The sequence below is a fragment of the Petaurus breviceps genome, unplaced genomic scaffold (assembly GCF_028583685.1).
Source record: "Petaurus breviceps papuanus isolate PSGF00001 unplaced genomic scaffold, PetGlider_PUasm1.0 126, whole genome shotgun sequence".
In the NCBI taxonomy this organism is placed as follows: Eukaryota; Metazoa; Chordata; class Mammalia; order Diprotodontia; family Petauridae; genus Petaurus; species Petaurus breviceps.
The window spans coordinates 7,320,617-7,392,705 of NW_027185655.1; the positions used below are offsets into that span (position 1 = coordinate 7,320,617).

Here is a 72,089-nt window from a genome sequence, read left to right on the forward strand (position 1 = left end):
TGGGGTAGGGCACCTGGCGCCAATAAAGAGTCCACTTCTAAATTGCTACTTGGGTCTTGCTCCTGTTTCTGTTACAATATCATGGTACATGAAAGTAATAGGATATTACTACACTATAAGAAATGAATGTGATGCCAACAACAGAGAAATATGAAAAGACTTACCTGAACTGATGCACAGTGAAGGAAACAAAGCCAAGAAAACAATATCTAGTTATCCATTCCACATCACAGGGGTTAGGGGCCACTGAGATCTGGAAAATATATAGAAACTTTTGGCCCTCCCTTTGCACCAGAGAAGGTCTGAATTTTTTTTTCTTTTATGGGGAGTTTATAGCACCTTAATATACAGTTTCAGTAAAGTATTTGGTCATAGGCTATATTACACATATATTTTATGCATTTTTGAGTTTCTCAACTTTTTCTGTGTCATCTGCTGGCCTTTGTTTGTCATCTACAGCTTCCACAAAACTCCCCCAAAAATTCTCATTTAATTTCTTATGCCAATATATAGAAACTACAGTGGGGGAAAATCATGCTGTGGAAGGGATAACTGTACCCAGGAACTACAAGAAGAGGAATAGCTGACATACAGTGCTTACTATGCCAGACATTATACTTAGTGCTTTACAATTATTATCTCATTGATTCTCACAAAAGCCCTGGGGGGAGGGGGAGGGATGCTATTATTATCCCCATTTTACAGATGAGGAAACAGAGGCAGAAAGAGGTTAAGTGATTTGTCCAGGGTCACACAGCTAGTAAGTGTCTAAGGCTAGACTGAACTCAGGTCTTCCAGACTCCAGGTCTGGTGCTCTAGCCACTGCACTACCTGGCTGCTATGGTAAAGGGAAGGAACAACCACACATGCTAAAAAAATTAAAAGGGGGGCGGCCAGGTAGCACAGCGAGTAAGAGCACTGGCTCCAGTGTTGAGAAGACCTGGAGATCGAGTCCCGGGCTCAGACACTTAGCACCCACCCAGAAACACCTGGTCATGTAACCTTGAGCAAGTTACTTAACCCCAATTGCTTAGGGGCGGCCAGGTGGCTCAGCGAGTAAGAGCACCGGCTCCAGTGTCGGGATGACCTGGATCAAATCCGGGCTCAGATACTCAGCACCACACCCAGAAATAACTGGCCGTGTGACCTTGATCAAGTTACTTAACCCCGATTGCTTAAAAAAAAAAATAAAAGGAATGTTGCAAAATTATAAAAAATAAGCCTGGCTCCAAAGAAGAAAGACAAAAAGAGGGATGTCCAGAATTGTTAGACGCTGTACTCGTTTGGGGATTTTTCAATGTGTCAAGCAATTGTGCAGAATTTTTTCTCTTTCTTTTTTGTCTTTAAAAATATTATTTGTTGGGGCAGCTAGGTGGTGCAGTGAATAGAGTACTGGCCCTGGAGTCCAGAGGACCTGGGTTCAGATCCAGTGTCAGACATTTAACACAAAAACTCACCATGTGACCTTGGGCAAGTCACTTAACCCCAATTACCCTCCAAAAAGCAAAAAAAAAAAAAAAATTAAAAAAAAAAGTATTACTTGTTTTTCTTACCATGGAGGGGGGGGAGAAATTTTTGGAACTCAAAATCTGATAAAAATGAATGCTAAAAAGTGTCCTTACATACAGTTGGGGAGCGAATAAAATATTTTTAAAAAAATATTACTTGTTATATGGGATAGATCTTTGGGAGGAAGAAGGGTAGGGATAATGGGGAAAACTATGATGAAATTTAAAAAGATCAATAAAAACAGTAAAAAGGAAAATAAGGTTAATGGCCAATTTTCTGTGCTTAACATTCTATGCAATGGCAAGGAATTATTATACAACTATATTTGAACCATTTAAAGAAAGAGATGCCATATTAAATACCATATCAAATGAGATGTCCATAAAATACTTGGAGAGTGGACATCACTCTCCTTGTAGGGCCGGGGAGGCACCAGCTTCCCCTCAGGGAGGAGGCCCCTGTTCCTCAGTGAGTGCAGATGTGGGTGATTAGGGGAAGGGGAGGCCAGCTTTCTTGGGCTGACCAGGTGTCTGGGTCGGGGCAGAGCATGTGTGAGAAGAGAGATCCCCTTCCCTCACCCCTCTGAGCCCCCAGGGTTAATCAGGTTGGGGACGGACACTTCGGCCCCACTAGAGATGCAGAGCCAGGTGGAAAGAAGCATCCGCCGGGGTGCTGAAATGGATTAGTGAGGACTTAGCTATGTGGTCGGACCCTCCAGCACAGTGTCCCCAAGCCAACTTGGGGACGATCAGTTTCATTGACAAGCCACAATTATGGGGCCTAATGACAGCCCACATCAAGGAGGTGTATTCTTTTTGATAATTTATTTCCCTACAGACTAGTACCTAAGGTTGCATTTACAACAAATATTTATCGTCCTAACATTAACAGTAATGGCAGCATTTGTTTCAATAGTCTAAGATCTCAGTGGTCTCCTGCTTTAACTGTTTCTAAAATTATTTTATCCATTTGTTCACTGCTGTGATCTCCAAACCCAGATGTTCTCTTAGCACCAGAGATTTCAGGGATCTGTGAAACAGAGACAAGTGCAAAGACCATCTCAAGAATAGACTTAGAAGTATGCCATGTGGTGCTCCCTTAAAGTCAGAATGACCTGCATTATACTTGGAATCAACTTTACATTTCTGTTCCTTTTTTAAGAATTTTGTATCAGGGTGATCCCCTATCAGACTTCATCTTTTTTTAATTTTATTTTTGTTTTCCTCCCTCCATTCATGCTCATCTAAGAAGACTTAAGCTCTTCCAGCCTTGGACAATAAATGCTTTTAGAAACTGTTGTCACAAGAGAACAATGACCCAGGATTCAGAATAAAAAAAAAAAAGGGACCGTGTGTATTATGTGGCCAACGTCTTCATTCTAACTTGGTTAAGAGACGAAAGGATGTGGAGGAAGCATCCCCCAATTCATATGTGGATCCCATGTTCCAGGTACACTCATAAACTCCTAGTGATACAATAACCTTTAATAATCATCCAGAGAACATAAAGTAAAGGCATTTAATAAAAAGGCATATATATGTTCTCTCAGAGAAATCTAGGAAGACTTGCATGAACTGATTCACTGAGAAGTGAGCAGAACTAGGAGAATTGTTTATGCAGTGACTACAGTAATATAAAAGACAACAGTTTTGAAAGATCTAAGAACTCTCATCAATGCAGTGACCAGCCACAATGCCAGAAGACTAATGATAACTCATGCTGCTTCCCACCTATTGGCAGAGGGGTGATGGACTTGTCGCTTAAAATTCAGAATGAAACATCTGTTTTCAGACACCGTAAAAAGATGGATTCGTTTTGTTTCACTATACTTTTTTGTTACAAGAGGGCTTATATTAGGGGAGAAGAGTTCTGGGTAAGAGTGGGAAAGAAATAATGTGGTATCCTCTAAAAAGGAAAAAAGAACATAACTGAAATATTTTTTGAAGTATGTAGGAGACAGTGGAAATAAGTTCATGATGGTTCAGAGACAAGCAAGGTAGTGTTAATACTATAGGATTCAATTTGATATAAGCATTTAAAAAATAAGCTATATATATATAATAGTCACACTTTCATAGCTTCCTTCTCTGTTTTTCTTTGTATATTAAAATCTTCATTTTCTTGGTTTATCAAGTTACAAACTCATACCAAAAATTCTTGGGCAAGAGGAGAGGGGTGAGGGGAGGGACTTATACAGTTATCCCTTCCACATTGTGGAAGTTAAGAGTACAGTCTCCATGATCTGGAAAATCTGCATAAAATTGTTTGGCCCCTCTTTCATACCAGAGAGAAGTCTGAATTATTATGGCATTAAAAGATAAAATATCTTGATATTATACAATACTATACATATAACTTATGCATTTCTGAGTTTCTAAACTTTTTCTGTCTTGTCTGTTGGCCTTCCGATATTGTCTGAAGCTTCTGCAGAACTACCAAAAGATTCCCATTGAATTTCTCATGCCAACCCAAGATACATTGAAACCACAATGGGGAAAGTCACAATGTGGAAGGGTTAACTATACCTGAATACTTTTAGGACTTTTTCTAGCTCTAAATGCTATAATCCTAATCTAAGTGGTGGGAGTTAACAAACTTAGAGGGAAAGAAAGGACAGTATGCTGTCCACCATCCCCTCTTAGCCTGGTGTATTTGCCAGGTCAGAACATACCTCACTGAAAAATTCAAGCATAGGTGTGAACAAAGCCTGGACAGCAATCAAAAGGCATTTCAATCAGGTGCACAGCAAGACTGCTGAGATGGGTAAAAGGACTTAGTCATGCCCTCTAAGTCTGCTATAAAATAGCATGCCAGCTCAGAACCCAGGGAATTCAAGCATCTGGAAGCTGAACTCTGGAAGCCTCCAGCAAGTTCCTAAGGTAGGATGGAGTCCTGCCCAGAGCAGGCCTTTTCTGAGCTCATGAACTTCAGAGGATGAGAGGATTTGGACATTTCTTCAGCACCCAAAAGCACAATCCAGGATAGCAGCCGTTAATGGCAGTGTCTGCAACAAGAACTGAGGGTAGACTGGACATGATGAGGATAGGCAAATCCAAAACTCCTCAAGGAACTTGGCAGAAAAGCCACCCCATGCCTAAGGGGAATATCGCAAGAATTCTAGCCAAAGGACTTCTAGAAGTTGTGAGTTAGCCTTTGGAAGGACACCATGGACTCTAATATTGAGCCCACTTTCTCTTGGACTCTGTACATACTCAGGAAGAATGTGCCAGCTCTCTGGAAGCTTTTTTGTATTGTCTTAGGAAACACTCATTTCTAAAAGGAAATTCTTCTGTCTGACTCATTGAAATTAACTAATAATGGGGGGGGGGAAGGGAAAGAACACCAGTGGGAGCTCATGAGCACTGGATCAATACTCCCCAACCCCGGAGTGCTGTGCCTGGTTTCCAAGGAGACAAGCCAACTAGCGCCAGCTGCCATGCCTGACAGTACAAGTGGGGAGGAGAATAGTTCATGTCACAGTCTACTCGTGCTACAGTTACCGACATCTGAATCTTAGTTTCTTAATGTGTTAAATGATCATATAACACTTGCAGTATCTACTTCACTGGGCAACTACCTACCTACCTACCTATCTATCTAATCTATCTATCATCTATCTATCTATCTATCTATCTATCTATCTATCTATCTATCTATCTATCTATCTATCTATCTATCTTATCTATCCATCCATATCTGTATCTCCCAGGCTTGGTGTGAGGATGAAATGCTGTTGAGGGCAACTACCGTAGGTGGTGCAATAGATAGTGCACTGGGCCTAGGGTCAGACTCCTTTTCATGAGTTCAAACCTGGCCTCAGACACTTCCTAGCTGTGAGACCCTGGGCAAGTCACTTAACTCTATTTGCCTCAGTTTCCTCATCTGTCAAATGAGCTGGAGAAGGAAATGGCAAACCACACCAATATCTTTGCCAAGAAAACCCCGAATGGGGTCACAAAGAGTCACACACAACTGAAAAATAACTCAGAAACAACAAAAATGCATTTCACCAAGATGCTCTAAGGAGCAAATGAATGTATATAAATGTATATATATTCCCCCACCACCACCTTTTTGGATGGGGGAAAGCAGAGCAGTTGGGGTTAGGTGACTTGTCCAAAGCCACACAGCTAGTAAGTGTTAAGTGCCTGAGGCCGGATTTGAACTCAGGTCCTCCTGACTCCAGGGCCGGTGCTCTGTTCACTGCATCACCTAGCCACCCCTGTAAAGGACTTGTCAAACTTTAAAGTGCTGGCATAAATGTCGGCTAGCCCCATCTTCTTCAGGGCGTCTTTCCCAGTCCCTGTAATCCTAGCGCCTCACTATGTTGGTTCCTCCTTACCTTGGACAGCGCTGCTTTGTTCCCTGTCTCTTCCCTTGTGGTCTCCACCTCACACTGGGGGCTCCGTGCGGGCAGAGGCTGCCTTGCCTCTCTCTCTGTATCCCTTGGGCTCCACACAGAGTCAGGCACATAATAAGTACTTAATACATCCTTTTCAAGTTGATTGACTTACTGACTTACAACTGCAACAAAATAAAAATAACTATGATAGCCAACGTTTTAATTGACTTGGCAAAGCCAAATAGTAAGTGTAAGAGAGTGGAATTTAAAGCCAGGCATTCCTGGCTATGTTGCCTCTGAATATATACTTCTGTAAAATTACTTGCAGAATAGGGTATACAATATATGAACCTGTAGTATTTTCAGGGCGTAGCTAAAGGGGCACCATAGTGCACAGAGTACTGGGCCTGGAGTCAGAAGACTCATCTTCCTGGGCTCAGATCTGGGAAAGATGCTAACTAGCTGTGTGACCCTGGGCAAGTCACTTAACCCTGTTTGCCTGCCTTTCCCCATCTGCAAAATGAGCTGGAGAAAGAAATTGTAAATCATTCTAGTATCATTACCAAAAAAACCGCCAAAAGGGGTGCAGAAGAGATGGCATGACTAAAAATGACTGAAAAATAAGTATTTTCAGCGTTGAAAACAGAATTAATCAGTCTCTGAAACGAGTATTCTGCAGCGTGGGCACTCATGGAGTTATGGCATTACACTCAATGTCCACTGGGGCCAGTCAGTCCAGGGGGCTCTCTAGATAGAGAGAAACCAGGGCCAATGGTCTGAGGGTGTCCCCTGAGGCCCACGGGTTGGGGCTCTCTGAATAGAGACCCCCCCCCCGTTAGAAATTAGTAATAGGTGTGAAAACTTTTTGAACAAGAGAGCTTCCGCTAATCAAGCTTCCCTTAACTGGGTCCACCTGTAGCCTAATAATGAGAGGGGAAGATTTTCTTATGCCTTTAACATTTCACAATTCCAGGAGCTCCCAACAGAGACCCCAGTTTCTGTGGTCTGGGAGCTTCTCCTTGTCCCACCTGTTTAGGGGTCCAGAGGGCTCTCAGTATAGAAAGACCCCAGGGCCTCATTATTAATTAGCAAAAGGTGTGAAAACCTTTATAACAAGTAAGCTTCCCTTAATGGACTCCCCTGGAGACCTATGAATGGAAGGGGAAGATCTTCTTTTACCATTAACATTTCACAGGTCCAGGGGCTCTCTGGATAGATACCCAGTGCCTGTGGTCTCAGGGTGTACCCTGTCCCCCAGGTCTACCGGCCCCAGACCTCTCTCCATAATGACATATGTAGATAAACATTCCAAACATAACTTTTATGCGTCTTTCCCCTATGCATATGTCTTTTAGCTTTGGGATTCAGATTTACTCTACATTTATATTAAAATTTCTGCCAAGATGGCAGAGTGAAAACAGGACCTACACAAGGCTCCAGCTCCAACCACCTCCAATACATGTAAAAAAAATTACTCTAAACAGATTTTAGAGCTACAGAACCCACAAAGTGACAGAGAAAAACAAATCTCCCACTGAATGCAGCCTGGCAGGCCTACAGGAAGGGACTATCACACTGAGCTGGAAGCCAAGCAAAGTCCCACCTGGGCCATGTGGTTCTGGCCCCAGGGCAACCCCTGGCCACAGCAGAGTGAATCACCAGCAGCTATGGTGGTTTCTAGACTTCTCAATCCATAAAAGCCAAAAAGAAAATAAAACGTCAGTGAGGAACTCTGTTGGAACTGGGTGACAAAAGAGGGTGGTCCAGCCCCTACCCTGGGCAAGAAGTGGCGGAGGTGTGATGGCTGCAGCTGTTACCACATGGCTACTTCCAGAGCTCCTGTCCTGCGATAGCAGGGGGACCAAGCAACCATTCAAAAGATAATCATTTTTGCTTTAAACTCCTTGGATCTGGATCCCAGTCTTGGATGGTGCTTCTGGGGTGTGTGGCCAATGGGCCAGAGCTTGTGGGGGCTGCAGAGAGGGCACCTTCCTAATAGCTCTGGCAGCTGTGAAAATCCCAGCAATTTGGGATGAAGCTCTCTCCATTCTAGAAGCAGAGTTCTACTGTGGCAAAGAGCTCAAAGGTCAAGAAATTGACTGGCAAGATGAGCAAGACCAGGAAACGTAATCAAACCATAGATTCCTTTATTGGAGACAAAAAGGATCAAGGCATAGAGTGGGAGGAAAACAGCAAAGTCAGAACTCCTGTATCAAAAGACTCCAAGAAAAATATGAATTGGTTACAGGCCATGGAAGAGCTCAAGAAGGATTTTGAACATCAAGTAAGAGAAGTGGAGGAAAAATTGGGAAGAGAAATGAGAATGATGCAAGAAAATCATGAAAAGAGAGTCAACAGCCTGTTAAAGGAGACTCAGAAATACACCGAAGAAAATGATGCCTTAAAAAATAGACTAACCCAAATGGCAAAAGAGGCCCAAATAGCCCATGAGGAGAAGAATGCCTTAAAAAGACAAATTTGCCAGATGGAAAAGAAATTTTTAAAACTCACTGATCTTTCATTGTGATGAATGAAGACAATGCCAAAAGACTAATGACGGAAAATGCCATTCACATCCAGAGGAAGAACTATGGGGTCTGAATGCAGATCAAAGCAGATTTTTTTTCACTTTTTTTTTGTTTTTTCTTTCTTGTGGTTTTCCTTTTTCTTCTTATTTTCTCACAACATGACTAATGTGGAAATATGTTTAATATGATTGTGCACATATAGCCTATATCAGATTGCTTGTCATCTTGGGGAAGGTGGGGAGAGGAGGGAAGGGAGGAAGAAAAATATTTGGAACTCAAAATCTTATAAAAATGAATGTTGAAAACTTATCTTTACAGGTAATTGGAAAAAATTAAATACTATTTTTTTGCCTTTTTTTGGAGGGCAATTGGGGTTAAGTAACTTGCCCAAGGTTACACGGCTAGTATTTTTGTGTGGGTGTTAAGTGTCTGAGGCAGAACCGAACTCAGGTCCTCCCGACTCCTGGGCTGTCGTTTTACTCAACCTAGCCACCCCAAAAATAAAATACTATTAAGTAGGGGGGGGGAACAAAACCACATCCCCGAGCCTTGGCACCTCAAATTTGTTCTTTGTTCCCTTTGCTATCTGATTGGTGGGCTCACACATATTTTCCCAAGTAACTAGATCTCCATATAAGCACTCACTTGGGTATAAGCCCCCTAAACACCCAGCCTCCTTGTATGATGCCTGTGGGACACTGAGGGCACCAGGAACCACATGACCCCAAACCTGTAAGCCTAATAAGTGCATTGACTACTCTGATCCCAGCAGCAGTGGGGTCTATTTTTCTGCACCTTCTCCCACTCTTTGCCTTCTGTCTTTTTTGACACTGGATAGTTATGTACCATCTCTCTAAACCCATTTCACTTCTGGCCCATGAAGTCAATACAACCATACTTAGAGTGAACTCTTTCCTAGGAAATCCTGGAGTCTGTCAGATGAGGGATGCCCCAATAGTGAGCACCAAAGGATGATGCCATTACCATTGCTCATTCTAATCATAACAAACAAAACAAACGCACTTACAGAGCCACCTATAATATGCCAAGCACCTCATGAAGCATGGCAGATACAAGGACAAAATTCAGCTCCAGCCCCTGAGGAGAATCATAGGCTGAGAAAAGGGAGGGGCTTCCTCTAATCCAACTTCCTCCCCCCTCCATTTCAGAGTTGAGGACAAAGCTTTTCTGATTCTAGAGCCTGAATTCTTTGCACCACTTACAGTCTACCAGGGAGACAAGGGTGTGTGAGGGATAATCTGCAGTGAAGTTTCCCCATTCTGAAAAATCAAATCTAGAGTGACTTCAGCATCCACTAGGCCTAAGTTTAGAGGTCACCTGTCCTTGGAGGAATCTGGGACTTAGAGCAATGGAGACCCTGCCCAGGCCACCTCAGCACAAGATATGCCAAATAAGGACAGAAGTGCTTTCTCAAATGTACGTTGGGTGATCTACTGTTTCCTTGTTCTGGTACTTGAGGTAGATTGCCGCACTTAGATTGTGCACCTAACTTCCAGCCAATGGAAGAAAAAGGTCAGGAGAGGGGTGGGGGAGAATTCCTCAATATGGCTTTATAACTTCCCCATTTCCTTTTTTTTTTTTTAAAGCAATTGGGGTTAAGTAACTTGCTCAAGGTTACATGGCCAGTTATTTTTGGGTGTGGTGCTAAGTATCCCAGCCCGGATTTGATCCCCAGGTCATCCCAACACTGGGGCCGTGAGCCAGTGCTCTTACTCACTGTGCTACCTGGCTGCCCCTCCCCATTTCCTTTTGTAAATTGCTTCTCCTCCCTGACCATTTGTCAGGAGGGTGGCCCTTTCTCCAGATTGTAAATAAGCAATTCTTTTCTGCTTCCTACCTTGAGAAACCTCTGAGTATTATTTGGGTGAAGGTTTCTGTTGCACCCAGTTTTGGGGGTACACACAGGTGTGTGTGTGTACATATATATGTGTGTGTATATAACATGACATATATATAATACATACAATGGGGTGGGGGAGACTAGCATCCAAGGAGACCAGGAACAGCCTCGTGCAGGAAGTGGGGCTGGTGGGAAGCTCTGAAGGCAGTTGGAGCTTCTAAGGCCCTGGGATAAGGGGAAGTGGGCTCTCTCCTCATCCTTGGCCATGGGCACAGACAGACAGAATGTATTGTTTACAAGCCTCATGTAGGAAGTGGGGCTGGTGGGAAGCTCTGAAGGCAGTTGGAGCTTCTAAGACCCTGGGATAAGGGGGAAGTGGGCTCTCTCCTCATCCTTGGCCGTGGGCACAGACAGACAGAATGTATTGTTTACAAGGCGTCAAGTAGCCCACTGTGAGCATAGCCCAGAGTAGCAGGGGACAGGTGAACAATGTGGGACAAGGCTGTAAAGGGCCATTTCACAGCAATAAACATCACCGATACATTTAACACCAACAATAGCTAGCTAGGACTTGAATGAAGATTTAAGGTTTGCGAATTGCTTTATAAATATTTCCATTTGCCCTTACAAAAGCCCTGGAAGGTAACCACCATTATTATGCCCATTTTATGGACAAGGAAACTGAGGCAGAAGTTGGGTCACATGCCCAGGGTCACAGCTAGCCAGAGTCAGGAGGCTGGGTTAGAACTCAAGTCTTCCCGACTACCAGCTCTGTCCACTTTGAGGACATCACTTGACAGGCCATTTCAATGACTAGGGGTCTGAATTTCATGAAGGATATGTTATATGGATGTGTCTCAGCATATCTGTGTAACACAAAGGAATAGCAAACAAAATTAATAGAACACTTGTCCTATGTAAAACACCCAGAGTGGTGGCTAGGAGGCACCAGAGTGCACAGAGCACCAGGCCTTGGGTCAGGAAGACCTGAGTTCAAATGCAGCCTCAGACACTTACGCGCTGTTGACCCTGGACAAGTCACTTAACTTCTGTCTGCCTCAGTTTCTTCATCTGTAAAATGGTGTTAATAATAGTGCCTACCTCCCTGGACTGCTGTAGGAGACAATAATTATAAGGGGCTCACCACAGTGCTTAGCACACAGTAGGTACTACATACATGCTTATTCTCTCCCCCTCTTCCCCTTACTCTGGGTCCCCAGTGCTGAGCACAGTGCCTGGCCCACAGTAGGCACCATACAAATGTTGATTCTCATTCTCCTTTGCTCCTGAAAATAGATTATGGGCACATAGCTCAAAAACATCATAAAACCTAGTTAACAAGCTGTGCTATACACTCATAATATTGGTACAAGGTAAAGACAAATGAGAAAAGTCATCAGGAAACAGGAACACACTGACTAGGGAACAGTCGGCATGTGCATTACTGAGCAGACATGGCCATCGGGGTCTGGCTTGGTGTCTAAGGGCTTCCCAGCTTCCCCCGGAATATCGTCATTTGGGCCGATGCCGGGCTCTTAGGCAGGCCGTCCTTCCTTTGTGACCTGCCGCCCCATCTGTCCCTGTCCAAGTGCTGACAGGTGGGCTCATCAGAATCCTCTCCCAAACTCTAGCCTGCACTTCCAGAGGACCCGGGATGAGTATTAACTAGGTTCTGGGAGCCTGGTCGGGAATGCTTGTCCCTGTGAACTACAAATCCCAGCATGCCAGGCGGTTGTCAAACCCTTTTTAAATACAGATGGAGAATACCCAAGACAACAGAAAAAGAGGCAGTAGATGGAAAGATTAAAGAGAGGAGGGAGAGCTGATTATGGGAGTGATTTGCCCAAGGAGATGAGAGGTCAAGGGCACAAGGGGCTGACCCTCAGGCCTTCAGGAGACCAGTATCTTCAACAGATACTGCAATAAATACAAAAATGAGGAATGATTTCAAGGGCGTTTGAGGTGTAGACAAGGAGAGAAGGGGGAACTCATCACCAATGGTCCCTATTCGGTCAGTGAGTCGGCCCAATGGATAAAGATGGGCCTGAAGTTAGGGAGTTCCGGTTATCGTTTAATCATTTCGGTCATTTCCAACTCTATGGGACCCAGTTGGGGTTTTCTTGGTGAAGACACTAGACAGGTTTGTCATTTCTTTTTCCAGCTCATTTCACAGAGGAAGAAACTGAGGAAAACAGGGGTAAGTGACTTGTCCAGGGTCACACAGCTAGCAGGTATCTGAGGCCAGATTTGAACTCATGAAGATGAAACTTCTTGACTCCAAGCCCACTGCTTTATCCACTGTGCCACAGACCCATACTAGCTGTGTGACCCTGGGAAAGTCATTTAACCTCTATCATCCTTGGTTTCTTCATCTGTTAAATGGGGTTAATAATAGCATAGACATGGTTACGAAGATCAAACAAAATGTCTGTAAAGTGCTTTGCAAACCTTTAAGCCCCCCAAAAATGATAAAGTACAGGAAGCGGTCCTCATTGAAGGAGGCAGAGAAAGTGGTAAAGAAAGTTTAAGTGTCATAAATGCAGAATTAGCAGGAAGCTCAAGGCCCATCTGATCTTCTCTTCTCATTGTGCAGACAAAGAAATTAGGGCCAAGGAGATTAAGTCGCCTGTCCCAGGTGGCACGGTATCAGGGGAAAGATTCAAACCCAGGTCCCCTGAGATGAGAGCTCTTTCTACTATACCCTTTGCCTCTTAGAGAAAAGAAGGTTTAGAAGAGCCCCAAGCAAAAGGAGCAGACAAGATTTAGAGACAGGGGCAGAGAGCACTGGCCTTGAAGTCAGGAGGATATATATATATATATAGCCTCAGACACTTACTAGCTGCATGACCCTGGACAAGTCACTTCCCCTCAGTTGCCTAAAAACAAGAAAGAAAAGAAAAAAGAATCAGTTACCAAGAAGCCTTGCCTGTACAATAGCAGTTCTGGCCAATAAGCCCTTCGATTTCCTGCAACCACTCTCTGAGCCCCCATGACTCCAGTCTCAGCCTTCTGTGTCTTTGTTTGCCACTGGCCACCTCCCAGACACATTTCCTCCTCCTTCCCTCTTTATCCTGCCAGCTGTTGAAATGGGAGGGCCTGCCTTGCTCATTGTCTAACACACAGTTTAGATTCCAAACTCTAGCTTTTTGCTTATTTGACACCAGGGATCCCAAAGCTTATTCTTTTCTAGTTAACATAGTGAGGCTGCTCAGTTGGACTCCATGACCTTTGGAATTCGTCCTCTGACTGCTGACCCTGGGCTGTAACTGCTGCTGCCTTACTGATGACAGCCTGAGAAAGAGAGCAAGGAAATGTCCACTAAGGTTTGTCAACTCTCCTATTTTCTTGGCAGTTTTTCCTGCTGTGTGTCCAGAGCCTGTTAAATGAAGTTTCTTTTTACAAATGTGTCTGTGCTTTGTGTGACTTCAAGGGATCTCAAATTAGCCTTTGTGGAATTCAGAACTATTCTGACTGGGATCTCTAAGGTGCTCTCTCTCTCTTTCCCTCCCTTCCTCTCCCCCCACCCCCTCTCTCTGTCTCATTCTGTGTCTCTTTCTCTTCCTCTGTCTCTCTGTCTCTCTCTTCTCTCTCTCTTTTCTCTCTCTCTGTCTCTCTCTCTGTGTCTCTCTCTCTCTCACTCTGTCTCTGTCTCTCCCTCTTTCTCTGTCTCTCTCTCTGTTTCTGTCTCTCTCAATGTGACTCTTATCTTGATAGGCACAAAGCATCTCCAGGAATTATGAATTATAGATTTAGAGCTGAAAGAAATATTACAGTTCATTGGCTCCAGCTTCCTTGTTTTGCAATTAGCATCAAGGAACAGTGAGTGATTCCTCCCTTCCTATTGCCTTCCATTAAGGGGCCTGTCTACTCTGGATCTAGGCACACAGGTTGAGCTAGGTTCAATTCTGGGGGAATCAGCCCTCTAACAAGAGGGCAGTTTGGCTTCTTTTTCCTTAAATTCTTCAGCTTGTTAAAGCTCCACCCTCGTGCTCCTGGGAATAATTATTCAGACCTCATGTTATAGTTCATATCTATGATCTCTACAAAAGGGAGGTAAAAAGATACTCAATTTATAATAAAAATCATTTATTATTTATTATTATTTCCCACTCACAAAAACTGTGTATACTAAAAGACACAAAAAGACTCCCAGCACACATTAATAAGGCTTCAATTACTTAAGGCATGGCCTCCCTGGATCTGGAAAATCTGAGTAAAATTTTTTGGCCCTCCCTTCATACCAGAGAAGTCTGAAATTTTTCTTTTTCTTTCATGGTGGGTTTACACTATCTTATTGTAAAATTTGGAGTAAGTGTTTGGTCATAGGCTCTGTGTCATCTGCAGCTTCCACAAAACTCCCCCAAAATTCCCATTTAATTTCTTATGCTGACCCATGATACATTGAAACCATAATGGGGAAAGTCATGATGTGGAAGGGATAACTGCTATTATTCTCTACTGGGAGGTAGAGTTACAAACATAGAAACATGAAGCAGTTTGGACCACTGAACAGGCAAAGCTACATTTCACCTTGGTTTTGCACTGTCCAAACAATTCCTATAACATCTTCCTGCCAGTGATCATCTTCTGTGATGGAGAAACTCCCTTGGGCCAACTGGCTTCACCCAATGGACCCAGCACCTCTCAAGCTCACAAGGTCACCTCTAGGTCTAGACACATCCATCTTGAAAACAATGTTCACTCACCTTTTCTGGAAAGGAAACATAAAGAGGAAAAGACAGCCAGAGGCCCAGGCATAAACTCTCCTGGCTGCTTGAGCCATGATCCTGGGAGTGGCCACACTCCTAGCAAAGAATATCACTAATCTCCCCTAATCCTTTACTAAAAATCTGGTGGCAGAGAGAACCATTTACCACACAGGAGAGTCAAGGGAAGGAATCTAATCAAAAGTTGTCTTTTCTTTTTAACTGATGCAATGCCTGACAATACTAATGATGTGTCACAGGGCAGGGGAAAGAATGAGGAGACCACTTAGGGTTTTCATCACCTTTCAGTATTGAGTCACACATGTCCCTGGAGTCACAAGAATTTTCCTAAGGAGCCCTATTCACCCAGTGTTGGGTGGCTCCTGTAAGCCAATCCAACCACAAATACAGTCAAAGAAACTGAGGACCCAGTGATTTGATTTTGGGTTCTTCATGTCTAGCATTCTCCCACTCTGCCTTACTTCTGACCATCTCAGGTCCTTTTTGTAGACAGCCCAGATTTGGTGACTAACTCCCAACCCCTACTCTGCCCTTTCCAGGAGATTGACTATAAAATTTACATCAACAGCTGTTCTGTGTGTGTGTGAGAGTGTGTGTGAATGTATGTGGGTTCAGGGCAGAGCAGGACATAGTAGGACGGGGCAGGAAGCAGGGAAAGAAGAGGCAGAAAAATGAGTTTTCCTTTTTAAGTAAGACTTGTACTACAACAGAGGAAAAGTGAAGTGAGCAGAACCAGGAGAATATGTACACAGTATCAGTAACATTGAACAATGAAAAGTTACACCACATTTTACATTATGCTAAGCCCTCTTCTCCTTCAGAGGTATTATTCTTATCTTTAATTCATTCATTGCATCAATCTTCCCTAAAGTCTTCAAAATCTTTCCCCAAAGTCTGCTCAAGTCTTAATCAATCATAGATCTATAGATAACATAAAATATGTGATTGTTGCCATTGTTAGTCGTTTCAGTTGTGTCCTTCTCTTCATGACCCCATTTGGGGTTTTCTTGGCAAAGATCCTGGTGCAGTTTGTCATTTCCTTCTCCAGTTCATTTTACAGATGAGGAAACTGAGGCAAACAGGGTTAAGTGACTTGCCCAGGGTCACAAAGCTAGTAAGTATCTGAGACCAGATTTGACCTCAGGAAGATGTCTTCCTGACTCTAGACCCAGTGCTCTATCCACTGTGTGACCTAGCTGCCCTGTATAAATATAAAACATATACACAAATGTGTATATGTCATACATTTATATATACACAAATTCAGATGAGTGCAATTTCTGCCCCTGACATACACAACTCTGTGACTCTGAGTAAGTCACGTGACTTCTCAGTGGCTCATGCAACTTTCTTTGTTATATGTTACAGGGCAGGTGCCAGGGCCAGTGTGTGCTGAGGGAAGAAGAGTCCTCAAAGGGAATTCCCTACACCAATGAAACCATGGGTCTGATAGGAAAAAAAATTAGAGAGAAAGAGAGAGAAAGAGGTAGATGATTGATAGATAGACATATATGTGTACTACTATGTGTACACCCTACTTTTTTTTGGATGACAGGTGGTGCTACATTAGATAGAGAGCCAGACCTGAAGTCAGAAAGACTCATTTTCCTGAGTTCAAACCTGGCCTCAGACAGTTACTAGCTGTGTGACCCTGGGCAAGTCACTTTACTCCAATTGCCTTCCTCCCCCCAAAAAAAGGTTTTAAATAAATTCTATTTCTGTTTGCCTTGAAATGATGGAAAAGAGTACTGGATCTGAAGTCAGGAGACCTGGGTTCAAATCCTATCTCTGCTACATACAGGTGGGTGAATTTGAACAAGTCAAGTAACCCCCTTGTTGCCTCTTTTGTAAAATAATGGGGTCAAATTGAATGGCTTCTATTATCCCTGATAGCTTTTAATCTACAGTCCTGTGATCTGGAACAATTATTTATTATTGTTATCTATTACTATTGTTATTATCCATTATTATTACTATCCATTATTAACAAGTGTCCATTAAAATGGAATTCTTTTTTCCTACACAGATATTTTCAGTTGTCAGTGAATCTTCTGAATCAATTCCAAATTCCACTGATGACTATACTGGACTCAGTCGTGTGCTCTTTGAGGATAGGGACTGGTTTTTGCCTTTTTTTAATCTCTAACTTTTAGCACAGTGCCTGGCATGCTTCATAAATGTTTGTTGACCGTCTTGAGCGGGATCTTGTAATAGTTTTCACAGAGGCTTTTATTTTAGTGTACCTCTGTGCTCAGACTTAGCTTCAACACCATGAGCTCATTACTAATTCCATGCTTCTTGAACAATATTTTTCTTTCAAGAGAAACTTAAGGCATCTGGGAGTGGGAACTCTTTCTTAGCCAAAGAAACTCTTTGTATCATCAGTAATGTTTCTGGATCATCTAAAGGTGTTAGTGAGCTTCTAGCTTTGCTAATCACTTTCTGAGTCTAATTTTTAAGGTCTGGATCTATGACTCATGTGAATTTAAAGAACAGGTATAAGGAGAAGGGTAGGGATAGGGACAGACATAGGAATAGGGTAGGAATGAGGCTGGACTTGGGATTTCACTGATTTAAGGAAATCCTGGGAAACTCACTCTCCCAGTGGAAGTCGAGGTCCATTGACTTACCCAGAGTCACTCAGCTATCATGTGTCAGAGGCAGGATTTTGTAGCTTTGAATCTGTCCATTATAACACAGTATCTCTGGTGACCTTGAACACTACATTTATTTAAAAACCATAAAGATGCTAATTATATTATTCATTGAGGCAGCTTGCTGGCAGTTTACAGAGCACCAGGACCTGAGTTCAGATGCTACCTTTGGACACTGACTAGCTGTGTGATCCTGGGCAAGTCACCTAACCTCTGCCTACTCCCATTCCCTCAACTATAAAATGAGGATAACATATAGTACCTTAGAGTTGTTGTGAGACCCAAATAAGACAGCATCTGTAAAGCCGTTAGTATGGTGCCTAGTATTTAGCAGGCATCTATAAATGCTTGTTTCCTTCCCTCTCCCCTTCTTTTATAGTTTCATTAAGGCAGCTTTACTGGACGTCTCTACTTTGACCCAGAATTGTTGTGGTATTATTTTAGCTGTGTCCAGCTCTCCATGACCCCATTGGGGGTTTTCTTGGCAGAGCTACTGGAGTGCTTTGCCAGTTTCCTTTTCAGTTCTTTTACAGATGAAGAAACTGAGGCAGACGATGAGTCTTCCTGATCACAAAACCAGGGCTCTCCCCACTGCCCCACCTAGCTGTCCTGATCTATGTCTGATTGAGGAGGTTCAGGATTCACATAAATGGAATGCTCGGCACTCCGAGAAAGACCCAAGGCAATTGCTTTAGAATGTTTATTCAGAATATGTGTATATATAGGCAAGTGAGAAAGAAACCAGAGATAACAGAGTAAGAGGCTTAAAGATAGCAGAAAAAGAGTGACTAAGATTAACAGTGGGTACATACATACATACATATATACATATACATACATACATATATTTACAAGCATCACCGTTGCAGGGAAGCACTAACACCTGACCACACAAGCTGGGGAATCCTTGGTACAGCCATCAGGGTCCCACACGGGAGGGTCCCCGGAAAGACGTCTCCTCCACGGGTGAGATTCCATTTTGGAGTTTGAATCTTACAGTTTAAGTAGTGCTGAGAACAAAGAGGGCATACTGCCAGGTGTTTTTAGCAAGGATCGTATCTTGCGTGAGGCCTGGGATGGAGGTCAGTCCCTCTAAGGCCCCCCCAAGAACGATGTTTCCTTGGAATGACTAGTTTCAGGAGTTGGGCAGTTATCATATCTCTTGACAAGGACATGGCCGGGGTCCCACGAGAGGAGCAGTCCTCACGTTCTCAGGATCCCTGTTCCCAAACAGCTCAGGGTAATAGAAAGGTCATATTGATTTGGGGCCTTGGTTTGTATAATCTTATTCTTCACAGAGGGGCTTACCTTGTCCCTACAACCTAGTAGAAAGAATGCCACATATGCACTTCAATATGAAAGAGGACTCTGATGTTTTCTATTTGTGTGACCTTGGGCAAGACACTTGACCTGTGCTGATCTCAGTTTCCTCAGTTGTAAAATAAAGGGGGTAGAACCAGACAGACACTGAGTTCCCCTCCAGCTCTAGACCCATGGAAATACTTTGGCAACTGAATGGCAGTCATTGTCTGAAAAGTAACAGACTTGCATTTCTGTCAAAGTGTCCTTTAATCTGGACTTCAGTGAGCCTATCCAACTAATTTTCCCTCCATTTGGGAGCCTTTTCATTGAACTGTCACCCAAATGAGGTGTGTGTACGTTATGCTTTCCCAAGAGCTTTCAGGCATCCACATTTAGCAGTGATTGATACTTCTAGGTATTTGCATTGGAAAGAAACTTTCTGGTGAGAACATGGAGATGTTCAGCATCTGGACAATTCCTTATTAATGAGACACATTTTCGAAAACCTTTGTTGCCAAGAAAACCTCAGACTGGGTGAGAATTGGAACCCATGGTCCTAACCTGAGTCCTTCTGTGTGTGGTAAAGCCAGCTGGGGTCCCAAGTCCTTTGCCAGTCTGGTGTGGGGTTGTTAGTGGGAATGTATGCCCATCCTACAGAGAGGGTTGTTGTCCCCCCTGTTACCACATGAAACTTTTTGTCAGGAATGTTTGTACTCATTGGGAAAACATAAAGCCACATTCTGTGAGAGCTGCCATTTTCTTCCTCCTCTCTATTACTGAAGCCTTGACTTGCCCAGGGTCACACACCTAGTAAGTGTCTGAGGCTGGATTTGAACTCAGGTCTTCCAGACTCCAGGCCCAGCACTGTATCCACTGTGCCCCCAGCTGCTCCTATGGCAAGGTCTTTTCCTAAAAACATTTTTTTTTTTGCTTTTTGGAGGGGGAAAGGTAGGGCAATTGGGGTTAAGTGACTTGCCCAAGGTCACATGGCTAGTAAGTGTTAAATGTCTGAGGCCAGACTTGAACTCAGGTCCTCTTGACTCCAGGGCTGGTGCTCTATTCCCTGCACCACCTAGCTGCCCCCTAAAAACATTTTCAAGACCTCTAAAACTGATAGTGAGCTAGGGGACTCACTTGAGGATGTATCTGACCCCTAAAGATCTCACTCTCCTTGCTTGACTTTTGCTCTGAAATTTCAATAAGAATTTCAAAGGTAACGTTTGATTTTATTCTATTATAATTATTTGATTTATTAAATCTTCCCCTCCCAGAGACCTTTGTTCAGTTTGTCACATGGCCTCAGCCCATATTTACAACCTGCCCTTTGTGTTCTGCTAAAGTGTGTAGTACTTTCAAATTCAAGTTTCTGTGCCAGTTGCCTACCAACGATTCTGATTAGTATTCGGTTCATCTCTCTGCACCTCCTTCTAGAATGCTCACCCTGGAAGATTTCATCAGGAAGGAGCCCAAGACCATCCATGGGTACCCCATTGTCTATGCATTTTCACACAACTGGGAGAGAATAGAAAAGTTCCAGTGGAGGCCAGATGACATTGTGATTGCCTCTTACCCCAAATCTGGTGAGTCTGGTGACCTTTGGAAAGTCTACCGACCAAGAGACCTTGTAGAAACCCTGCACTTTTATCAAGTCCTTGCCCTCCTCAGATAACAAAATTGATCTTACCCCATGGTTCATGTTTCCTGGCAGAGATAGATATTTTAGCAAGAGGGAAAAAAAAAGACATTTTATGGACTCCTAATACCTTGCCCTATCATCATGTGAGCAGGGCTAAAAGGGAGTATTGTTAAATACTAGAGAAGGGGAAGCTTTTGAATTATTCACACACTTAGTTTATTCGTGTTATTCATTGTCACTGTTTTGTCATTTCAGTTTTGTCCAACTCTTTGTGATCCTATTTTGGGGTTTTCTTGGCAAAGATACCGGAGGGGTTTGCCATTTCCTTTCCTAGTTCATTTTACAGATGAGGAAACTGAGACAGTGTTCAGTGACTTGCCCAGGGTCACACAGCTAGGAAGTGTCAGAGGCCAGATTTGAACTCATGAACATAAGCCTTCCTAACTTCAAGGCGTAGCACTCTCTCCACTGGACCACCCAGCTACCCTCAAGGATCTCCAGTGGCTCCCTATTGCTTCCAGGAACAAATACAAACTCTTCTGTTTGGCCTTTAGAACCCTTCATAACCTGACCTTTCTCCTACCTGCTCATCACCTTATTCTTTACTCCCTCCCACCTACTCTGTGGTCCAGCCAACACCGGCCTGCCTGCTGCTCCTCAAACACAACATTCGTCCTCCTCCTCCTCGGGGTCTGGGGCTGTCCCTCCCCTCTTCCTCTTAGCTTCCCAGGCTTCTTTGGAGCATCAGCTCAAAGCCCACTTCCTCTAGAAGGCTTCCCCCACCCCTGCTGTTGCTAATGCCCTCCCTTTTACATTCCGTTCCACCTACCCTGGGAATGTCTTCTGGACCTAGTTGTGCATGCTGTCTTCCCCATCTGAATGTAAGCTCCTAGGGGGCGGGATCTGTTTTTAACTTTCTCTGTATGCTTAGCTCTTAGCACAATGTCCAGCTTACATGAGTAAGTGCTTAATGAATATAAAGAGAAATAAATATATAATATATAATTATATAATATAAAAATATAAAATATAAAAAGTGCTTAAAAATGTTTTCTGATTTATATAATTCATCATTATTATTTCAATAACAGCCAGTAGAAAGGATCTGGAGTAGACAGGCAGGCTTAGGGAGGTAGGGCAGCCAAGGGATGTCCCAGTTGACAGTTTGGGCATAATGGATTTTCCTACACCTGAGCCCCTGGGCCTGAGTCCCCAGTACATGCTTCCAGAGGCCCCTGATGTGGACCACTCTCTTTTCTGAACCATTATTTCCTGCCCACTGCTAAATGACTTTTACATTGGGTCTTGAGCCTGTGGAAGGATTGGTAGAAACAAGGTAAGAATTGGATTATGGGGCAGGATCATGATAAGGGGACTTAAGTGTGGGGCGACAAGGTCAAGGCAGGGCCCCATCATAAGGATCTGAGGCAGAATCAGTTACCATGAACTAGGCCCCATTACTTTCAATGGGCAGAACCAGGCCAGGACACAGCAGAAGTACCTCCAAACTAAACCACAGGAGCTGGGATCTCTCCTTTCTTTCATATCCTGCCAGGAGAGGGGCTGGTCCCAGTGCCCCTAGCCCATGCCTACACATGGGGATGTTAAATGTTTGAAGTGGAAGGGGACAGTCAACAAACACCCACCATTCCAACCCTTCACCTTTGCACAGGCTTTCCCATGCCTGAATTGTACTTTCCCCAGTTCCAGTACTACTTCCCACATGAGGCCTTCTTGAACTGCTAGTGCCCCCCACCCACAATTGACTTGTATTTGTTTCATCTCTTTAAGCGTAGACTAATATGTATATATATTATCTCAACATAATGCCATGTCCTCAAGTGTAGTGCTAGAGAGAGAGAGTTTTGGTTTTGTCCCTGGGTCCCTCCAATCCCAACAATGTAAATGCTTTGTAATTTGACTGATTGTGAGGAAGAAAGCTTGACAGGACTGTACAGTGAACCTGGAAATGTTCAATGCAACACTACTCAGTACAACAAAAAGGATTCAGTACAACAAAAGTTCAAACGGAATAATTAAAAAATTGGGAGAAGTTCCCTGAATAGCTGAGGTAGGTTCATTTGATAGACATTATAGCCTTGTCCTGTTTCAGGTACCACCTGGATTTCTGAAGTGGTGGATATGATTCAAAATGACGGCGACATTGAAAAATGTAGTAGAAATGCCATTACCGAAAAAGTTCCCATGTTGGAATTGTTTGTTCCAGGGCTGAGGATGACAGGTACCTCATTTGCTTTGTCTGCTTGTGTGTTTTCATTACTCTGTCATTCTGATGCATGCCATGCTGAATTAAAATAGACATAGCAGTATTTGCAATTCTCCAACTCAGATATGGATGATCATGATCATGATTTTTTGCCTTCCTCCCTCCTCACCCACCACCACTGGGAAGATAAGCAATTCACTATAGGTTGTACATGTGCAGGTACCCAAATCATTTCCATAGTTGTCATATTGTGAAAGACTAACTATATTTCCCTCCATCCTATCCCATCTCCACTTATTCCATTTTCTCCTTTGTCCCTATTCCTTTCCAAAACTGTTTGCTTCTAACTATCCTCTCCCCCAATTTGCCCTCCCTTCTACCATCCCCCCTCCTATCCCCTACCCCCCTATTTTCCTGTAGGGTAAGATACCCAATTGAGTGTGTATGTTATTCCCTTCTTGGGGCAAATTCAATGAGAATCATGTTGTCCCAATTCCTTTCACCTTCCTGTTCTTCCCCTCCATTGTAACAGTTTTCTCTTGACTCTTTTATATGAGATAATTTTCCCTAATCTATTTCTTCCTTTCTCCTTTTCCCAATAAATTCCTCTCTCATCTCTTAATTTTATTTTTTAGATATCATCCCTTCATATTAAACTCATCCTGGGCCCTCTGTCTATGTATACATGAACATGCAGAAGTCCACACTCACATATATTTATGTACAATATACTCTCCTATACATGCATATGTATGTATGTATACATATATACACATATATTCCCTTCAACTATACTCATACTGAGAACAGTCTTATGAGTTACAATTATCATTTTTCCATATAGGAATGTAAATAGTTTAACTTTAGTAAGTTCCTTATTATTATTTGTCCCTGTTTACCTTCTCATGCTTCTTGTATTTGAAAGTCAAAGTTTCTGTTCAGCTCTGGTTTTTTCATCAATAATACTTGAAAGTCCTCTATTTCACTGAATGATCATATTTTCCCCTGAAGCATTATACCCATTTTTGCTGGGTAGGTGATTCTTGGTTTTAGTCCCAGCTCTTTTGACCTCTGGAATATCATATTCCAAGCCCTTCAATCCCTTAATGTAGAAACTTCCAGGTTTTGTGTTATCCTGATTGTGTTTCCACAATATTCAAATTGTTTCTTCCTGACTGCTTGCAGTATTTTCTCCTTGACCTGGGAACTCTAGAATTTGGCTATAATATTCCTAGGAGTTTTCTTTTGGGGATCTTTTTCAAGAGGTGATTGGTGAATTCTTTCAATTTCTATTTTGCCCTCTGCTTCTAGAATAGGGCAATTTTGCTTGATAATTTCTTGAAAGATGGTGTCTAGGCTTTTTTTTATTATGGCTTTCAGGTAGTCCAATAATTTTCAAATTATCTCCCCTGGATCTATTTTCCAGGTCAGTGGTTTTTCCAATGGGATATTTCACATTACCTATTTTTTTCATGTTTGGATCTGTTTTATAGTATCTTAATTTCTCATAAAGTCATTAGCTTCCAATTGCTCCAATCTTATTTTGAAGGAGTTATTCTCTTCAGTGAGTTTTTGAAATTCCTTTTCCATCTGGCAAATTCAGCTTTTTAAGGCATTCTTCTCCTCATGGGCTATTTGGGGCCTCTTTTGCCATTTGGGTTAGTCTATTTTTTAAGGCACTATTTTCTTCGGTGTATTTCTGAGTCTCCTTTAACAGGCTGTTGACTCTCTTTTCATGATTTTCTTGCATCATTCTCATTTCTCTTCCCAATTTTTCCTCCACTTCTCTTACTTGATGTTCAAAATCCTTCTTGAGCTCTTCCATGGCCTGTAACCAATTCATATTTTTCTTGGAGTCTTTTGATGCAGGAGTTCTGACTTTGCTGTTTTCCTCCTACTCCATGCCTTGATTCTTTTTGTCTCCAAAAAAGGAATCTATGGTTTGATTACGTTTCCTGGTCTTGCTCATCTTGCCAGTCAATTTCTTGACCTTTGAGCTCTTTGCCACAGTAGAACTCTGCTTCTAGAATGGAGAGAGCTTCATCCCAAATTGCTGGGATTTTCACAGCTGCCAGAGCTATTAGTTGGGCACCCTCTCTACAGACACCACAAACTCTGGCTTACTGGTCACACACCCTAGGACCACCACCCAAGACTGGGATCCAGATCCAAGCAGGTTAAAGCAAGAGCAATTACCCTATGAATGGTTGTTTGATACCCCTGCAATCTGCAAACCAGGAGCTCCTGAGACAGCCAGGCAACTGCTGTCTTCTCCCCACTAGTTCTCACCTTGGGGACAGGGGCTGGACCTCGCTCTGGGTCCCCCTGTTCTCACAAAGTTCCACACTGACCTTTTACTTTGGGGGGGCGCATTTATGGGTTGATAGTTCTAGAAATCACCACAGCTGCTGGTGATTCTCTCTCCTGAAGTCTGCTCTGGGACTGCCGCTGGTCGGGCCATGCTGGGGCCAGGAACCATGCAGCTCATGGGGGGCTGCACTTGGCTTCCAGCTCAGTGTGATAGACCCTTCCTGTCCACCTGCTGGGCTTCTTTCAGTGGAAGCTTTGTTTTTCTCTCTCTCTTTGTAGGTTCTGTAGCTCTAAAGTTTGTTTAGTCATTTTTTTTAAAGCAACCAGGATTAAGTAACTTGCTCAAGGTTACACGGCCAGTTATTTTGTGTGGGTGCTAAGTATCTGAGGCTGGAATCGATCCCAGGTCTCCTGATGCCAGAGCCGGCGCTCTTACTCACTGCACCACCTGGCCACCCCAAGAGTCATTTTTTTACGTATATTGGAAGTGATTGGAGAGGAGTCCACACCAAGTGTGTGCTTCTACTCTGCCATCTTGACTCTGCCCAGCTCTTACTCTTATATGCCAGGTACTATGCTAAGCATTTTACAATTATTATCTTATTTGATCGTCACAACAACCAAGGCAGGTAGGTGCTATTATGATACCTGTTTTACAGATGTGGAAACTGAGACAAACAAAGGTTACATGAATTGCTAAGGGTCTCACAGATAATGGGTATCTGAGGATGGCTTTGAACTCAGGTCTTCCTCTCTCCAGGTGAGGTACTCTATCCACTGCATCACCTAGCAGTAAATACAGTCCTAGCATCTCCCTGCAAATGAAATAACAATTAACCCTTTAATGCTTTAATATTTGCAGAGCACTTTACATGTGTTATCTTACTTGATCTTCACACCTCCATGAGGAAAGTGCTATTATTTTCCCCATATTTATAGATGAGGTTGTTTTTCATCCTTCATTCTCCAACAGGACCAATGACATCACGAGGGTGAATTGGGTCACATGAATTCGATTTAAGTGAGGCAGAGCAATAACATCATCAGTTTCACCCTCCCCCTCCCCCCAGGTGATAGCCTGGGATGCAGTGGTCTTGGCCTTTCTAAATTAAGATCTTTCTCAGGTCTCAGTTTGTCTAAAGCAACTGCCGTTCAATGACTAAGGGCAACATAAGAACTGAGACAAAAGATGGTCTAACTTAACATCACTAAAAAATGGGGGGTCGGGGGGGAGAAGAATCTCAAGGGTTCTGGCCAGAAGAGAAAACAATTATTATTTATACTCATTCTAAGCTGTCAAGACCTAAAAAATGAGCCACAGAGCCTTGGTCTGGTGGCTATTATTGGCCATTCAATGAAAGCCAGGGTGATCTGAGTTTAAAGGTGTAGTCAAGTAGCCCCATTTGAAACACATTGGGCTTTTTTAAAGCCTGCTTTTGCAGAACTCTATTTCAAGAAATCATAAATGAAAATTATAGATAAAAAGCTTTTAAAAAATAATAATAATTGATTGACTGAATGATGGACAAATATTTTTAAAAGTTAGCCCCCAAGGGCAGCTAGATGGCACAGTGAATAGAGTACCAGCCCTGGAGTCAAGAGGACCAGAGTTCAAATCTGGGCTCAGACACTTGACACTTACTAGCTGTGTGATCTTGGGCAAGTCACTTAACCCCAATTGCCCTGCCTTCTCCCTTCAAAAAAAAAAGTAGTCCCCCAAGCATCAAAATAGCTTCTAAAACATAAGGAACCAAAACTTATATTCCCATGTGTAAGATGGCACATATGGTGCCCCAAGTGGAGAGAGGGGCAAAGTGGAAAGAGGGACCACATGTGCTGAGGAAGGAGGACAAGGAAGAGGAAGAGAAGAAGGAGGGGAAGGAAGAAGAGGTGGAGGAGGGGGAAGAGGAGGAAGAGGAGGAGGAGGAAAAGAAGGCTTCTCCTACTGTTGGTCCTGAATACCCAAAGCAGTAATTCCCATTGACAGTCATTCAATAGTCTCAATTAGTTTTTACCAAAGGTATTTGCTCAGATAACATGGTAAAGACAGTTAATACAAAATATTCTCCTAAAACATAGTTTGCTCCTTCCCACCCATGGGAGGCAATAGCTTAAACTTGGACCACAATAGTAGTGAGGAATGTGTGTAAGAAATATGAGTAACAAAGGTTTAATTCACAACACCTGCTCTGGATGGGTACAGGTAAAGAAACCAAGACAAAGAGAGGTTAAATGACTTGCCCAGGGTCACACAGTCAGTGTCTAAGGCAAGATTTAAACTCAGGTCTCCCTGACTCCAAGTCTAACTCTCTCTCTCTCTCTCTCTCTCTCTCTCTCTCTCTCTCTCTCTCTCTTTCCCCCTTTCTCCCCCTCTCACTCTTGTCCCAGCTCTCCCTCTCTCTCTCCCTCTATATATATTTATGTATGTATATACAAAACACTGTGCCACTTAGCAATTTGCAATCAAGTTATCATCACAGACATGCACTGCAATGGCCAAGGCTCAGTCCAGTCTAGAATTTTTATTTTTTCATTTTGCCAAATGGCTTGATGGAAGTTCGCATCTGGAAATTGAGCTGCTGAAGTGGATCAGATTCCAGCAGCCCTGCTCCAGCTTTCCTTTGAGCAAACAGCAAAAGGTTGCTTCAAAACAATGTTTATGTCTCAGAGCCTATTCTTGTTATAACACAGAACATATTATGTGACAGACTTGACTTGTGTTTGTCACACACGATTGTCATTTTTAGAGGACTGGGTACATTTTCAAGTGTAATAAAAGAAAGCCATGCTCATTATGGCAAGCAACATTCCATCTCCAGATGCTTACACAGTCACAGTCCCCAAAACAGAAAATCTTATTCTGAAATATCTGCAAATCTCTACATATAAAAGGAAATCGTGCATTGCATTATTTATGTAACATGCAGAGCTTTTCTACCAGAAACCTATCCATGACACACACACACACACACAAAATTGGAACAGGAAAAATATCCCAATTGATTTTACAATATTTTTCAAGTGGCTTTTATGTGAGCTGATCTGACATTCACTTTAAAATGAACATATGTGATAAGATATAGGAAGCGAAGAGCTCTAAATTTGTCTGGAAGACTTGTTATATAATCCCCTACTTCAGGCATTAAATATTCCAACAATTTATCCCCCTCAGTCTCACTTCCAAGCCTGGGTTTCTTGCTGTTAGTTTATATTTTTTTGTTTTTATTTCTTCATCTATTGAACCAGACTTGTGCTTTCCTTGACATAGGGAATCCCAAGTGAGGTGACTCTCTTCACCAATGCAGATCTCTGCCTGCTCTTAGGTTCGTAGAAAGCTGCCTGGGTCACTGGGATATCAAGGGTCACTCTATGTTTCAGAGGCAAGACATGAACCTAGATCTTCCTGACTCTGAGCTTGGCCTCATATCTGTGATTGATTCCCCATCATCTCTCAATGAGAGGTTCCCCCAGGAGCTCACAGGCATCTGATCCAAACTGAACACGTATGAGAATCCCCTTTACTATATTCAGTGCAAGAGGTCATTCAGCTTCTTCTTAAAAACCTTCAGTCCCTGATTGAGCAGTAGGGAACAGGGAGGGAGTGATGTTCCGGAGAATAGTGAGGGATAGATTTGGGATTTCAGATCAAGTCCTTGCCTTATTTTATACTTGTATAAAATGAAGCTCAGAGCAGTTGCAGTCACTTGCCCATGGTGGCCCATCTTGTAACTGGCAGAAACAGGGTGCTTGCTGTCTCCATGCATCTGAAGGGTTATCATGTGGGAGAGGGACTGGACGGGTTCTGTTTAACTGAAGGGGGCAGAGCCAGAAGCCATAGGTTTCAATAGCAGCCATAGATTTGACCTGAAAGGTATGCAGAGGAAGTAAGAGTCCAATCTGCTTCTTCTGCAGCTTCTGGGTAATATTTTCCTTCTCCCCTTACTTTGACAGCCACACCCAAATGCCTTTCCTTTGTTTTGCTAACCTCTTACCTAGGCCCACCAGCTTCTCTCCTGGTACCTTATCTTATTGACTTTGCCCTGCCAACTTCCTTCTCCTCGTGTTCTCCCTTCTCCTTCACCTAAGCCCAAGTCTTCCTCCTTGGGTCTGTCATTCTCCTTTATCACAGATCCTTCTCCTCCTTCAAATTCTCCAATTTTCCCTCCCCAACCTCAATCTTTTTTCCAAATTGCAAAGCCTTCCAAGTCTTCTCCATAATTCCTTTCTTCTGTTCAAGTTTTCCTGTACCATCTCCCCCAAAGACTCCAAAGTGAGAATCCCAGTGGAGTCAAATGTTGATCCCAGCAATTCACCTCGGCCACCCTCACACTGAGCCTTTGAGTAAGAGGACTTGAGTCCCTATCCTGTCTCTGCACTTTAACTAATGGGGTCCTGATTCACTTAACTGGATGAATGTGACTGTAGTCAAGACAGACCATGAAGGACAAGCCAAGAAGCTGCTAGAACTAATAGAAAACTCAAAATGGCTAAAGCCCATTCTGGGCTTGGGTGTCTCTATCTGTAAAAAAAGGGGTTGACTTAGATGATTTCTAAGGTATCTTCCACCTCAAAGTTCTAGATGAATAAAACTGGTTCAGAGTTGATCTGATGAAAATACTTGTTGAGTCATATCCAACTCTTCATGCCTCCATTTGAGATTTTCTTGGCAAAGATACTGGAGTGGTTTGCCATTTCCTTCTCCAACTCATTTTTCAGATAAGGAAACTGAGGCAAACATGATTATGCAACTTGACTAGGGTCACACAGTAAGTAAGTATCTGAGACCAGATTTGTACTCACAAAAAGTAATGCTGACTCTAGACCCAGTGCTCTGCCTACTGTACCAGCTAGCTGATGAAATTACTTCATAGGAACAAATTTTTTAAGCTAAAGAGTAAACTGACTTCTCATTTGCTTGGGTTACTCCTCAACCCCTACCATGTTTGTTGAAGGCTATACCAAAAGTGCCCAAGTAGGAAATCTGCAACTGTTTCAGAGTTCAACAGCAGTTACTCAGAAAAATATGGAGACAGTTGGCCATGGAATTGATGTTATGGAATATTTCCTGGCAAAGTCTAACATCTCCTTGTACCAAATGGGCTTTTCCTAGGGACTGAGGCATTAGAAAAGATGCCATCACCCCGCCTCATCAAGACCCATCTGCCAGTCGATCTCATTCCCAAGGATTGCTGGAAAAACAACTGCAAGGTAACATGTTTGTTGCAGATCTCTAATCCACCAAGGCATGGTCATCGTCTTCAGTCACGTCTGACTTCATGACCCCATTTGGGGTTTTCTTGGCAAAGATACAGGAGTGGTTTGCCATTGCCTTCTCTAGCTCATTTTACAGATGAGGAAACCGAGGCAAACAGGGTTAAGTGACTTGCCCAGGATCATATACTACTAACTGTCTCAGGCCAGATTTGAACTTAGCAATTTGACTCTTCCTGACTCCAAGCCTAGCACTCTATCTACTGTGGTGCCACCTAGATGTCCTGAAACATAGCTAATGCTCATTAAGTGCTTACTTGTTATTTTGGCAGAATTAGATCTAGGGGCACAGATAATTAATTTCTTCTGTCAGTCTGAAGTTGTCATCTATATTACTGGTCTCCACAAGAAGTTACTGTCTCAACTCCACAGGGCAAGGATTTAAGGATTTAAAGCAAATGTGTATTCATTTCACAACAAAACATCACACCAAGGACTCCACATATTTTCAATGTATTTTGTCTTACTCTGGAAACTGAATGGGAGGCTTAAACTCCAAAATTTGTATTCAGTTCAATTCAATTCAATAAATATTCACTAAGTGCTAACTATATGTAAGTTTCTGGAGATGTAAGACAGAACCAGAACAAGCCCTGCCTTCAAGGGGTTTACATTCTCCTGAAAGACAAATGGGAATCAAAATAGGGATACGTCAATACAAGGTAATTGGAGAAGGCATGGACCATACAGGGTGATTTAATAAAATGCAAGCTCCATAAGGGGAAAATACTGTCTTTTGATGTGAAGCCTCAATGATTGGCTCAGAGTTGACTGATGGAGAAGTAGGTAGGAAAGAGTAGATATCATTACTGGGCTATAGTACCAGCTAGATGCTGGTTTAAATAATATGAGTGGACAAAGTACCATTCAGACAAGGAGTCCTTGCCACACTGGTGATTGGGATTGTAAAGTATGAAGAGAATAAAATGGTAGTGTCGTAAGGAATTTGCTGTAAGATGTGGTTCAGAACTTTGGGGAAACTACCACCTTTTAGACCTAGACCAACCAAAGCAACCCTAGAATGGATTCTCTACTTCGGAGGAATTCTCTGGATATCTGATACTGAAACAGGCATGGACAAAACCTCTTAGGGCAACTGCCATTTTCCCAGGCTCACATCTCCTGCCTATCTAGGGGAAGAAGAAGGGAAAGGAGAAAGAAATTGGAGGGAGGGATAAACTCTCATTGAGTCTACTATGTACCAGGCATTGTGCTAAGCACTTTGTAAATATCTGATTTGATCCTCACAATCACTCAGAGAGGCAGGCAATATTATTATCCTTATTTTACAGATGAGGAAACTGAGGCAAATAGAAGTTAAGTAGCTTGCCCAGCAACACACAACTAATAGGTGTGTGAGGTTGGATTTGAACTCAGGTCTTCCATACTCCAGAGGCCCACCACTCAATCCACTTCTAATAGATAAATGGATTACTCATTTACTTAGCACTTGCTGTTTGCAGGACCCTCTGCTAAGGGATAGGGATACAATTGCAAGCAAAGAAGGCAGTCTCTGCCTTCAAGATGTTTACATTCTACTGGGAGAAAGACAACATATAAAAGGCATGGTAGGAAGGTTTTATACATTGCATGTGTTTGGGGACTTTGCCAATGTATCCATCAATTATGCTGATTTTTTTCTCTGTATAATAAATTACACTATTTATCATACGGGATGTCTCTGAATGAGGGGAAAGTGAAGGGATACATGGGATACCATGGTATTTTAAGAGACAGAAAACATCAACAAAATAAAAAAATGAATCAGCCAAAAAACTTTTAAAGGACAAGGTAGGAGGGGAGGAAACAGCAACATGGTAAGGAGACAGGAGGAAGTTGTATGGAGGCAAGATAAGGTGGAAATCTACCTAAAGGGGAAGAGCAGAGGCACTCAGGATACTGACATTGTAAACGCCCCCTCCCCCCCACCCCTAGCAATTCCAAAGCCAACCTCTAGATGTGAGCTACCATTAAAAAAAAAATCAGGGGCGGCCAGGTAGCACAGCGAGTAAGAGCACCAGCTCCAGTGTCGGGACGACCTGGGGATCGAATCCAGGCTCAGACACTTAGCACCCACCCGGAAACACCTGGCCCTGTAACCTTGAGCAAGTTACTTAACCCCAATTGCTCAAAAAAAAATCAACTCTATTAATGAATCATTAGTTTCTTTCCTGATTACAGTTCTCTTCTTGGGATTCCAACTAAATCTCCCCTCCATTTTCTTGCAGATAATTTACATGGCAAGAAATGCCAAAGATGTTGCAGTTTCATATTACCATTTTGACTTGATGAATAAATTGGAGCCTTACCCTAATTCCTGGGCAGAGTATCTGGAGAAGTACATGACTGGGAAAGGTAGGTTGGGATTATCCTGAAAATCGTTTTCATTCTTGAATGTCTTCGTTATTTTTTTTGTATGTTTCTAGCATCTTCCATTTTTATTTATTTTATTTTATTAATTTAATTTAGTTTATTTGTTAGTTTTCTAGTTTCCAGTTGCATATTTCGTTCATTTATCTTATTTTTTTTCCTACGGCTAATGTTTGTCTTTGTTCATTTTTAATCTCATCTCTTTTTTTTCAAAGCATCATTTGGTAACACAAATCCCAATTGTAGCTCTATCCACAAACTTGTGAGGTAATAATAATAATCTACTAGACCAGATCCAGAAAATATTCTGACCTTCTAGAAACTGATCAACTGCTCATAACAAATATTGCTGAGCTGACTAAAAAGAATGGAAATGCAGGGAAATAATAAGTGTATTTTACTTGGTATCTATTCATGCTAGAAAAACCACAGGTGATTTTTGTGCATTTCTTTTCATCACTGTCTCTAGAAAAAATCCTGAATAGTTAGTCTTAATACAAATAATTACCATTCTCAGATTAATACAAAGAAATCCTAAATGATGTATATATACTTTTGCTCTGAAATTTTTCTAATATCCTTCCGATATTTTTCTTACTGTTAAAAATGCCATGGGAAAAAATAGGAACCATAATTATTTCATGACATTTTGATGGACTAACTGCTCAACCACCTGGTGATCCAATAGTGGAAAGTCCCCATCCTCTACTGAAGAAGAAATAAGATATAACAAAGTATGTAAGGCAAGGCAAAGCACACAGTCTCCTTCACTGTAGTCATAAATATTTGTGGTCCTTAGATAAGAGATATCTGTAATCTTGTCTAAATGGTTATCTCAACCCTGAAGTTTTGTTTAATTGGATTTATTTTAAAATTGTGAAATTACTTGGCCATTTCCCTTTGCCTCCTGCCCTTGAATGGAGGATGTTTTCTTATTTTGATAATAAATCCTGCCAGTTGCATTCCAAATACTCCCCTTCTGAATGATCCCCCCTTCTCTATCCCTCCTGGTCCTGTAAAATGTTTTATGTGTCTAGCCTAAGTGACACAGAATGCTTCTGATTGGCTAAGTCATCCGGTAAATATTTTAAAACCCTAAGAAGCTAAAACTGCCATCAGCAAGAACAGTTTTCTTGATTCCTTAATAAATTTCTTTGCTTTCAATTTGGTGCCACACCCTTGACCCACAAAAATACTCCACGGCTGGGTAAGCTTCTCCCAGGATCCTATACCTCCCGATCAAGAGAATCCCCCCACAATGCACACCCAAACACATGTGCTAAACCCAAAAGGATCTAATCCAATGTTTTCAGTTGCCCTGGTGACCAAATTAGATCAAGTCCTTGGATAGTTATAACAGTATCAAAAACCTGATCAGAGAGAAACGTGGTTGGTTGGATGGATTCTTACAGAAATTACTTTTACCTTTGAGAAGATCAGAAGAAAAATCCATGGATGAGGTTAGGTCCCTGGGAAGAGTAAACACCTCCAAGCTAGGTTCTATTTTAACAACAAGAATCAAGCCCCTTAAACAACAAGTGGCAAGTCCTGGGGTTAGATGGTTTGAGAGGCTGCCTCTCTGCCAGCTACAGGAACTTTTACCCCCATTAGTGAGGGGAGTTGGGCATCTGAGCCCAGGGAGATCATGGGAACCTCTGCTGACCAGGAACGCCAGACCCAGCTGGGCTTTGGAGAGCAGCAGAGGCAAGAGGGAACCAGCAAACGCCTGGTGAGTGCAGAACTAACAGGACAGAATGGCCCTGGCTGTGGGCACTTACAGGGGGCTGGAGGTTTGGCTTTGATTCCAGGCTAGAGGGGAGAACTGAGATTTGGGGCAAGAGGCACCAACCACCTGCATCCCCCAGGGCTAGAGGTGATTAGTAAAATTAGCTATTCCCACAAAAAGTGCACAAAGGAGAAAGAATCCAACTATAGGAAGTTATTATGGGAATAGAGAAGATCAGGGTTCATCTTCAGAGGAGCATACTGAAGCAAAGAAACCCCCAGAGAGTAATGTCAAATGGCCACCTGCCCAAAAAGAATTCATAGAAGATCTTTTAAAAATCAAATGACAGAGGGGTGGCTAGGTGTCTCAGTGAATAGAGCACCAGCCCTGGAATCAGGAGGACCTGAGTTCATATCCAGCCTCAGACACTTAACTAGCCATTAAGTGTGACTAGCCATGTGACCTTGGGCAAGTCACTTAACCCCAATTGCCCTCCAAAAAGCAAAAAATCAAAAATCAAATGACAGAGATGGAGGAAATTTTTTTTAAAAGAATAATAATCCAAGAAAAACAAGAAGGGTATGAAAGGAAAGACAGCCAATTAGAAAGGAAGATCCAGAATCTTAAGGAAGAAAATGACTCCTTGAAAACTAGAATGGGGCAAAGTGAAACCAGCAAAATCATAAGAGATCAAGAAATAATTAAGCAAAATATGAATAATGAAAAAATAGAAGAGAAAATGAAATATAAGAAAAACAACAGATTTGGGGGATAGATCAAGAAGAGAAAATATAAAAATAATTGGACTAACTGAAAGTTATGACCAAAAAAAGAATCTTGATTCAATAATACAAGAAATAAAGAAAATTGTCCTGAAGCATTAGAACAAGGGGAGAAAGTACAAATAGGAAAAAAAAAATCTATCACCAACTAAAAGAGATCCTATGAGGAAAACTCATAGGAATATCATGGTCATATTCCAAAACTCAGCTTAAGGATAAAATATTAAAAACATCAAGATTAAAAGAATTTAAAATGATGGTGCCACAATTAGAATAACACAAGACCTAGCAGCAGAGACATTAAAGGACCGCAGGTCTTAGAACAATATATATCAAATAGCAAAAGAACTGGGGCTCTGGTGGAAACTATCACACCTTGAAAAGTTAAGTATTATCCTGAATGAAAAAAAAAATAGACATTTGATAAACTCTCAGACTTACAAAACTTTGCTAAAAAAAAATCCTGAACTTAATAGAAGATTCAACATACAAGAACCAAGAGAAATATAAGGTACGTACTGAAGACTGATTACAAGTGATTCATAAGGACAGACTGTTTTTTATATACATAAAACGTATGTCTAAGATTCTTATTAATAATTGGGTAGCTCATAAGAAAGACTGGGATAAACCTGAGTATGATATGAATTTGAAAATTAAAACCATTTAGGAACAGCTAAAAAGAATAATTATTTTATACAAATAAGGTACAAGGGGAAGAATCAATACAAAGGAATTAGATGGAGGAGGAGGGCTGGTAGTTCTACTTTAATTTGGGATTGGGTTTAAGAGGGAACAATACACATGTATATTTAGAAGAGCATAAAAGTCTTCTAAATTCAGAAGAAATAAAATGGTAGGAGCATAGGATGGGGGGAGAGTACAAGGGAGGGACCTTTAGAGAGAATGAGGAAATAGGTAAAAGGGGGTATTTAGATTTATGGGAATGGGACAACAGGGGAGGGATTCTTGGGGGTGAGGTAAGTAATAGGAGGGCAAGGTAGTGGGCAGAAGTAAAGTAGAAGGGGTGGCCAGGTAGCACGGTGAGTAAGAGCACCGGCTCCAGTGTTGGGATGACCTGGGGATCGAATCCCGGGCTCAGACACTCAGCACCCACCCAGAAACACCTGGCCGTGTAACCTGGAGCAAGTTACTTAACCCCAATTGCTTAGGGGTGGCCAGGTGGCTCAGCTAGTAAGAGCACCGGCTCCAGTGTGGGGATGACCTGGATCAAATCCGGGCTCAGACACTCAGCACCACACCCAGAAATAACTGGCCCTGTAACCTTGAGCAAGTTACTTAACCCTGATTGCTTTAAAAAAAAAAAAAGAAGTAAAGTAGAAGAGGCAGGAGGGATAGGAAACAATAGATATGCACAAACATAAAAACAAAGATCAGGAGTAGAATATGTTTGGGAGAGCATATGTCTCTATATGTATATACTTATGGCTATAGAGAAACATCTAAACTTTATTGTAGCCTTCATGGGGGGCTGGGGGAACGACAAAGTAAAAAAGTATACAGCAGAGATCAAAAGAAAACTCACAAGAAAGCAAAGATGGACAGTTCTCAATGCAATGTGTAGTATTTATCATATAGGCTTTCTATTTGAAATGAAAATTGTTACACATTTTGAATCCTCTCATGTTCTGCTATGCACACAACATGCTTTTTTTTTCTTTCTTACTTTGTATTTAAGTTCCAATATATAATTTTGTGATAATGTTTTTGTTTCTTTTCTCTATTCTGCATTTGTGTTCTGGTCCTAGAGTCTAAAATAAAATTGGAAAAAAAAAAAAAGAAATTACTGGGGTGGCTAGGTGTCGCAGTGAATAGAGTACTGGCTCTGGAGGACCTGAGTTCAAATCTGGCCTCAGGCGGTTAACAGAAAAACTAGCCGTGTGACCTTGGGCAAGTCACAACCCCAATTGCCCTCCAAAGAAAAAAGTGAAAAAAAAAAATTACCTTTTCCTTTCTCTGGATTTAGTGTCCTATGGTTCCTGGTTCACCCACGTGAAGAGCTGGTGGGATAAAAAGGAAGATTATCCTCTGCTCTACCTGTTCTATGAAGATATGAAAAAGGTAAAATAGATTATGTGCTACACTGTGGCCAATTCCCCTCTATATCATGGGGATAAGAATACATATGTGGTATGGGACAGGTAGGTGGCGCAGTGAATAGAACACCAGCCCTGGAGTCAGGAGGACCTGAGTTCAAATCTGGCCTCAGACACTTAACACTTACTAGCCATATGACTTTGGGCAAGTCACTTAACCCCAATTGCCCTGCCCTCCCCCCTCCAAAAAGCAAAAACAAAACAAAAAAAGCAATACATACGTGGTCTTATACTCTTCATTCATCCCCTGACTGGGTGCTGGTCTGCCTAGCTATCATTGGTTTCCAAGCTTCCTTTTGCAGATGGATGTTTCCTTTGTAAACATTCCAATTATCTTATGAATGCATGAAGTTTTGGCCTGGGCAGTTCAAAATCTTAGTTGATTATTAGAAACAACTCACACTCACAATATGGATGGGTTTCAATGTAGCATGGAGGGTCTAGTCCATTCTCCCAGAGTCAGACTCTGGGCACCCTCAAGATCTTAAGGAATTCTGAACACTTGTGGATATCTCTTCTCTAATTTCTCCTCAGGTCACATTCCCACTGGGGGTATTTCCCTCACTGTTCAGAGTCAGTGACATGCCCCAGTTTTATTTAATCTCACTTAGCTTTTGCAGAAGAACATTTGCCTGGAAATATACCAAGAACTCGGTGAGAAGGAGGCTGTATCGGACTTGAGCTAAGTCTGAGCCCTTTCTCCTCAGAGAGTGAGGGGAGAGTCTCACTTGTTGGGGGGGAAATGTTTGTGCTTTTGTTCTTGATATACCATGAGCCCTGCAGTGAGCACAGGCACCTTTGCCATGGATCATAATAGTTTGAACTCTTCATTGTGCTCTCTCAGATTCCATCTATAGAGGGTGGCCAAAAGAGAGTCTTTGCACCCTGTTTGATCACAGAGGGTGGGGTAGTTATAACTTCCAGGGAAGAATAAACAAATCTGAACCATTCCTCATCTACAGCCAGTGAGCTGCTTCTGTGCCAAGTGGAGAGTGGTCTACCCTTTTCCTTTTTCACATGCCTGATGGGCAGAATGGCAAAGGGAAAATTCAAGACTCAAGTGAAGAAAAAAAAATAAACCTATTCAATGTTCTTCCTCACATTCTGACCAAGCTCCTATTTCCTGCAGTCCTTTCCCTTGGTCTTTAAGAAAGGCAACAAGATCAAGTTGCCTGACAATCAGGCACCTGAGTGTAGTCTCAGAGGGTCCTCTCTGCTTCCCAGAATGTCTACCTCAAAGATGAACAACTTCAAAGTCCAGCAAGCACCCCAGCATCCTCAGGGTTTGCTGCCAACACAGGTTCTTAGATCTGCTTTGTTAAAGGAAAGCAACTCAAAATGGGTTAACAAGCTTACTTTAATCAGTCAAACATATATGGTTTACCTCGTTCAGGGGAAAAAGGTCAGCACCCTGAACTTCAAAGTATACAGGCAGAATTATCAAGACAGAAACAGATCAAGTAGACAGCTTTCCAAACTGTCCAACCATTACATCCATATCAAATCAACATATGGGTTTCAACATCTGGGTTTTTCAAAGCTGGGGGGGGGGGGCCCCTCTGGACAACAGCTTCCCAGAATCCAGATCAAATCACAGAACACTTCTCAAAGTGAGCCCCAAAAACAAAGCTACACATCAGGACTTATATAGCCTTCTCCTGGCTCAGAGAATGTAACAACCTTTTGGACCCACTGGCCAATCAAAAAGCATCAACTGAAAAACAAGCCTCCCACCCCAGGCTCCAGGTGCACTTTAGCCTAGGGGCAGGGAAGATCTTTAAAATTTACATTCCCATTACAAACCCTTGCCCTGAAAATGGAGTCAGTTATTTATTTAGATTTGGGCTTGGTGAGGAGAGGAGGGGCAGAGGACCAGAGAAGGCCATTTCAATTATAAATCACCAGGACTGATCATATTCCTTCTCTTTCTCCTCTTCCTTCTTCTTTGTACAGAAAGACAAAAGAGAAAAAGTGGAGGTTACTATGCAGAGAAATCTACAACCAATAAACATACCTCAGCAGAGAAGTACTAGACCAGAAGCACATTTTCAGAGCCCATGTGTACATTTGGCAGCTAGATGGCACAGTAGATAGAGCACTAGGAAGACTCATCTTCCTGAGTTCAAATCCAGCCTCAGACACTAGCTGTGTGACCTTGGGCAAGTCACTGAACCCTGTTAGCCAAGAAAACCCCAACTCTAACTCTAATTCTATTCTTCATACCTGGCAGGAGGTAAGGTAGGGATCTCATCAGTACTAGTTACCATCACCTAAGGGAACCCCACAAAAGTCTTCGAGGGAGTGGGGAAGGGGAAGAATATCTAGGGATCTGATATATTCCTTGACCCCCAAGCCTCTCTTCCATCATCTCTCCCTGACATATTTCAGAAAAAACTAATTCACTGAACTACTTGGCAAACTTACAAGTTTTTTTAAATCTCTTTACCATTGGCAGAACCCTAAGAAGGAAATTGAGAAGGTGATGCAGTTCCTGGGGAAGAACCAAGATGAAGAAGTCTTGAAGAAGATTATCCATCATACCTCATTTGAAATGATGAAAAATAATCCCTTGTTGAACTTCACAAATGTATCGAGTAAAATGATGGATCACGAAGTCTCCTCTCACATACGGAAGGGTAACAATTTTCCTGAAATTTCCGATAACCATTTCTGTGCTCTCACTGTTCGGTGTGGTGAAAGAGATTATAATAATAATGTGCTTGGAGAGCTGACTTTCTGAGTTGTTGGTCACCTGTTTATGCTACACAAGAGAGAATGTCCAGAGGTAGAAAATAAATTGGGAGACTTTCCAAAGCATTCAGGTATCGCACCCATGCTAGCTCATAACGTGTTCCTTTTCTAAGATCTCACAAACAATTGTCAAGATAGAAATATCTTGGAAATTTAACTCCTTTTCTTTTCTATTTTCCAGGGATTATTGGTGACTGGAAGAATCACTTCACAGTGGCCCAGAATGAAATATTTGATGTGATGTATGAAAAGGAAATGGCCAGAACCACACTAAAGTTCTGCACAGAGGTCTAAGGTGACCTAACTCTCAAACTTTTATTCCTGCATTATAAGTTGAAGGCACCTGTGGCTAAACCCCCATCCTCATTTGGTAGATCTTCAGTGGTTTCTACCAGTTTCTTACTGCCCTTTTCATGTCCTTATTAAGACCCTTCTCCTCCTCCATCTTCTTTCTTCTAATAAAGGGACTTATATGGTTCATCACTAAATATTACACATATATATGTATATATATGCTAGGGTTTAAAATAATTAAAGGAAATCTCACGAAGGGCAGAAATCATAAAGGTTGATTTCTAGCCTTCCATAAAAATGTGCAAGGAATTAGTCACTGCCTGATCAAATTCCTCTTTTATACCTTGTTCCCAGATTCAGTTTATCTAAGGTTAAATGGCAATGGATCAAGCCCAAGTATTTCTGGACAAGGCAGATTCAAATTGACATGAGAACTAGGGTTCTCTGGCTCTGGACAATCTTCTTATTTGTTCTCTCTCTAAGCAAACTGTTCCACATGGCACAAGGCACCTTTGACCAACCCTACCTCTCTTCCAATACTCCCAGTCCCCAGAGCCCCACCCCCATGCCCCTGGGCCCACCTTCAGCCTATCCTGTGAGGACTTGGCAGTCTCCACTCTCAGTGCTGTTGATTGTATGCTGTTATGAAGTCTTGATTGAATTTTGGGTTCCCTGGTACCCGAAAAGCTCCCTCCTCACTTTCACTTCTTCCAGGGTCTATATGGGAATTGTAGTGATCCAACTTACAATAAAAGGCACTGCAGCAGAGCTCTGAACCAACAGTGCTTTATTAAAATGTCCACAGTCCCTTCTAATTAAGTGGACCTCAGATCTTCCTTGATACCCAAATATGCAAAAGAGGCACAGAGAAATGCAGAATCTCATTGATTGATAGACCTTGCTTTTGAGGGTCAAAAATGACATATCAGTGGGGGGGTATCACAGATCGGATGAAGCATGGAGCATCTCCACTGACTAAGAGGTCATAAGATACAATGGTCTGGAGGCATAAAAATAAATTGGGGGACTTTCCAAAGCATCAAGGCATCCCAACCATGCTGGGTCGGGACATGAAATTTGAGTAAAATAGGACGGAGATACCTACATTAAGTTTGAGACCCACTATCTATCTGTATATGATTTATGTAAAATATGAAACTGATTAATAGTGATTGGAATAGAGGAGGGCCCCTAAAGAATTAATTAACTTAATTAACTGCTCAGCAGTTCCTACATAACACCTTTCCTCATTCCCCTAATTTTTTAAGCTCCCTCTTCCCCTTAAAAAAGGGGAGGGGGAAAGAGACATACAGAGAGAGAGAATCTGGCAGCCAGGTGAATAGAATGTTGACCCTAGAATAAGGAGGACCTAAGTTCAAATCCAGTCTCAAACACTTACTAGCTGTGACCCTGGACAGGATACTTAACTCAGTTTGTCTTGGTTCCCTATCTATAAAATGAGCTGGGTAAGGAAATGGTGAAACCACTCCAGTATCTTTGCTGCTGGAGCACTCAGCCTTAGAACTTGGTTAGACATCGAAGATGAAGACACCAAGGTCATCCACTGTATCTCCAGTCATCACCAGTCACCTTAACTCTGTCCTGCCACTGGACTGTGATGACTCTGGAGGAGTGAGGCCAGTGACTTCATGCAACTCTGCCTCACTTAAATCCAATTTACGCACAAATCAAAAGATGTCACCCATATCAATGTGAACATTTGGAGAATCCACCCCAAATATTAACATGGACTATTATTTGTGCCCCAAGCATGTGGCCTGACCCTAGCATAGTGATGTCATTTTGATCCTCTTCAAGAACTAAGAGAAACAACTAGCCATATGACCAACAAAGCCCAGCCCCAAGAGATAGAAAAAGAAATTTCATTTATAATAATTGTAAACAATATGAAGTACTTGGAGTCTACCTACCAAGACAAAGCCAAGATCTGCATGAACACAATTACAACACACTTTTCATACAAATAAAGTCAGATCTAAACAACTAGAAAAATATTAATTTCTCATCAGTAGACTAAGCTAATATGATATATATCAATATATATCACTGTATAATATCAATATAATAAAAATGACAATTCTGCCTAAATGAATTTATTTATTCAGTGCCATACCAATCAAACTACCAAAAGATTATTTGATAGAGCTAGAAAAAATAACAGCAAAATTCATCTAGAAGAACAAAAGGTCAAGAATATCAAGGGAATTAATGACAAAAAAAATGCAAAGGAAGGTAGTCTAGCAATACTAGATCTCAAACTATATTATAACGCCATAACCATCAAAACTATCTGGTTCTGGCTAAGAAATAGAGTGCTGGATCAGTGGAATAGATTAGGTACACAAGACACAGTAGCAAATGACCATAGTGACCTAGCATTTTATAAACCCAAAGACACCAGCCTTTAGGATAAGAACTCACTATTTTACAAAAACTGCTGGGAAAACAGGAAAACAATAGCACATAAACTAGGCATAAACCAACATCTCACACTGTATACCAAGATAAGGTCAAAATGGGTATATGATTTAGACATAAAGGCTAATACTATAAGCAAATTAGAAGAGCAAGGAATAGTCTGTATGTCAGGTCTATGGAGAAGGGAAATATTCATGATCAAATAAGATATGAAGAGCATTGCAAAATGTAAGGTAGATAATTTTGATTAAACTAAAAAGCTTTTGCACAAAGACAATGCAACCAAGATTAGAAGGAAAACAGAAAGCTGGAAACAATCTTTACAGCAACTGTCTCTGATAAAGGCCTCATTTCTCAAATACATAGAGAACTGAGTCAAATTTATAATCATATAAGCCATTTTCCAATTGATAAATGGTCAAAGGATATGAACAGGCAGTTTTCAGAGGAAGAAATCAAAGCTATCGATAGTCATATGAAGAAGTGCTCTAAACCACTTTTCATTAGAAAACGCAAATTCAAACAACTCAAAGGTACCACCTGGCATCCATTAGATTGGGTAATATGGAAAAAAAAGGGAAACGTTAAATGTTGATGAGAATGTGGGAAAATTGGAACAGTGGTGCATTATTAGTGGAGTTGTGAAATGATACAACCATTCTGGAAAGAAATTTGGAACTATGCCCAAAGGGCAATCAAACTGTGCATAACCTTTGATCCAGCAATACCACTACTAGGTCTGTATCCCAAAGAGATCATAAAAACAGGGAAAAGGCCTATGTGTGCAAAAATATTTGTAGCAGGCCTTTTTGTGGTGACAAAATAGTAGACATTTGAGGTGATACCCATCAACTGAGGAATGGCTGAACAAGTTATGGTATATGAATGTAATGGAATAAGAAATGCAATGGAATGGAATGGAATAAGAAATATAATAGAATAAGAAGTGCAATAAGAAATGATGAGCACAGGGTAGCTAGATGGCACAGTGAATAGATCACCAGCCCTGGATTCAGGAGGACCTGAGTTCAAATCCAGCTTCAGACACTTAACACTAGCCATGTGACCTTGGGCAAGTCCCTTAACCCCAATTGCCCAGCTTTCCCCTTCCAAAAAACAAACAAACAAAAAGAATTGACAAGCAGGCAGATTTCAGAAAAACCTGGAAAGACTTGTATGAACTCATGCAAAGTGAAATGAGCAGAACCAGGAAAACATTTTATCAGCAACATTGTGTGATGATTAACTATGAACAACTCAGCTCTTCTCAGCAACACAGTGATCCAAAACAAGTACAAAGGACTCATGATGGAAAATGCTCTCCACATCCAGGTAAAGAATGGATGGACTCTAAATGCAGATTGAAGCAGACTTTTTTCACTCTATTTTTTCATGGTTTCTTCCCCCTTTTGATCTGTTTCTTCCTTTACTGCTGTGACTAATATAGAAATGTTTTACATATTGCACATATATAACCTATATCAAATTGCCTACCATTCTAGGAAGAGAAGAGAGGAGGGAGAAAAATTTGGAACTCAAAATCTTGTTAAAATGAATTTTAAAAATTGTCTTGACATATAATTGGGGAAAAAAAATAAAATAATATTTTAAAAAGGAGAACATCCACAAAGAAACTATCCCTAGGAAAGTATAATAGAACTGATCCACCTGAAAATAAGTTAATTGGCTGTGAAGGGGGGATCAATTTCAATCAAAATACAATTGACTTCAGATTTCTTGGCCACCCTGAGGCAGTTAGATGGGGCTGTGGAGAGATCCCTGAAGTCAAGAAATTGTTGTTCAGTCATTTTCAGTTGTGTCCCACTCTTCCTGACCCCATCTGAGGTTTTCTTGGCAGTTACTAGAGTAGTTAGTCATTTTCTTCTCCAGCTCATTTGACAGATGGGAAATTGAGGCAAATAGAGTCAAGTGACTTGCTCAGGGTCACACAGCTAGTAAATGTCTGAGGCCATATTTGAACTCAGCAGGATGAGTCTTCCTGATGCCAGATCTATCTACTGAGTCACCTAGCTGCCCTTAGGGAATCAGGAAGACCTGAGTTCAAATCCATCCTCAGACACTGTGTGACCCTGAACAAATCACTTATTCTATGTCTGCCTCAGTCTCCTCATTTTTTAAAATAAAATGAAGATAGTAATAGTACCTACTTCCCAGCATTGCTGTAAGGATCAAATGAGATGATATTTATAAAAGGTTTAACACAGTACCCAGCATATAGCAGCACTTAATGTAAATGTTGGCTCCCTTCCTCTTCCCTCTCTGTTGGTTGAGTGAGTGATAATTCAGAATTAGAAACATGAAGCCTTTGGGGACAACCAAGTTATGTAAACATCAGGTCGTTATCTGTTGTTCTGTGTAGAGACTTAGCAAAGGACAAAGATTGTTTATTGGAGGAAAGGGAGAGCAGATCATAAATCCCAAAGCTAGGAAAGCTAGCTTAATACCGTGGATGAGAATGGAAATTGGAAAAGACCTTGAAGGAATGGAGTACTGTGCTATATAGAATGAGGTGAAATTCAGGAGAAATAAGGGCAGCTAGGTGGCGCTGCAGTGGATAAGGCACTGGGCTTGGAATCAGGAAGACTTATATTCCCGAGTTCAAATATGGCCTCAGACACTTACTAGCTGTGTGACCCTGGGGAAGTCATTTAAGCCTGTTTGCCTCAGTTTCCTCATCTGCAAAATAGGCACCAACACAACAACTCAAAAACTCTACAAGCACAGAATCGAGGCGGCATCAACAAGCACAAAAAAGAAAAATGATCTGGGGACTTTAGTGAACCACAAGTCTACTATGAGGAAGCATCGGGATATAGCAACCAAAAAAAATCTTGGAGTGCAACCAGAGGGACACACCTTCCAATAAGGAACAGAGAGGTGATCGTGGATCAGACCTCATCTGGAGTATTGTCTTCAGTTCTCTGCTCCAGAGTTGTCTTTGTGACAAGAAGGATGGATATACAGCCTAGAGGAGGGCAACTATGTTATTGGAAAGCCTTAAGGAATCAGTGGAAGGAATGAACGTTGATGAAATTTAATGTAAAGATAATATGTGGAAAAGAGAACATTCAGAGAGGTGTAACAGCAAGCACCCTAGCACACCCAGAATGGCTGGCTAGCACAGATTCTTTGATCTGCTTTGCTAAAGGAAAGACAATTATTAAAGGGATCAACAATTTTACTTTAATTACAGATAAATAGAAAATACAAGCCAAGAAATTAGCAGAGATTCAACAGACAGGGCTCTTACTGTCTGAACAAAGTAATACAACCACCTACATACACTATCAGACTGGGAGAGCACAAACCTGAATAGTCCAGGGGCTCTTAACAAGTGGATACTGAGTGTCTTCCAGGGAATCAAAAGGTCCTTCTCTTAAGCAAACCCCCAAAGTAAAATACCAACCTCCCAGTATGAATAGTTTTCAACTAGTAGGCTCAGAGCCAGAAGGCTCAGTGCTTAATTGACTAAGTGCCAACAGATATGAAAGCCCTCCGGCAAGCAAGCCTCACCTAAGCAAGCTTCCCTTCAGGCAAGCTCCTCCCTCAATGGGCTCTATGCACTCAGAATGTATCAGGGCTGGTCTGGAGCTCAAAGCGGTAAGACAACTGTAATTGAACCTATGTGGTCACAAAGGCCTATTAATGGACAGGGAAGATCTCCATATCCCACTAACATTGCAAGAGGACAGTAGCGTTGTCTTTGAGGATGCAAAGGACTGTTGTGTTCTCTTCTAGAGGGGCTAGTCTTTTTCTGTTTGGTCCCCTAGGGTTGAGCTTGCAAAGAGGGAAATTGGGGCTTGATGTCAAGAAAAGTATCCAAAGAAAGTTGTCCCAAAGTAGAATGAGATGCCTAAGGATGATTGCAGCCATTTACTGGATAGGTCACATTTTGGGTGAGGATTGGATAACAAAGGCCTGTTTCATTTATGAAATTCTGTGATTCTTTGTGTGAGACACCAAGTATGAACCTTGTCCTACAGGTCTTTGAACCTCAATGGCCACTCAAGGGCAGTGGCCAAAAATTGCTCCAATGATGTGTTTGAAAAGATATAGAACCAGGAGTGGGAAGATGTGGAATCAAGTCTCTGCTTCATTTTGTGGTTGTGTGGTTTTGGGGTGTGTTATCTAAATCCTTTGAGTCCTCGGGATGCTCATCTATGAAATATGGACAATATCTACCCAGGTTCTCGAAAAGCTGCAAACAAGAGAGACACAGCACAGTAGGTAAAGTGCTGGCCTTAAAGTCAGGCATCAGTCAACGAGCTTTGATGATGTCAGGTGCTGTGCTAAGCACTGGAGGTACAAAGGAAGGCAAAACCAAAACAAATCAGAGAATAATACCTCTCAAGGAGTTGAGTCAGAAAGACTTGAATTTGAGTCAGGATCCTTACCAGATGCATGACCCTGGGCATGTCATTGAACCCTGCTTGCCTCAGATTCCTCATCTGTAAAATGATCTGGAGAAGGAAGTGGCAAACCCCTCCATTATCTGCCAAGAAAACCCCACATGGAGCCACAAAGGCTGAAAAACGACTAATAACAATAACGAGCAAGTATAAAACCCTGTAGATCCGAACCAGAGCTTTCTTCATGGCCTGTGTTTAGTACAAGAGTATGGAGGGTGGAAATCAGCACTCGAAATCACTGGGATAGGACGCATTTCAAATGAGACTGAAATAAGAGGAGGAATTTTAAGAGGGATGAAGGTATGGGACAACATGCGATTTTATTCCTTTATATGTAAGAGAATGAAATAGAAATTGATCCTTCTAATCTTTGGATTGTATGGGTCAGAAGATCACTCACCCAAGATAACTCAGAGACTTCTCAAGGTAGAAGCAAAAACTATTTGCCATCTTTCTCAAGAAAGGGTGTCCCCAAATCCAACAAAAAAAGTCAGAAGGGAGGGGAGCACTACGGAAGGCAAAAGCAAGATTATAAAGCCCTAACATAGGAATTCCACACCTTCTCCACTGTCCCACCTTATCATTGGTTGGTAAGGCAAGCTCACAATCTTCTTATTAATGCCAACCAATTGGCAAAAAGCCTTCTCCATTCGTTACCCTAATTATTACTGATGAGGCTCTAATTTTGTTAGATAACATACGTAATACATGTGGTTCACTACACAAGTGCAGTAACAACCCCAGAATACTGAACCCCCTTCAGTCCAACCTAGATGTGTCCTTATATTGGTCTGAGTGACCCAAGGCTGCTGTCTGCTTCCTGATTGGTCAAATCCACCTGCTGTTGACAGATCCTTTTATTCTACATTATTTCATTTTTAGTATTATCTAGGAGTTCTCTGGGAACTGGGAACCCAACTTCTTCCCAAGGCTACTGACTCAATTCTGCCCAAGGCTGCTGTCTGGTACTTTTTATCCGCCCCCCCCTCACCCCAGCATACAATCAAGTATAGCATCTGCAAATACTTTCACATTAGACATTAGATTCTACTTATTTTGTCACAATTAGAAGCCTTAAGTCCTTCATCTCAGTCAAGGAATTGTCTAGAGAACCAGGAAGCCATCGCACTGAGGCACGAGGTTCACACACTCAGCCCTTAAATTTTTACTTTCCCTAAGACAAGTCTTGGGAAGTAAATGAAGATGCTGGGAAGTTAGTCCCTATCCCAGACAGTATCATCCAAGGTGTCCCTACACAGAGAAATTTATAAAGGATGAAAACAAGCCATAATCAGAGAAAACTTTTTTCAAATTCTCTTTTTTACTCTGAAAATTACTTTTAAAATGATCAAAGTCTGCCCTATTTCAGTTTGGCTTCTCGTGGATATGAGAAAGGAAATTTCATTTAATTTAAAAGGAAAATGAGATTTACCACTCCTTCAGAGTAGGAGAGAAAACCAGGCACCACAGGAAGCTAACTGCATAAAATTTTAGTTTGTGCGAGCTCTAATTCACTGTCCTGGATGGTGATGAACTCAACCATTTTTGGATATGGTCCAAGTCATCCCACCATGACAGGAAAACTCAAAGCCACTTCCTCCTGAAGGAACCTGGACTCTTAAGGAGGGTTTCCTCTTAATAAAAAGAGCTAGTGATGCCACCTGCTGGAAAGTCAAGAACTACAGGTAAGTCAATGGGGCACAGAGAATAAATTGCAAACTAAAGGCAGTTGATATGATCTACCAGAAGCTAACACTGAAGAAGAGAAATGATTTTTTTTTAAATCAAGATCAATATCACTGCAAAGAGCTGCAGGAGGAGCTGGCCACATATAGAACGAGAGGTAAACCCTACTGGAGGCTCAATTCAAGATTGACTATAAAAAGATGGAAACTTTAAAGGTTGCTGGGTGCCTTTTGCTTATTGGTGTATGGTTGTTGAAGTTTCCCACAGGCTCTGATAGGGGATTTTGTTTACTCTCTTTGACAAGAAAATAAACTTTTTCATCTTCAAGTTTTGTAAACAATGTGCTTGTAAGGGGAATTGGTGACAGCTCTTGAGGTAGTGATACATAATAGCATTTTCAGGTTTCCTTGGAGGACTGGGGAGTGAGAAGAGAACCAGCCAGAGGGCTGAGAATTTACCTGGGCCCTTCTGATGCTACTGATAGCTGCAGAATATTCCAGGAAGAGCAATTATCTCAAATCCCACCCACTCCCACTGACTTACCTCCCCTTCCCATATGGCTCTTCTTTGGACTGAGGTGATTCCAGAAAATCATCTTCCAGGAAAATCAAATCAATTCTGAAATCCCATCTCCTCTGCTCCTTGGGGATTAGAAAGAGTGGAGGGTGGATTTAGGAAAGTTCTTACCAGATCTTTTATCCTGGGAGGGGCACAGGGCAGATACACTCTCCCCTTTCCAGTTTCCTTTTGTATGTTGTCTCCCCCCCCCCCCGATAAATTGTGAGCTCCTTGAGCTCAAAATACAGTTAAAAGAAAATATATAAATGTTACCTATTAAGATAATTTTGACCCCAAGGGGTCCCCAGACAACACTTTGCTCTTAATTTTTTTGTATCTTGTAGACACCTTTAGAAGCCTGATAAAGCCTATGGACCTGTTCCCAAAATCATGTTTTTAAGTACAAAGGAAATAAATTATATTGAAATAAAGGTATAATTTTTTTATTTTCCCATCCAAATTTTAGCCCCCCTGAAAGCTAGCAACAGATCCTTGAGATTCTGTGGGCCTCAGGTTAAGCATCCCCAATCTCAAGGTTCTGGTTTCTTTTGATGCCATTGTTAAGGGCTTAACCTGATAGTTCTTATAGAAAATCCCTCAGCCATGGAGTTGAAATGAACCTCAGTGACCATCTACATTCAATTTGGACAGGAAAGGAATCCCCAATAGAACATACCTAACAAATGATCCTCCAGCCTTTGATTGAAGATTCCCTGGGAGGGGGAACCCACCAGTCCAGAGACAGCCCACTTCACTTTAGGATAGCCCTACTCATTAGGACAGGTTTCTTCAGGACTCTAATTTGATTCTTTTCAATGTCCAACCATTACTCCTGGCTCTGCCCTTTGGGTCAAAGGAGGCAAGGCTGTTCTGTGGTCAGCCTTTCACCCCTCCCCACCTGCCCACCTCCAATTCCTCTGACCCATCCTCCATGCTGCCATCTTGACCCCTCTCCTCTAGATACTCCCCTGCTCAGCAACCCACCTCCCATCTAAAACATGGCTCCCAGAACTGGACACTATACTTGAGATCTGGGCAGAGAACAATGGGACCATCACCTCCCACCTCTTGAACGTGGTGCTTCCCTTAATACAGTTTAAGAGTGTGCTATCTTTTTTGGCCATCATATAACACTGTTGACATACACTGACTCTGGCTGTGTTTCAATCATGCCAGACTCTTCATGACCCCATTTGGAATTTTTTTGGCAAAGTGACTTGCGTGGATTGTCATTTCCTTCTTCTGCTTATTTGACAGATGAAGAAACTGAGGCAAACAGGGTGAAGTGACTTTCCCAGGGTCACACAGCTAGCAAGTATCTGAGGCCAGATTTGAACTCAGGAAGATGAGTCTTCTTGAGTCCAGGCCAGGCACTCTATTCACTGTATAACCTAGCGGCCCATCACATTGACCTTCTGCTAAAATCAAAACAAAGCAACAACAGATCCTTTTCAGACTGCTGAATCACCATCCCATTCTCCATTTTTGTCATTGATCTTTAGAGCTAAAGTTTGTCTTTACATTTATATCTAACACATTTCTTTCCTATTCAGTCAGATGTTCTAAGCCATTGAGAACTTTTTGGAGTCTAATTCTGCCATCCAATGTGTTATTGGATGTTATTGATGTTAATGATGTTATTTAGGAGTACTAAACACCGAGCACACAGAGGAAGTCATGGGGGTCTTCCTCCTGCTTGAGGTTTTCAAACCTAAATAGAAAGGAGTGAGTAAGCCACAAGTAAGGATTCCTACAGGCAGCATATCAATTTAGAAAAGCATATATTAACATTATCTATATCCTCTTATTCATTTATTTTGTTCAATATTCCCAATTACATTTTAATCCCAGCAGCCCAGACTGTTGCAGGCTGGAATGCAGGGGTGGGCTGGGCAGCTGACACATCTTCCCTAGAGGACTTAACCCTTTCAGCTCCAGATCTGTCGAATTAGAGCCCTGCTATCCTGATTCTGAGTGCCTCCAGTGACCCATCCTCTAGACCAGCTCCTCACCAGCCATACTGTCACTTGGAATAGGGACCATAACCTGGAGGGCTTAACCCTGGTAGGTCGGGAACTCCCACCCTGCACTGGCTGGTGAGTGTCTCAAGCCACTCATATTCTCTCCAGACACCTTGCTGCTACATGGGTGCCCTTGTCCCATCCTGACATCCATCATCCTGTTCTGAAAACACAATCAAGTCAATACTACCATTGCTATGGGACAGAGTGTGTCATTCTACTCCCCTATGGCTCCACTAACCATCTCTAGAATTTTCCAGGCCAAAATATCATTCCCTGGCCACCATTTCCCTACAAGTGCTCTCTCCCCCATTAGAATATGAATGTCTAGAGGTCAGGGTCTATATTTATTTTTAGCATTCAAATCCCCAGCACTATAGCATAGAGTTTGGCACATACTGAATGCTTAATAAATGCTTTCATTCCTTCTTCATTCACCTAACTGGAGATCAAAGACATAATTTAATTAATTAATTAAAGCCACCACAGAAGGGAATAGTGTTGGATGAAGATTGTCTCCTGGAGACATTTACTTTGAAAATCGGAAAACAGTTGCTTAACATGAACTTGGACATGCCAACACTAAGTAATTCCCACCACTCACTGTTCTCTGCCTCCTATGGACACGAACACACTCACCCGTCTTACAAAAGCACTTTGTGTTCCCCAGATAAAACAGGACTCACAAATTCTGAGGAATGCACCACATGGCTCTGTCTGGTCATGAGCACACTCTTCTAGCCAAAAAATCCAAATCGAATTTCAAGCCTCAGGATTAACTGTCACGTGGTGTAAAGTGATGAGATCAAATGAAAATGTTGGGGAAGAGGGGAGGTTTAAGCTCTAGAAAGGGCCCCTCCAGTGACAGAGACTTGGGCATCTCCTGACTCCACTCATTTCAGATTCTTTGCCTTCTCCATCATCCCCTGGACCTTCCCCACCCCCTCCTTGACTTTCTTTTGTGAATTATCTTCCTTCATCAGATGGTAATCTCCTTGAGGGCCAGGACTGTTCTTTTATTTGTATCTCTAGCACTCAGTAAAGTGCTTGCCCTCCTTCTGCTTCCCTCCCACCTCTAGTCAGGTATTGGTGGGGTTTATGGGAAGATCCAGATACACCGAAACTTGGAATATATCCTGTCTTGGCGGGACCGTGGAAACCAGCTCTGTAATCACATCGTACGCCACACCTTCCATGGGGAACACATAGAGTTGTTGTTGTTCATCCTTCATTCTTAAAGAGGATCAATGACATCAGGAGAATGATGTCTTGACTTGCAAGTGAACTGGATTCCAGTGAGGCAGAGCTGTGAAACATCATCAGCCTCACTCTCTCCTCCAGAGTCATCAGAGTCCAATGGCAAGACGGTCAGGATGACTGGCAATGGCCCTCCACCTGGGACTGGTAGTAGTATGGACAATGCTAAGATGTCTATACCAGGAGTCAACTTCCTCTTCAACTAAATTTTCCTGAGGCAAGATCTGGGGTCAGGAAAACTCATCATTCAGAGTTCAAATTTGACCTCAGACATTTAATAGCTGTGAGACCCTGGGCAAGGCACTTAACCCTGTTTGCTTCACTTTCCTTCTCTATAAAAGGAGCTGGAGAGGAAAATGGCAAGCCACTTCAGTATCTTTGCCAACAAAGTCCCCAATGGGGTCACAAAGAGTCAGACATGACTGAAGAACAACTGAACAGCAAAAAAAAAAAAAATTCTGTTCTAACACTGCCCCATCCCCAAGGAGTTTCTGGGTTTCCTCCCAGTGTAACAGCCAGTACAGAGCCTTTAAGCTATGTCAGAGCAGACAGCAGCTGGTAACTGCCTGCCATCAAACAGGAAGTGAGAAGGAAGTGGTCGACAGACCCTCCTGGTGTGAGTAGACAATGCCGTTGTGGAAACACTGGGCTGCCAAAGAGGTTTCTGACAGTCGTTTCTCTTGGGAATCATAACCTGCTATTGCCCATGACCCTCCCCAAGGGACTTCCTCTGGAAATCATCTCTCCTGGCCACTATCAACAGAACTTTCATCCCCAAACTCCAGGCTCCCTTCCCTTCTAAGGTGACTTCAATGTACCTAGTGAAGGTATCACCTCAGCTAGATCTAGGGAGATTTACCGCATTTAGAACATCTCCATTCTAATTTGCTCGGTCTAGTTGGATTGTTAACAATAGTTACAAGTGACTTCCAGTTTCATCAGCTTAAAATTGGTTCTCTCCATTTAGCTTTTCTGTGTTCCAGCTTTCTGAAGTCATCCATCCTAAAGTTTGGCAATTGTGTAGAATATGAGATGGAGAAGAGAGACTGAGACATAGAAACCAGTTAGAAAGGTATTGAAGTTGTCCATGTGAGAGGTGACAAAGGCCAGGTAAGTGGGAAGAAGGGGACAGACTGGAGAGATAGGAAGAATCAACAAGACTTGACAAGTGATTGGATGGGGATGAGGGTGAGTAGAGAGTCTAGGATGACCCTGAATTTGTGACACTGGGAGATGGGAAGTGTGGTTCTCTCTAAAAGAATCTTGCTGGAACTATGACAATGTGGTTTTTTACATGATTTCTACTTAGATGTTTAGCTTTCTGGTGAGAATATTGGGCTCCTCTTGCTAGCCTGCCAATATTCTAGTATTTTATTAACCATGCACAATGAATTGTAATTCTTGGGGTGGATATATTACGATGGAGGCAGTGAGGTGGTGCAATGAATAGTGTTGGGCCTGAAGTCAGGAAGACTCATCTTCCAGAATTCAAATCTGGCCTCAGACACTTACTAGCTGTGTGATCCTGGGCCAAGTCACATAATCCTGTTTGCCTCAATTTCCTTATCTGTAAAATGAGCTGGAGAAGGAAATGGCAAACCTCTCCAGTATCTTTGCCAAGAAAACATCCAATGGCAAAGTGAAGAGTTGAACCAAAAATTGAAACAACTGAACAACAATAAAATATTATAGTGATATTATACGGGCGAAATATGATAGCTGGCTTATGCCATGGCTGATAAAGATCAGTTAGGCGATGGAGCAAAAAATATTTAATAATGGCTGTTATGTGCTTGGCACTGTCCTGGGCACTAGGGAGCCAAAGAATGAAATAATCCCTACTCAGAAATAGCTTACCTTCTACTGGAGGAATAAAACAAGAACATTAAAAAGTATATAGTGTAGGGGCAGCTAGGTGGCACAGTGAATAGAGCACTGGAGTCAGGAGGACCTGAGTTTAAATCTGGCCTCAGACACAACACAAAACTAGTCGTGTGACCTTAGGCAAGTCACTTAACCCCAATGACCCTGCCTTCCCCCTCCAAAAAAAAAAGCAAAAAAATTATATAGTGTAAATATAAAGTTTATAACATGTAAATATAAATATATATGTATATGCAAAGTAGTTAAATAAGGTATTTGGAGAGGGAGGGCACTAGCAATTAGAGAAGGGAAGGGAATAAGCATTTTTATAGGATCTACTATGTTCCAGGAACTGTGCTGAACACTTTACAAATATTATACCATTAAATCTTTACAACAAGCTTGCAATGTATGTGCTATTATTATCACCATTTTACAACTAAGGAAACTGAGGGAGCCTGAGGTTAAGTGATTTGCCCAGGGTCACACAGCTAGGAAATGTCTGAGGTGAATCTGAATTCAGGTCTTCCTGACTCAGGTCTATAGGTCTAACCCACTGTATCTTCTCCATCTGGAAGTATCAGGAAAGGCTTTATATAGAATGTGATGCCTGAGCTGCATTTAAAGTGAAAGCGTGACTGGGAGTGAATTCTAGGCATGGGAGATGGCCAGGCACAAAAGTGGGAGATGCCATAGCCAGCACAGAGGTTAATCTGAATTGCAGAGGGCAGGAAAAGGTTGTAAAGATAGTTTGTTGTTTGTATTGTTCAGTCATCCCTGACTCATCTTGGCAAAGATACTGGAGAGGTTTGCCATTTCCTTCTCAGGCAAGGTTTAAAAAGGCTTAAACCTACCTGGAGGAATTTACATTTTATCCTAGAGACAACGGCAGCCACTAGAATTCACTGAGTAGGAGAGTTACATGGTCAGCTCTATATTCTTGCAGGGGTGTGGATGGTGGACCAGAGTGGGGAGAGAAATGAGAAGCAAAGACCCAGGAAGCTTAAGTCTAAATGTGGAGAGGGACATTACTGTCACCAGGGCCTGGGTCTTACCAGTTTTCACTGGCTGACGATTAGAGAAGTGTCCATGAAGAAACAACTCTGTGGTTGTACATTATACTATTAAATTAGCAAGATTGACAAAAAATGAAAATAAGCACAGTTGGAGGGAACTGGAGGGAAACCAGGGACAGGGCTGGACTGCTGGTAGTTGTGAGCTGGTCCAGTTATTCTGGAAAACAACTTGGAACTATATCCCCAAGTCACAGTCAGAATCACATAAGGCCCAATGAAGGAGGAAAATGAGAAAAAAATGAGATTACAGTATTCCAAAAGGCAAAAGATCTAGGCTTACAATAAAGAACGACTTACCCTGCAAAGTGGAATATAACCTGAAAAGGAGGTGGGGAAATGCACATTTAATGGAAGACATGCCTTTCAAGCATTTCTTTTTTTCTTTTTTCTTTTTGTCTTTATTAATTTGTTTATTTTTAGTTTACAAGATTCAGTTCTACAATCCCTTGAGTTTCAAATTTTCTCCCCTTCTCTCTCCTCCCTCCTCCCCAACCCCTACCTCCATGACGGATCTGCAGATACTTTCACATTAGACATTAGTCAGGTTATAAAGAAGGCTTGTAACAGATGAAATGAACAGTGGGAAAGAGGAAACAAAACCAAACAAGAAAAAGAAAGAGAGCAGGTAGTTTGCTTCAATCTGCATTCAAACTCTGTTTTTTCTAGTTCTTTCTCTGAATGTAGACATCTCTCTCCATCATGAGTCTTTTGGAGTTGTCTTATATCCCTGCATTGCTGAGAGGAGCCCAGTCTATCAAAGCTGGTCATCACACATACATTGTGTCTATAATTGTGTACAGATTTCTCCTGGTTCTGCTCTTCTCACTCAGCATTAGTTCATATAAGCTTCTCCAGGTAAATACTTTCAAGCATTTCTGATGAAGATATCAGAACTGAGTCAGAACTTTTAAATCAAATACAAGAGTCTCTAGACTAGAATTTACCTAGAAATTTACCTAGAAAGGTAAATTTATTTGAGTAATGGAAAGGGCTTTATGATGATGTAGTGCTAACATCCTAATGGGGAGAAAAGAAGCAATTGTCGCTCTAGGACCTTAATACTCTCTTCAGAGTGTTATGGGGGAGTTAAATAAGAAAAATGTGCACCTGGGAATGGGCTGGTTCTGTTCTAAGCATTTTAGTTGAAAAAAAGAAGGAAGGTCTAGTGCTGTATCCCAAAGAGATCATACAAGTGTGAAAGGATCTGTATGTACAAAAATATTTATAGTAGTTCTTTTGGTGGTGGCAAAGATTTGGAAACCAAGGAGATACCCATCAGTTGGGGAATGGCTAAACAAATTGTTGTATATGAATGTAATGAAATACTATTGTGCTATAAGAAATGAGGAGCATACAGACTTCACAATAACCTGGAGAGACTTATATAAACTGATGCTGAGTGAGGAGAGTGGAACCAGGAGAAATCTGTACACAGTAATAGACACATTGTTTCTATGATGACTAACCTTGATGGACTGGGTTCCTCCCAGCAATGAAAGGTTAGAAGACAACTCCAAAAGACTCATGATGGAAAAGTTTATCCACATCCAGAGAAAAATTTATGGAACCTGAATGCAGATTGAAGAAAATTACTCGCTCTCTCTCTTGTGTGTTTAGTTTTGTTTGCTTCCTTCTTTCTCCTTCACTCTATTGGTTATGATTCTTCTTTACAAGTTGACTAATGTTTCATGTGAAGGTGTTTGTGGAACCTTTGCATGCTGCCATGGCAGAGGGGGGAGGGAGAGAAAACTTGGAACTCAGGGGATTGTGGAACTGAATGTTGTAAACTAAAAGTAAATGAATATTTTTTTTAAAAAAGAAGGAAGTATAAAAAGTGTACATTGCTGTAGAAAGGAGGAAGAAGGTGGTAGAACTCACTCACTCATTCTCATAATTGGCCTAGTGACTAGAAAAGTAAGTCTATCAGAGGAAGTGGTGGAACCAGAGGACATCAGATGAACCCCTTATCTGAAATGGAAAAAAGAAGTGATGGATGTGGTGAACACACACACACACACACACACACACACACACATTTTGGTGTGAAAATACATCAAACTCAACTGGGAAACCAATGATAGGGAAGAGATAAGTTAAGAGGGAGGTTAGTAGTAAGGAGGTAAACATCTTCTCTCACTCTCTCTTTCCTTCTCTTTCTCCTCCTTTCTCATTATCTCCTTTCTTCACTCTTCTCTTACTTTCCTCCTCTCTCCACATGTATATATATACAAACATGTAGCATGTATATATGTGTGTATATGTATATATATATCCCACACAAGTATATATAATGTATATGTAAACACATATGTAAATATATAGACTTATGTGTATATTTTAATGTGTTGTTTTAATGGGGTAGGACTGTTATTGATATTAATGTTATTGGGAGTGAATGGAAAGTATTTATTGATAAACATTTCATGGGGTGGCTAAGTGACGCAGTGAATAGAGCACTGGCCCTGGAGTCAGGAGGACCTGAGTTCAAATCCAGGCTCAAACACTTAACACACAAAAAAACTAGCCATGTGACCTTGGGCAAGTCACTTAACCCCAACTGTCCTCCAAAAAGCAAAAAAAAAAAAAAAACCAACCACATTGCATTAAATGCACAGGATTTAAAGTGGACACCATTTGTCTTTTCAAATCATTGTCTTTCTAAGGCCCATGTACCGTGTAATAAAATATATTTTTTAATTTAAAGTAAAGGTCCTCTAGTGCTCTGTCTTTTCTCTGGTTGCATTATTCTGTTTCTAAAATGAAACTAAGGTGCCTGATTTTAAAAAAAAGTTTATGTGAGAACAGATTCTTGACATTTTTGGACACTCCCTTTTTCAGCAACACTCTTTTTCCAGTAAATTTGCACATTTCCTTTGGAGTGGGAGGAGAAAGAAGGATCTCACCAAGTTTTCATGTGTTTTTTACAAGATTGACCCAGCTCCATTTCCTTTGGTTGCTGCTGCCAAGGGGCCTTAATCTTTTTGGAGGAAACTGTCAAAACAACTTATAGTTCCACAAAGTACTCATTTTGAGCATTTCTCTAAATAGCCAGTATGGAGGAAAAAAGATAAAGGAAGTGGTTTGTGGCACTTATGTGACAATGATAGTGTAGATAATAATTCCCAGGGTCTATTTTTCTTGAAAACCTGATGGCCACCTGTTTTTGGGTGTGATTTTTCCCCATTCTCCTTTGTCATCTCTCCTCCCTCCAGCTGCTAGTCCTCTCCTAAACCCTGTATTCATTTTTCACATATATATTGTCTTGCTTGCTACTTTATTTTACTTATATTATTGTTTTATGTGTTGTTTTGTAATCTTATTAGTATCTTTTTGTGTGTTGTTTTATTATTTTATTGAATTTGTTTTTTGGTTATTTTTATTATTTCATCATTTTAGAGACATCTCCAACAATCTCCCAACCTTCAGATCAATAAAAGTGACAAAAATTGAAAATGACATATTTTTCAGGGGCTGAGGGAAACACAAGGACCCCAGCTTTTATTTCTACACATATGCATGTTATTTCCCTGAATTTGGGACACTCAGTGCAGCCATTGCACGAGGGCTAGTTGTGTGAGTTCTGGGAGTTTTTTAAATGAGATTTGATTTGTTTCTCTCACCTGTTTCAACTCTTGACTTTTGCCTACAAAGGACTTTCCAAATGAATGATGATGTAAAATGAGCACCCACACTATGTAGGGTGAAAAGAGAAAATCCAGGTATAAGATTTATATATCAAGGAGGGGGGGGGAGGTTATTAAAGGATTCTCTTTATAGTTGATTGGAGAGAGGAGTCCTTTGCATCTGTATCCAGTTTGGGGTGATGTGGGAGCTCCGAAGACATCTTCCCAGCTTTCCCCTTTTGTTTTGGATAAGTTCCATCTCTGATGTGTGTTAGGGATGCTCCCTCATTTAGGGGAGGGGGTTTAAGGGTGGTAACTGGTGGGGAAACAAGGCACTATCTATCACTTCTACTCCCAGATCTATGTTTGGGATCTCTGAATAATGGAATGCATTAAGGAAACAAAAGAGGGAGAAAAGGAAGTGACTCATTCTGTAGTTGATTCTTTAGGGCTGTTCTTATAGAGATAAGAAATTAGCCTTTATAACCTGGACTTCTGGGAAGCTCTCTCCTGAATCTGTGATAATGAGATCATATTAAGAACAAAGATACCAAAGATTGTTCATGGCTCCAACTTCCCAAGTCTTCATTTTCCAGTTGCAATCTCCAGGCTGACTGCAAGAGTTCGTGTGTGGTGGACACCTCTGTCTGTCTGGTGAATCATATGAACCTCTTCTCAGAAGAATGTTTTTGAATACATAAAATACATAGGATCACAAAGAAAACCAATCATGTTGAAGTTAGTGATTTTTTTTGGTAAGTTTTTGGACCCCTGCTCTAAAACATTAAATTTCCTTCTATCTACTTGCTTAATTGCCCTATCCTAAACAACAAATAAACAAACTTGACCCTATTCTTCTCTCAAGTTATTGTCCTATATATAACTCCTTCCTTTTTCAGTCATCCACTGGAAAAAGCTGTCTATACCAATTGCCACCATTTCCTCTCCCCTTACTCAATTCTCCAACTCCTGCTTCTAGTTTTATCACTCGACTGAAATCACTCTCCGAGGTTATCAATCATCTCTCCGTGCCAAGATACAAAGGCTTTTCTTTCGTTCTCATCTTTCTTGACTTTTTTGTGGCATTTGGCGAGGTGAGCAGCCTCTCCTGGACATTCCCATCTCTGCTTTGATGACACTGCTCTCTCTTCCTATCTGTCTAACTGCTCCGTGGGGATCTCTTCATAGAGTGTCCTCTATGCCACAACTAACCATGTACCCCAAGTTCTGTGCTGAGCCTTCTGCATTCTCTTGGTGATCTCATTCATCAGTTCCCATGGGCTCCATTTTGTCTGTCTTAAGCAAATGACTGCAGATCTCCATCTCTCTGCTGAGCCTTAGTCCCATATGACCTATCAAACATTTCCCAATGAATCTCAGAATCAAGGTGTCCATAACCGAACTCAGTATCTTTTCCCTCCAATGCCCCATCTTCCTAACTTCCCTATCTGTGTTTGGAGTACTATCCTCCTTCTCAACTCTAGGGCCATTCTCCATTCTTTATGACCTCTTCTATATTCCTCAGTTACCAAGTCTTGTCATGTCTAACTCTGCACCATCTTTTATTTCTTTTCCCTTCTCTCCACCCACACCAACACCCCCTTAGACTGGATTATTTCAATCACTTTCTAATTGATCTCCATGCTTCCAGTCTCTCCTCTCTCTTCAATCCTTCACACAGCTTCCAGAGGAATATGGCCACAGTGATAAATCCAATTTACTTGCATATCATGGCATCACCTCCCTGATGTCATGGTTCTGTTTGAGAATGAAGGACAAAGGAATATGGCGCAGGTCAGGCTGTCCCTCCTGTGTTCAAAAAGCTCCACTGGCTCCTTCAAGCCTCTAAAATAAAATACACACACACAGAGTCCTCTCTTTGTTGGCTAGGAGCTCCTGCCTATCCTACTAAACAGGTTACACACTCTCTACAGGTCCAGTCAAACTGGCTGACTTTCTGTTCCTCACACAGGACATTCTGTCTCCTGTGATATTGCATACCTGCCATCTAATAATTCCTAGCATATAATAAATGCTCCTGAATCAAACTGCCTGGGGTGGACCCCCCCCTTCATTCTCATTCTTCTGTTAGTGTATAAGCTCCTTGGGGGCAGGGACTGGTTTTTGCTTCTTTTTGTAGCCTTAGCCCAGTACCTGGTACATATGTTTGTTTGTTGACTGTCTGACTAGCAAAGTGCCTGAGACATATAGGTGCTTCATAAATAGTTATTGACTGGTGGCTAGGTGGAGCAGTGAATAGAGGCCCTGGAGTCAGGAGGATCTGAGTTCAAATCTGGCCTCAGACACTTAACACAAAACTAGGCATGTGATCTTGGGTGAGTCACTTAACCCCAATTGCCCCCCCCCTCCAAAAATAAATAAATAAATAGTTGTTGACTGACTGATTAGCACAGTGCACTTATTTGAGTCTCACAACAACCTTGGGAAAACAAATCTTCAATATATGTGGGAGATGACTTGAAACAAGATTTCCTGGTGATGGAAAAGTAGGCAGAGATGATGAAAGTACTGATATTTCCTCAGTCTCTTTTGGAGAGGGAGGAAGAAGAGGAGGTGGAAGGGGAGGAGGGGAAGGGAGAGGAGGGGGAGAAAAAGGAGGAGGGGGAGAAGGAGGGGAAGGAAGAGGAGAGGAAGAGGGAGGGGGAAGGGGAGGAAAGAAGAAAGAAGAGATCTCCCTAGAGGTTACTTTTAAAGTAAAAAATAAAGAAGAGTTTTCCCCAGAGGCTTTTTCAAATATCTTGACATTGATTTCCTGTTTTGCTGTACAGCCATTCAGTCACATCTGACTACCCTTTCCTCCCAACCCATAAAGTCCATCAAAGTCCTTCACCCTCATTGCATTTGTCATTTCTGTGTTTATTCGGTCTCAAGTACAGCTGCTCTTCCAATCCCTTTGGAGCCATTTGTGATAGTAAACCACATGTTGGAGATTAACACTGGAATCCAAATATGGGCATTACACTTAAGATTAGTTTCTCCCTCCAGGTTAGCCACTGTAACAATGGTATCAAGCTTTCACTCTGCTGGAGACCAAGGCACCAAACCAGCAGGAACAGAAGGTGACCTTTGGCTAGTCTGATAACATCCCCCACTTTTTAATCAGACTAGCCAAAGGTCACATTTTGTTTTCACAAGGTCAATCAATTAACATTTCTCCAGCACCTACTATGTTCCAAGCTCTGTGCCAAGTGCTAGGGTTACAAAGACAGGCAAAAAACAATCTGTGCTGTCAAGAAGCTAAATCCAGGGGCGGCCCCAGAGTCGGGATGACGTGGGATCGAATCCGGGCTCAGATACTTAGCACCACACCCAGAAATAACTGGCCGTGTAACCTTGAACAAGTTACTTAACCCCAATTGCTTTAAAAAAAAAAAAAGAAGCTAAATCTAATGATTTACAGAAACAACATGCAAATGATGACACACAAGATAATCAAAGGAGGGAAGGCCCCTTAGAACAACTTGAACAGGTGTTTTATTGACTTCATTATCTTGTTTACATCATAAATCACCTTCTGATCCCTACTTTATCAAGATTAAGGTTGTCACAAAGAATGAAAGTTCACAGGGAATAGAATGGGGAGGAATGTTGATCACAAGTTGGACCAAATAATAAATTAGGTAATAAACTGATCATGTTGTAGAGTTCTTTCAGTCACATCAGACTCTTAGACCCCGTTTGGGGTTTTCTTTGCAAAGATACTGCAGTAGTTTACTCTTTCCTTCTCCAGCTTATTTTACAGATGAGGAAACTGAGGCAAACAGGGTTAAGTGACTTGCCCAGGGTCACACAGCTAGTAAGTGTCTGAGGCTGGATTTGAACTCAGGTCTTCCCAACTCTAGGACCAGTTTTCTATTCACTGAGGCACCTACTTGACCAGACTGATCGTATCAAACCAAAAATATAGTAAGAAAATTAGTGTTCTACTTTTCTGAATTGCTCAATTATGAGTTTGGGAAATCAATTTAACAGTAAATGCTTCGATGATATTGATACGATCCCTTTATCTATACATTTTTGAGGTGTGTATAACAAAATGACTGGGACTGAGGACCCAGCCCTAAGAGGGTGGGATTTGGTGAACCAACTATCCATTTGAGAGCACACCCAAGTATTTGGTTGCTATTTCCTGTCCACTCACTGTGGCTCTTTGGTTGGCTGCTGACTCAGAACTGAGAGGACATACAAAAACCTCCACAAAGTCACCCATTCCCTTTTCTTTCCTGCTGGCCACAAGCGACTAAGACAACTTATGAATTCCAAAGGGCCTGGAGGATAGAGTCCAGGGCAGAAGCAGAGGTGGCCAAGTCTGAGTCTTGGATGCAGCCGGCCCCTGTTTGTGTCTTCTTTCCTTAGTTACACGGCCTTCTGAGAGATCAAAAGGTTAAAAGAACCACTCACTATATGAAAGGATATTGTAGGAGAGCCTGGGAAGGAACTAGCCCTGAGGAGTAATCTGCTTGCCCCGGCCCAGCCATGGATTAACTTGACTCTATGATGCCATGATGTTGAAAAGGGAAAAGAACGGCTCCATCCATCAGCTGTGCTGTGTTCAGAAGTGCAATTGATGGAACAAATTCTTTGTACCATATTTGTTAAGTTTGATTCCACTTTCTCCAGGGATCAATGAAGTAGTGGAGAAAGTGTGTCCTGGTTCAGGGAGAGGTTTTGTACTTTGTTTCTTACTGTATCTTTTCAGTAAATCTCCCTTTGCAAAAACAAATTGATGTTTATTGGAGCAGGAATCCCTGGCGAGTAATATTAGGGGAAAACACTGGAATGGGAACTCAAGACAATAGCATTAGAGAAGATGCTATAGTCTCCTAGCATTACCCTAATACTCCAAGGGAGAAATGGAGGTAGCTTTCTTCTGGGCACTTGTGGGAGTTGGGATAATAACACCCAGAATTCATAAAGACAGGAAATATAAGCTGGTCTTCTGTGGTATAGAGATGAAAGGGTGGACAGAGGATGCTGAGGAAGAAGATCAAGCCTGGTCTATCTGAGGGTGACTGAGAAGAAAAAGGAAGAAGAGGAAGCCGAGAGCTGAGCCCCATAGAAGCCATCTCCACTCCCATCTCCATGGTACCCTATGGCTAGAGCCACTGTCCCACAGGATTTGCTTTCTTTTTAAAATCTTATTTATTTTATTCTGAGTTTAACAAACAAAGTAAGCATTTGTATAATACAGTAGAATAGAGAAAAAAGATAAGTGCACGTGAGACTGCAAATCTATTATGTACAACTTGCTATTCTTTTAAATCTATAATAAAATTATAATGTAACTTTCTTTTTTCCCCCCTTTTCTCCCTTCCCACCCCTTCCCTAGAGATGGCCACCATTAGATACAAATGGCATATTATATGTAAAAACATTCTATACATTTTTCTACTTATCAATTCTTTCTCTGGATGCAGATGGCATCTTCCTTCATGGATACTCTTGTAGTTAATTTGGGTAATTTTAATAGTCAAAATCACTTAGTCACTCAGTTGTTCTTACTTTCTATATCTTTTGTATTTACTTATATATACATGTTTTCCCCTAGAATGTAAACTCCCTGAGGGCAGAAACTCCAAGATTCTAAAATCTCTCATTTTCCTTCAAAGTTTTGCTTGAATACCACCTCCTACATGAATCCATTCCCAAGTGGCCCTCTGGTTTACAAAGCTCTCAGCATACGTTATTATGCTGGGTTCTTACATCATCCCCCCAGTAGCAGAAGGGTTGTGATCTCCAGAGCTGAGACACTGAACTCCATCTTCTGAGTCTAAATGCAATATTTTCATGTTACACCATCAAATGTGTGCATGATCAACTTCAATTAAAAAAAAAACATTCAGTTGTCCTAATTTCCCCTCACAAAGGGGAAAACAATGGACTTTACAGAATATAAACCAGTGATCTTGAATTCAATTTCTGGCAGTATTTTAGAGTGTGTTCTTAAAGAGATGGGGCCAGGGGGGTGTGGAGGGGAGAGAGGGAGAGAGAGAAGAAAAGGGGAAGGAGAGATAGGAAGGAAAGGAAATAAGGAGAGGGAGGGAAGGAAAGAGACAAGAGGGAGGGAAGGAAAAGGAGGGAGAGAGAAAGGCAAGAGAGAGGAAAGAAGAGAGAGAATGGGAAGAAGAAAGAGGTGGAGAGGGGAGGGGGGAAGAAAGAGAGGGAGGGGAAGATAGGGGAAAGGGAGGGAGGGAGAAAGTAAAAAGGGAAGGGAGAGAGAAAAAGGAAAGTAAAGAAGGAGAGGGAGGAAGGAAAGGAGAGAGAGAAATGGTGATTACAAAAAGCCAGTATTGTTTCATCAAAATAAGCTAACCTCATTTCCTGGAAAAGGTTACTAAAGCAGTTTATCAGGATAATTTACACAGAATTGAAATTTATACAGCAAATTATTGAAATTCATGTAGTGACCCCTATTGTCTCCAATTTGGCTTGTTTTCAGGATACTTGTTAATTAGATTAAGGGAGTCTGCTGGGGAAGGCAGCACCCAGTCTGTAGCTTCTGTATTACCTGCCATCCAGAATTTATCAGGTCACACCCCACCTTTTAGCCAACTCATAGAAGCCCATATCCCTTATCTATAGCCTCATTTCCTTATGATGTGAAAAACTAGGGAGGACCTGAGACACAATGGTTCATCCCCTTCTGTTGATATGGACCTATCAGAATTGTTTTATCTTGTTATAGAAGTTATCAATTTTTTAAAAATGGCTCTATTTTGAATCACTTGCTGATCTGTAGTGGTCAACCTGCCAACATGTTGCTACCTTGGTGTATTTTTTGATAAATTCCATTTAATTCTCTTTTTTCCTGAGTTTTGCTTTATTAATCAGTATGAAAGCCCAAAGAATATTCCTTTTAATACAGCTTATCAAGGTTTTATGATCAAGCTTATGATAAATAATCTCATGAGTCAAAGGTTAGGAAGAAATCAAGGGAAGAAATTCAAGCTATTTATAGCCAGTTTTTAAAAATTGCTCCAAATCACATTAGGGAAACACAAATTACAGGAGCTTTGAGGATGTACCTCACACTCCCATAAGACTGGAAAAGTTGACAAAGGTGGCCCCAACCAGTGGCAGTCAGAGCAGACTTCATGAGAGCAAATCACCAGCAGCCGTGGAGGTTTCCAGACTTCTCAACCCATAAACACCAAAGAGAAAATAAAAAGTAAGTGGGGAACTCTATTGGAAGGGTGAGGAAGAATGTGGTCCGGCCCCTGCCCCTGGGGCAAGAAATGTCGGAGGCAGATGCAGCTGCTACCCTGTGGCTGCTTCCAGAGCTCCTGGCCTACAGATTGTAGAGGAACCAAGCAACCATTCAGAGGGAAATAGCTCTTGCTTTAACCTACTGGGATCTGGATCTTGGTCTTGGGTGGTAGTCCTGGGGTATGTGGCCAGTGTGCCAAAGCTTGTGAGGGCTGCAGAGAGGGCACCTAACTAATAGCTCTGGCAGCTGCAAAAACCCCAGCCATTTGGGACAAATTAGAAGCAGAGTTCTACCATGGCAAAGAGCTCAAAAGTCAAGTAATTGGCAAGATAAGCAAGCAGAGGAATCACAATCAGACCATACAATCCTATTTGGGGGACAAAAAGGATCAAAGCATGAAACTGGAGGAGGGCAATGAAGTCAAAACTCCTACATCAAAAGCTTCCAAGAAAACTATGAACTGATCACAGGCCATGGAGGAGCTCAAGAAGGATTTCGAAAATCAAGTAAGAGAAGTGGAGGAAAAACTGGGAAGAGAAATGAGAATGATGCAAGAAAATCATGAAAAAAGAGTCAATAGCCTGCTAAAGGAGACCCAAAAAAATACTGAAGAAAAATAACACCTTAAAAAGTATACTAACTCAAATTGCAAAAGAGGCCCAAAAAGCCAATGAGGAGAAGAATGCTTTAAAAAGCCAAATTTGCCAGATGGAAAAGGAATTTCAAAAACCCCTTGAAGAAAATGATTCCTTCAAAATTAGATTGAAGCAATTGGAAGCTAATGACTTTATGAGAAATCAAGATACTATAAAACAGATCCAAACAAATGAAAAAACAGAAGGTAATATGAAATATCCCATTGGAAAAACCACTGACCTGGAAAATAGATCCAAAGGAGATAATTTTAAAATTATTGGACTACCTGAAAGCCATGATCCAAAAAAAAAGAGCCTAGACACCATCTTTCAAGAAATTATCAAGCAAAATTGCCCTGATATTCTAGAAGCAGAGGGCAAAATAGAAATGGAAAGAATTCACTGATCACCTCTTGAAAAAGATCCCCAAAAGAAAACTCCTAGGAATATTATAGCCAAATTCCAGAGTCCCCAGGTCAAGGAGTTGACAAAAAAAGAAAATGGCCAATGTTGGAGGGGCTATGGGAAACAGGATGGAGCTGTGAATTGGTACAGCCATTCTGGAAAGCAACTATGGAATGATGCTGCCAAAGTTACAAAACTGTGCATTTGATTTCAATCTAATGATATCACTATAGGCCTCTGCCCTCAAAGAGAGCAAAGAAAAAGGGAAAGGTCCTGTATCTATAAAAATATTTATAATAGATCTTTTGTAGGAGCAAATAACTGGAAACTAGGGTACGGCTGCTCATCAATTGGCAAATGCTTGAACACATTATGGTACAGTAATATAATGGAATGCCATAATAAATTATGAAAGAGGCGAATTCAGAAAAATTTAGGAAGATGTGTATGAACTGATGCAGAGTAAAAGGAGCAAAGACAAGAGAACAATTACAAGAGAACTATTACAACCACACTGTCAAAACAAACAATCTTGAAAAAACTAAAACACAATGACCAACCATGATTGCAGAGGACCAGTGATGAAGGCTTCTATCCACTTTCTGACAGAGAGATGATGAGCTCAGTGTATAGAGTGAGATATACATTTTTTGACATGGACATTATATTTGTTTTGCTTGCTTGATTGTGTATTTGTTGCAAGTATTTGATTTGTCCTTTTTGTTGGGGGGCATGGTTTGAGTGCTTGATAATTGAAAAAAAATAATTAAAAAAATAAGTTGTTTCCTGCTATGGAAAAATATTGTCATGCTTAATATGGATATATGTTTTGCTTGATTTCATATGTATAATGGCTATCATAGTAACATGAGGGGAAATTTTCAAGGAGGTGCCCTAGGTTTCTGTGCTGTTTAAATATCTTTTAAAAGTGACTTGGATAGAGGTATAGATAACAGAATCATCAAATTTGAAACCTGGAAAAATCATTAATACAAAGGATGACAGAAATCAGAATTCACAAGGATCTTGATAGGCTAGAATATTGAACCAAATAGAATATAATGAAATTTAACAGAGAAAAAGATGTAAAATCTTATCCCTGGGTTCAAAAAAATCTACTTCAGAGGAGACATGTTTAGGCAGAAATTTATCTGAAGAAGAACCAAGGGTTTTAGTTCAATCTTAGCTAAATAAACAGTATGACACCATAATCCAAACAGATTATTGAATCATAGGCTGCAGATTGCTCTGACTTCAAATCCAATGCCCTTTCCACTGTATTGCCAGGTCCCTTTCAATTCTGAAATTCTCTGATTCTTTGGAAAGTAAATTAAACAAAAATAAAAATTTGCACACATTTCATTGCAATTATCTTGGAATAATAGTATATGCCAACCATACAGGACTTTAAAGTATGTTACACCATCTCATTTGAGTTTTACAACAACCATGAGCAGTAGGTAATACAATGCTGATCATCCCCATTTCAGAGATGAGGAAACTGAGACTGAGAAAAGGTTTAAAATGATTCTCCCACCCATGGTCATATAGGCAGGTTTTTAACTCAGGTCTTCCTATCTCAAAGTCCAGTATCAACTATACTATGCAGTTTCATTGATATTCATCTTTCTCTTCATGAATTTGAACTAAAAATTTCCTCACACTCACAACTTTTTTTTAAATGGGTCGAGTTTAAAGTTTTATACCTGAAATCATCTTTCACTAAAGCCCCTTCTTTCCTCTTGTCCTAAGGAATTAAGCCACAACAAAAGCCATCACTTTTCAGTGATCCTCCTTTTAGCATATGGCCTTGATTATCATTCTAGTGGGAATGCCCTCAGAGTGATTGATACTGTTGCACAATTTCTAGGAAGTCAGCATTGCCTCAGACTTTGGTCCAAACAGGAAACTTTAGTTATGAGAAAAGGGGAGAAAAAATGAACTAGGAAAAGAAACTTAAATGAGTTTCAAAAGCTATTATTCTTGTTGACTAAACAAGAATTTAGGGAAGTCATTCAAAGTCAGGTCCAATTGACTGGCATGAGTCAGCCAAGTCCATCTTCCCATTTGCCGAGTATTTAACCTTTTTCCTGTAAAATGGGTTATTAGAAGGAAAGCAGGTGATGTTGAATCTCTTTGCTCAGGCAAGGCATCCCAATAGAGCAGAAACTACTTCCAGAAGTGCTCCCTATGTTAAAGTATTGCTTTGGGGAAAGGGAGAGAAGAATGTGAATTCCATTTGGTTCAATGAAACCAACAAAAATCGCTAAGTAGAAATAAAATGCCGATGTTTTGTGTCTATAGGAAGAAATGAACCTACAGAAGTTGACTGAGTTGCATAAACAAAGGCCCAATGTATATATCGTTTCCTACCATGAGAAAACAGGCAGTTTGGATGGAGAAAAGAGGGAGGGAAGTTAGCTAAGACAAAGGGTAGATGTGTGAGATATGGTGAAGACCCCTCATAAACTTTTAGGCTAAGGGATCCTCATAGAATTAAAGGTGGGGTTTTCAATTCAGTTTTTCTGTAAAAACAAGCTGCTGACCCTGAAGTGTTACAAGAACAAGGACAAGAAGACAGGTTTTGATCATATCTGTTCATTAATCAAAGGAAAAGGGGGCCTCAAAAAATGTAGGAGTTGTGCCAAAGTCAACGGACCGCTAAACTTGCAAAATAACTGCATCTGCTTACTGTGTATATGTCATCACTATCTTTGGGTTAGATTTCTCGTGTTTTAATATTGTGCCCTCAAAGCTTGTGAGAATAAGCCGAGAGGAAGGGGGCTAGGGAGGGGGGATTGTGATTAGGTAATGGGTCTGGGACTATAAAAGTATGTATCTTCTCTATGCCTGGCATGGTATGACACTGAGAATGTAGAGAATGCACTCAGTGTCAGTCGTCCTTTTCTCTAGAGAATCGTAATAATCTCCTTTCTACTTTATCCTTGAGAAGCCTCTGAGTTTAATCTGGGTAAGGTCTTTGTTACCCCATACAGTAGAGGTGGAGAATCTCTCCATCCTCGTTTCCCTCTTCAGGGAAAAGGGAAATGTGGAATCAGAATCACAGAATCTCAGAAGTGAAAGGGACCGTTTAGTCCAATCTCTATCTGAATGAAAATCCCCTTCTGACAACCACCACCAGACTCTGCTTAAAGAGCTCCAATTAGGGCCACCCTCTACCTTTAAGGCAGTGCATTCTATTTGGGGAGGGCTCAAATTATCAGGATGTTTTTCCTGACATCAAGCTTCATTTTTTTTTTCTAGTTTTTAACCCACTGCCCCTAGCTTTATTCTCTGGGACCAAGCAGAAAAAGTCTAATCCCTCTTCAACGTGCCAGCCTTTCAAATACTTAAAGACAGTTTTTTGTACCCATTCTTTCTTCCCCACCCCAGCCCCGCAGTTGTTCTGCAGGCTGAACATGGCCATTTTCTTCACTGAGTTCGGTTGTGAACTTTCACCATCTTGATAGCTAATCAATGTCTTTTCTAGGATGAGGTGTCCAGAACTAAAGCAGCTGTGCCCAGATGTGGTCAGGACGAAAAGAGCAATACTGTAACCCCTTTATTTTTATTAACCCAAGGGTCAAACAAAAAAAGTCTATTCTCTCTTCCAGATTAAACTCTTAAAATATTTAAACCCAGCTATATGCTTAGTTCCTTCAATAAACCTTCATAGGTCATTGAACTCAAGACCTTTCTCTATAGTGGGTGCTCTGCTCTGGGCACTCCCCTTAATATTCTTTTGGAATCACTCTCTCTATCTTATCTAACTTTGAGAATATACAGTCTTCTCCCTCTATCATCCTTTTTAGTTCAATGTCCTTTCAATTAGATTTGCTGGTGACCTGATAAATTCACGGTCACCAGCTTGTATTAGGTATACTTCACATGGGGAGGGAGGGAAGAGAAATGTGAAAAGTGGGGTGGGGTGAGGTGTCTGTTACTACTATATTGTCAGCCATGATCCAGAAGTCCTAATATCATTTCAAAGACCCCCTTCTTTGCAAACCATTCACTTACAAAATTAGCTCTTTTATCTGCATCTCATGCTTCCCATGGGTAAGAAAAACAAAACCTGTGCCCCCAAAGCTTTCAGTTTCTTATAATAACGTGGATGGCATTTTTTAGGTTCCTTCCAATAGTGTCATTTCTGCATGTGTGATAAGCCAGGAACAGTTCCCTATTATGGCGTGAATCCATTCCCCAAGAAGACAACACTTCTCTTTTGTTAGATGGAAAAAGTGTGAGGAAGGAATAGTAGTAATAGCTATCATTTACATATTGTGGGCAGCTAGGATAGAGTGCTGAGAGCCAGGAAGACACATCTTCCTGAGTTCAGATCTAGATCAATCTTCATTACTAGCTGTGTGACTCTGGGCAAGTCACTTAACCTCTGTTTGCCTTAGTTTCCTCATCTGTAAAATTAGGATAATAGTAGCACCTATCTCCCAGAGTTGTTGT

The 72,089-nt window shown here is 41.5% G+C and overlaps 1 protein-coding gene across 1 annotated transcript; it reads left to right on the forward strand.

Annotated features, from left to right (window-relative positions):
* Positions 1-13,303: 13,303 nt before the first annotated feature.
* On the forward strand, positions 13,304-41,175 carry LOC138164431 (sulfotransferase 1B1-like). Its single transcript, XM_069092254.1, has 8 exons — positions 13,304-13,563; positions 20,355-20,503; positions 22,673-22,801; positions 30,207-30,304; positions 32,596-32,722; positions 37,233-37,327; positions 39,818-39,998; positions 40,295-41,175. The coding sequence occupies exons 2-8, from the start codon at positions 20,356-20,358 to the stop codon at positions 40,405-40,407; spliced, it is 891 nt and encodes a 296-aa protein (XP_068948355.1). The 5' UTR covers positions 13,304-13,563; position 20,355; the 3' UTR covers positions 40,408-41,175.
* Positions 41,176-72,089: the final 30,914 nt, after the last annotated feature.

Bases quoted from the DNA above. Each gene is read 5' to 3' on its own strand.
- LOC138164431 (XM_069092254.1), top strand. From the start codon at position 20,356: ATGCTCACCCTGGAAGATTTCATCAGGAAGGAGCCCAAGACCATCCAT. The intron at 37,328-39,817 runs GTAAAATAGATT...TACCATTGGCAG, and splicing joins TCTATGAAGATATGAAAAAG to AACCCTAAGAAGGAAATTGA. The intron at 39,999-40,294 runs GTAACAATTTTC...TCTATTTTCCAG, and splicing joins CTCCTCTCACATACGGAAGG to GGATTATTGGTGACTGGAAG.